The 65781-nt window shown below is 37.9% G+C and overlaps 2 protein-coding genes and 1 long non-coding RNA gene across 11 annotated transcripts; 1 reads left to right on the forward strand and 2 right to left on the reverse strand.

Annotated features, from left to right (window-relative positions):
- Positions 1 to 315: 315 nt before the first annotated feature.
- maptb (microtubule-associated protein tau b) lies at positions 316 to 41159 on the reverse strand. Of its 9 annotated transcripts, XM_056234596.1 has the most exons (14): positions 40893 to 41159; positions 39183 to 39284; positions 17918 to 18103; positions 12437 to 13597; positions 10426 to 10460; positions 9928 to 10116; positions 9573 to 9636; positions 8774 to 8824; positions 8318 to 8550; positions 6581 to 6673; positions 4822 to 4903; positions 3993 to 4099; positions 2051 to 2190; positions 1261 to 1352 (listed from the first exon to the last, which is right to left on the reverse strand). In XM_056234596.1, exons 3-13 carry the CDS (start codon positions 18084 to 18086, stop codon positions 2065 to 2067), a joined length of 2310 nt encoding a protein of 769 aa, XP_056090571.1. In that variant the 5' UTR covers positions 18087 to 18103; positions 39183 to 39284; positions 40893 to 41159; the 3' UTR covers positions 1261 to 1352; positions 2051 to 2064. The 9 variants fall into 9 exon arrangements, with proteins under 9 accessions (XP_056090568.1, XP_056090567.1, XP_056090570.1 ...); XM_056234593.1 differs by lacking the exon at positions 2051 to 2190 and having other exon boundaries at positions 316 to 1352; positions 40910 to 41154; XM_056234592.1 differs by lacking the exon at positions 2051 to 2190 and having other exon boundaries at positions 316 to 1352; positions 40893 to 41154.
- Positions 41160 to 45596: 4437 nt separating this feature from the next.
- On the reverse strand, positions 45597 to 47739 carry myl4 (myosin, light chain 4, alkali; atrial, embryonic). The gene is made up of 6 exons (XM_056234602.1): positions 47584 to 47739; positions 46704 to 46731; positions 46463 to 46612; positions 46193 to 46366; positions 45979 to 46056; positions 45597 to 45636 (listed from the first exon to the last, which is right to left on the reverse strand). Exons 1-6 carry the CDS (start codon positions 47686 to 47688, stop codon positions 45608 to 45610), a joined length of 564 nt encoding a protein of 187 aa, XP_056090577.1. The 5' UTR covers positions 47689 to 47739; the 3' UTR covers positions 45597 to 45607.
- Positions 45961 to 47113, forward strand: LOC130070271 (uncharacterized). Its single transcript, XR_008803863.1, has 3 exons — positions 45961 to 46112; positions 46258 to 46550; positions 47023 to 47113. It is a non-coding gene; the product is annotated as an uncharacterized LOC130070271 (long non-coding RNA).
- Positions 47740 to 65781: the final 18042 nt, after the last annotated feature.

The following is a 65781-nucleotide window of genomic DNA, read 5'->3' on the forward strand; positions in this document are numbered from 1 at the left end:
AGCTCAACTGTAAGGATGACATGGGTGTCTGTGGTTGTCACATCTTATATTTAGTGTCATATCTTTTTTTTTCATCAGTCATTTTTTTGCCTTTGTAAGACAAATTGTAAGAATAATGCAATAGTAGAGAGATTCGCATTATAATACCATTGTTTTCCAACAAAATCTGCATGTAAATCATCAATTATTTGCATTAAATAGTTTTTAAAAAAAAGATCTCAAATTATCCTTATTGTTGAGCCCTGTACAACAGCTTTAGTTCAACGTTTTGTATGATTCTGTATGTTGACATTTGCTTTCTTTTCTGTCAAAAGAGTCACTAGAGGCCAAGCAAGACGATTTCCTTCAGCGATGCAACTTCCTGTGCATTCATCATCAGGACAGATAGGCCTGGAAAATATGCTGTGGTGAAGTATAGATGTAGTTTTGAAGAATAAGTAAAGTCTGGTACCAACATTTCCAATTCATGATATAAGACTGATCTGAATAATTATGTCTTATTTTTGCTTTTATAAAATGAATTTAACCGCTTTGAATGACTGTAACATGCACTATTAGTGGCCTCTGACCAATTTTATTTAAACAATTAAATAGCGGGCCTCAATTGTTCTTAAATTTGTGTCCTTTACAGCCAGATTGCCTCAAGTTTTACCTAAGAGCGTTTGAAATGTTCGCTTCCTGTCAAATTCATGGCCATTATCATTAACCGCACCCTCCAAACCATGTAGCATGTTTGCCTTCCTTACTGCTGCATGTCAAAACAGGAGTGCATAAGTTATGGTAAAGAAAAACATTCACAATAAGGCAACGAAGCAAATACAACTGTGAAAGTAAATGTCATTGTTGTTTCTTTCAAAAAACGGGGCATTAAAGGAAACAAATCAGGCTACTCAGTGCTGTAAATGACCATTTGGATCAATACACCACCAGCTTCTTTTAAATTGTATTTTTTTTTCTTTTGATGACACTAAGCCAATAACATTAATACCCGTCCCTCTGTGCCAAGAGGCAAAAATGATTTCACAAGCAGACAAGCCGCTGGGACAACCTTTAGTTAGGAGAAATCCGACAAGCACCTTATTTGAAAGGACTGAAGGAGGTACATTTTTAAAATGAGTTGATTTGTCAGTCGCCGCTCACAGGCCTTGTTTAGCGAGGGAGGCCGACACCTGATCAGCTAGCGTGGACAGTTGTGGGGAGTCGGTCATGTTGATGCTGCCGGAGGAAGACACATTGCTGAGGCGGCGGGGCGATCCGTCCGCGGAAATGTTGGGGGACTGATACACGATCTCAGCGCCGTGGTCGGTGCGCGCTTTGGCTTGCTCTCGGAAATTTAGCTTGTGGCTCTCAATCTGATGGGAGGAAGGGTAGAATTTGGATTAAGTAGGATGGATATGAACAATTAACAGTTTTTTTTTAAAGATAATGCATACATAAAATAAAGCTAAAGGCGATGTGTATTGTTTGGGGTCGGTATAAATATTTGAATACATTTATTTGATCAAAAATACAGTAAACACATTACAATTTAAGATAAGTGTTTTCTATTTTATTCATTTTAAAATGTAATTTATTCCTGTGATGGCAAAGCTGTCATTACTCCTGTCGTCAGAGTCATATGATCTGGTGATTACGTGCTTAAAATACATTTATTATTATTATAATCAATGTCAGGATTCTTTGATCTTTAAAAAAAAGAGCATTTAGGTGAAATAGAAATCTTTTGTAACATGACAAATATAGTTGTCACAACTCTTAATGAAAGGTAGTGTGTCTGTTAATTCATTTGCAGAGACCGCTGAAACGATTGTACGATTATTATATTTAATATAAACCTGCAGCACTAGTCTTCTTATAGGGATTTGTATATGCCTTTTGCATCCATAACATGAGAGGGTATCAGAAATATGGTGATTAAAAAGTAAATGCACAATTGAACTGAAATAATACAGTGCTCAAGAAATTAAAACTGGCACAGAAGGACATAAAAACCATGTAATGCTGACATGTCAGTTAAATTGACACTTCATAATTCTAGTAATATACTTACTGAGGCTCTCTGACTTAAACCAGACTGTTCCCTTCAGTGGAGGGAAGGTCAAAGGTCATGTCCACATCATTAGAGTGAACAGCGTCCCCATTAGAGGACGCTTTTGCGGCCTGCGGCTCTGCTTCCTTCCCCTTCTCACTCTACAGTTCACAGAGTTATGGGTAAACAAAACAAATTATTGAGGGGTTGGGATGCAAATTATGAAATGAGGTTATGAAGGCATAAAAAACACTCACACTAAAAAAACAGGGAATGCCGGGAGAAGGGATGAAGCTGTCTTAATATTTATTATTATTACTTAAATATTTCCAAATAAGAGTGCTGATCTGTCTTCCGTACAGTATATGACACTGTTACATTTTAGGGGATTTGGTGAATCTCTTTGAGTCATGAAAAAGTTTAATCTGAGACCAGTTCCATGATTTTATAAAGGCTTATTAACTTGGTACTTTATTTTGATGGTCCACTTTAGACATTCTACTAACTATAATGAGAGTAAGTTGACATGTACTTGCAGTTACTTATATTCAGTAGCATGTCTGTAGGAGGAGCATCACAACAAAGAGTTAGCAGATATAAAGCAGACGGTCTACTAATACTCCAATGAGAGTAAGTTGACACAGAGTTGCAAAGTTACTTAGAGTATTAGTAGACGCACTGCTTTATATCTGCCAACTCTTTATTGTGATGCTCCTCCAACAGACATATAAGTAACTTTGCAACTTATTCTTAACCTGAACCCTGACCTAACAGTGAGTCAACTAATACTCTAATGAGAGTTAGTTGACATGTAGTTGCAAAGTTACTTCTAGTTAGTGGAATGTCTAAAGTGGACCATCGAAATAAAGTGTAACCATTAACTTTTATCAGCTGGAAATAGTTCTTAGATCAGCACTCCTAAACGATTCCTGAATGTGAACATGAAAGCAGCACTCAGCCAGCAGTTTTAGGTTATGTGTGATAAAAACAGACACCGAAGCAGAAAATTACTGCATGGAAAAATAGTTAGCACTAGAAAGTGTAGTGATCTTGAAAATTACTGAAAATATGTTCAGTAGAGAGAGAAGATGAAGGAGAGCAAGATGCCCAGATGCTTTTTTTATCACCCAGTAGATCCTGTGCTGTACTTTTATTTCATTTGTTACATATATAAAATCATCTTTATTCATTGATTATGTAAATATATATGTAATTCGTTAGCACCTATATTAATGCAAGCGATACCTTTTATAGGCTTCATTTTGTGTTGTGATGACTAAATTAATTCAGATTTAAAGAGGTAAGTTTTCATAAAGCTGCAAATATTTTCAATTAAGGAGGAGTTCATCATTTCCTCAGTTATATCATATGATTTTCTCTCTTTGGAACACACAAGGAGTAATTCTGCGTGTTTGGCTGCTTTTGAAGCCCAACAGGCCCCATTCATTTTCATTAAATGGAGTAGAGCAGCCAGAACATTCGGATAAATGTCTCCTTTTGTGTTCCACAGAAGACAGAAAGTCATGCAGGTTTGGAATAACGCGAGGTAAGTAAATGATGACAGAATGTTACATTTTGGATGAAATAAACATTTAAATAGATAATGGACCATGGGATAATAAATAACAGTTGCTCTAGATTAGGTGCTTTTGCAACCTTGCATTCTGTATTTAAACAAACAGTCCAATTAAAAACAGTAGATCTAAAGGGCAACTCAAAGAAGTTGGCAAAATCTGTGCAAAAGAAGTACATTGAAGTCTGCCAAACAGGAGGAAGCATGCTGATCATAGCAAGATCTAACATGTAGTGCAGATAAAAGTCAAACTGCATCATGAAACATTGTCTTATGCATTGTAATATTTTTGTGAATTAATTCTACATCTATGTTACAAATAATTCAACACATTATTGCACATTTGTGACTCCTTTGAGACTTGTGGTGTTAATAAAATCGAGAACATACCCTTCTCTGTCCACCCCGAGGAACATGTCCAATGTTCTCCAGAGATCCAACCTTTGACTGGGCTTTGAAATCCAACTTCTCAGATTTGATCTCCACATTTCCACCTCCTAAAATACAGATAAAAGTGTAAAACATCTGTAGAAATCTTGAAAAAAAATTATTAATAATAATGCTATCAGTCAAATTGAAATTAAAAAGAAATTATATTATTTTATAGTATTCTATACAGTGATCAAAGTTATGTCGATTGGCATTGCATTATAAATATACATTATCCTTATGAAAATACCCAAGATGTCTTGAAGAACACAGATATAAACCATAATACTGTCGCATGGTGTGTAAATTCTCTGTTTAATAGGTCGAAATGTCTCTATCTGCATTTTATTCTGCTACGAAATCTTTGTCCACATTATTTTTTTTTCCGGATTGTCCTAAATTGTATTCCTCTTATGGGTCTCACTTGTGGACTTTCTGCGCGAGGGCGCCCTCCAATGTCGAGTATGATTGACACATAATTACATGTGAGAGTTTAGTGCGCCATAATGCTCACATCGTCCTATTTGGGGTAAAATTAGAAAAAAATACTGCTCTCTAAAGATATTTGAAGAAAACATACAATAATCCATACGTTTTTATCTGAATGAGCACAGTTTTGGACTAAAAGCGCAGAGGGATGTAAAACACAGAAAGGCATCAGCAGTTAACAGCTGAAATACGTTAATTTGAAATATTGTGACACCCGTAATTAACACTATAATGCTATTATTTTTTAGATATCACAGTTATCGCCAATATCGTGACACCCCTAATCCGACTGAAATCTTACCCGGTTTGTGACGAATGTTGTCCTTGGAGCCGCACTTTGCTTGGACGTTGCTTAGGTCGATCTTTTTGTGCACTATCTGAACCTGAAGAATGAGGAACAGATAAGAGTCAGTCATCAACCAGAGCAATTTAGGAGGGAATGAACCGCATGCTCAGGCACCTGAGGAGCTGATGATATGGAGTAGGAAAATAGCCATTAATCACAACAGCAGGGTTCATGGGACAGAGAAGAAACCTTGCTTCCACTGATAGGCCACCACAAAATGTGGTGATTACTATCTATCTGAATACGTCATAGAGGGCATTTACACTTGGTCTTTTCATGATCAGATGTAAAAATGTGTAAATACCTTCTCAAATAAGATTCAAGACAGAAAAAAATTCCCCTCTGTCCCAGATGCTGAGTCAGAAAAGAGATTCACTCAATGTATGCATCACTCATACAGTTACAGAGGGAAGGGAACGTAATGCAAAAACATGTTATATCTGATTGAAGACAAAATTCAGATATAACTACATTTACATCTGAAGGTAATACCAGTGCTTGTAAGGCAAGAAAACAACATTTTTGGTAAAATGATCCTGAGAGGGAAAAAAGACAAGAAAAAAGTAGCACACCCAAGGATAAAATGATTAAGTCTGGATAGTCGTTGAGTCAAAAAGAATTGCAAAAAAGTGTGAGTAGAAATGAGGGATTTGAATATGCTTTGCAAGCACTGTAATAACGCACATGCTCCGATTCAAGCAGTCAAGTCAAGATCCATATCCCTTGGAGTTTACTCTGCATACCTGACTACCTGAGACCCCTAGCAATCTTCACCATGCATGCAAACTGCAAACAATGTCTGCAATGCAGCAACACTAGTCAGCAATCCATGTGCATCACATGAAGAAACCAAGAAGAACCAAATGCATTGCCTGTGAAGGAATGCTGCAGGCCCTGCCCCCGAACTAGCTAAACCTTCATGAAACTCCGGCTTCTAAAAGCACAGCTCATAGCTAAAGCCATCAGTCTGTTCACATTGTAATGGTTTATTTTAGTAGTGACCTTTTACAGACATGATCAAAACAAGGGCTTAAGATAGGGTTAGGGATATATATATATATATATTTACATTTATGTAATGTGTATGTTCTAATTGTGAATGTCTAGGCTTGGTAGTAAATTTTAAAAAATAGTATTTTGTCTAATCTCTTAATCTAATTTATTCTAACAGTTTAAAAATAGAAACAATTAACACTGTCTTTTTGACTGTGTGAGTGTTTGGAAGATGATACTTGACTTGTTGATGGAGAGCTACTTAAAAGCTTTGACTGGGTAATGGGTATTTGTGTCAGGGTTTCATTAGTTCCAAGAGGTGAATATTGACATTGAGTGTGCAGAACTGTCTTTGAGAGATTAACAACATACTTTAAACTGTTAGAAGTGTACATAGTCAAAGCTTGAGGTGTTTAAATCGCTCATTTTTGATCATTTCAAAACAGATCAAGTAGAATATCTCGTGTAACTTAAACAGCAATGGAGCGATACCCTGAGGGAACTGTTCCAATTTACAAGATATCATTTTACAGGATATGTCATATACATTTTGTCTGTGGAGGGGCCTATTTTCAATCAGAAACACAGCTGAAATATAATGCTATATTTGTTTTTTCTTCTCTTTATCATTTTCTACTTTATTTTACAACGATATCTAGTGTTAACGGCTTCTAACTACACTATTTGTCTGAGCGAGTTCTAACCCTACCAGTTTACTCACATTACCACCTCCAGGAATATGCTTGATATTGTCTTTGGATCCACATCTAGACTGAACATTAGACAAGTCGATCTTCTTATGAACAATATCCACCTGGAAAAATCAAGTCAACCTTTATTTTTATAGCACATTTAAAAACAACAGAAGTTGACCCAAAGTGCTTTACAGATCAAGCAAGAATAAATAAACACATTTAAATACAACATCATACATTGTATCAGCTTCAAAAACCCATTTCATGATCTATTCAAAAGCCAAAGAAAACAGATATGGTTTTAAAGAAGACTTAAAAATGGCTAGCGATGAAGATGACCTCACATGGAAAGGAAGACTATTCCATAATTTCTGACCCTTCACCGAAAAGGCACGGTCACCCTTAGATTTATAACGGCAACGAGGAACCGTCAATAGCAGTTGGTCAGAAGACCTGAGTGCTCTAGTTGGAGAGTAAGGAAGTAATAGGTCACTAATATATTTGGGTGCGAGACCAAATAGTGCCTTGTAAACTAAAGTCAAAATTTTAAAATCCACCCCGAATGTCACCGGGAGCCAGTGTAGAGATACCAAAACTAGGGAAATACGATCCCTTTTTCTTAATCCTGTTAATAGCCTGGCTGCTGGATTTTGGACGCGCTGTAGACGGGATAATGCAGTTTGGGGCAGACCACTATACAATGAGTTGCAATAGTCTAACCTAGATTAAATAAATGAGTGGATCACAATTTCCAAGTCAGTATGGGAAAGGAAAAGTTTTCTTTTAGCAATTGATCTCAGATGGTAAAAACTACTCTTTACAACAGCACTGATCTGCTTATTGAAAAGTAGAGATGAGTCAAAAATCACTCCAAGGTTCCTCACATGATCTTGTACGTTCAACGATAACGGGCCTAACTGGACAGCTGGGTAAACGGGATGAGGAGGAACCTAAGATCAAGACTTCAGTTTTGTTCTCATTAAATTGTAAAAAATGATTAGCCAGCCAATGTTTGATATCTTTAAAACAATTCAAGGCATTCTCAGATGAGCAATTTTTGTCTATACTCACTGGGAAATAAAATTGAACAGTGATAAAATATGCTGTATTTCTGAAAGATAAAGCTCAGGGCAAGCATATACAATGAAAAAACCAGGGGTCCTAAAATTGTGACCCTTGAGGGATACCACATAGTAGCTGAGCCGATGTAGAAGAAAAGTTGCCTACATTTACAGAGAATGTCCTTTCTTTTAGATAGGATGAAAACCAATGGAGGGTTGTCCCCTGGTTGCCCACCATACATTCTAAACGATTTAAAAGAATATTGTGGTCGATTGTATCGAACGCGGCACTGAGATCTAATAAAACTAGGACAACAGGCGAACCTGAGTCCATGGAGAGTAGAATATCATTTGTGAACTTCAATAATGTAGATTCAGTGCTGTGCAAAGATCTGAAACCAAACTGAAATGTATCCAAAATGTTAAATCTATTTAGATAGGACAGTTTTCTTCTCTGTTGATGTTCTTTCAATTTACAACCAACTTTCCCCAACATGGATAAGCCTTATTATTGGATTTTCTGTCAAGTATCTTCCAGAATCAAAATATACATTAAACATCTCCACTCAAATATCTATGATGATTGACCTACTTCCACACACTTAAATTCCACACTAAATGTGTCCCAACCAGCTGGTTTTGTTTTACCTTCCAGACGTTTGATTTTAACGGTATGTTGTCAAACATGCAAGACAGAATTACCTTCCCGCCTCCAGGTTGGTGTTTGATGTTCTCAGTGGAGCCGATCTTGGACTTGATGTTCTTCAGGTCAGGCATAGGTGCAACAGGAGCGATCGGGGCGCGAGATCTCAATGAACCAGGTGATTTGGGAGGGGTGCGTACCACCGCTACTTTCTTCACCTGCTGTCCTGGGGTGGAGGACCGACTGGCCGGGCTGCTGCAACCACTACGGTCTGGGGTTTTAGGTGAGTCAGCTGACGGTGAAAAACAACAAGACCAAAATATTTGCTCTTCTGATTTTTTTTACTCTGTAGTTAATTAACCTAAAGGAAAAGTTTTCACCTTCCAGCTTTTCTTTGGTATGTTAATATTTAACAGCTTTCATTTAAGTTTTGTGGAATTTTATTATTTCAGCAGTGCAGATTTTTGGCAGGACCAACAGTGTTTTACAGTAAAACTTTTGATTGGCTTTTTTACCTCTTTCAATGGACCCTGGTCCTGTCCTTCGCTGCTCCATCCGTGAAGCAGCTGTATTTCACAAATCAAAGTGGCACAAATCAGTCGCATAAATGCTCTATAAATAGAGAATCATTCCATTGGGGTTTCCCAACCCATTTCTAGTAGGAAAATATTCTGTACTTCCTGAACACTAGTTAAAGGGTTAGTTCTGTGATCATATACTCTCACTTACATTGTTCCAAATATTTTGAAGAATGTTGGTAACCAGACAGTTGATGTAGCCGTTGAATTCCATAGTAGGAAAAAAAGAATACTATGGAAATGGCTACCGTCAACTGTCTGGTTACCAACATTCTTTTAAATATATATATTTTTGTGTTCAACAGAAGAAAGAAACTCATACAGGTTTGAAAAAACATAAGGGTGAGTAAATTATGACATAATTTCCCTTAAGTGGTGCATAGTGAAATGACAGGAAGGTGAGCTGACTTTTGCAGTTTCCCATGCAGTGAATACACTGAACCACATATACTTGCTTATGAATTTATAATTAGTGCACTTTTGTTTGCATACAGCAATATTGAATGTGGATTGGGCTTATGCCATGGGAGAATGCATTAAAAAAAGCTAAATTTGTTATAAATTGTGAAGACAACATTGCCTGAAAGTGCTTGGCTCACATAATAACATTTTTGTTTCCCTCTCAAACTGTCAGAAAGGGGAGTTAAATGTTGAGTCACCAAGTATCCTTACTTTTCATGGTACTAAATAAAGATTATTGTGGGGACCTTGAAAGATGCATCTAAATATCACTTACCAGGCATTTTGATGCCAACTCCTTGGGGTTTGGCCCCCACTGTCTTCGTCTTGGCATCTCCAGCCTAAATATGGACAATTAAAGCAAGAATCGGCTCCTCTTACTTTTTATATCACAATTCAAATGCAATAATACATCAAAACATGCGAGTAAAATACATTCATTAACTTCTCTTTCTGCTCTGGTAATAAGGATGTTGACGTTGTGAAAGTGTCTCAGGTGCTGTAAATTGAACCGGCTTGTGTTGTTGGACCTTAATTTTGTAAAATGTACATAAACAACCCTACTGACATAAGCTTTTTCTTGCAGAATAAAAGCTTTTGGTCGATGGTTAGGGATGGGCGGAAGTACTCACCGTGGCCCTGAACTCTCTTGCTCCTGGACTGTTGGGTGTTTTTACAGAGTTTGCGGAGCCTTGACTGCTAAAGCGACATGGTGGAGTTGAGGAGGCTGAGGGCTTTTTGCTGGGGATGCCTGAGACTGAAGACCCTCTTTGGGGGGAAGAAGTGGGTCTAGCTTTTGCATGCAGGGTTGTGGTGGGTATCTTATGTTTTTTGTTTGAGAGTGTGATGGAGATAAAAATAAAAAAGTAAAACAAGGGTAAAAAGCATTCAGTAAATTAACTTTAAAAAAATGTAAAATGCATTTAAAAATAAAACAAAAATACCAAATAAAATGATAAACTAAAATTGAAGATGATTTGGTTTTTAGAAATTTAAAGGAAATTAAGTGTAAATACAAATTAACTTATGAACCAATGACTCCTCTCAGTAGTGGTGTATTTGAACTAATCTGGCTACTAAGACTTATCTGTTTTTCCGACGAACCATAATATCACCCGTGATAACTGTACCTTTTTTTCAGGAGTTGCCCCAACTCCAGCCTTGGCTGTAAGAAAAGAAGGACCAGTAAGTGCAAGCTCATACATTTATGGTTTTAGTTGCCTGAAATCAAGACTTACATTTATCAAGATGTTGATCAACTTGATTCAAAGAAGGAAAGTTGTTGTTGATGTGTTTTTATATCAGTACTCAATGTGATATATCAGATGTGATGTTGAGAGTCCTGTTTCCAGAAGCACAGATTCCTGTGTTTCAGTTTTTATGTTTGTTTATGATAAACATTCAGAAACAAACATGTATTACAAAATGAAAATGATGTCATTGTTTACTCGCCCTCATGTTGTTCCCAACCTGAAAAAGTTTATTTCTTCTGTAAAACACGGAAGTATATTCCAAGTTTTCTGAAGCCATTCTAGAGCTTTCTAGGAACAGACCAAAATATAATTCAAATCTCACATTCTTGGTGGATTTTTTTTTTTATCAGAGGTCATGGGGGAATTTTTTTAGTTGTGATCTCTGATTCATATTTTAAATTAACTGATGAATCCAGTTCACACAAAAAAAAAATGTATGATTCGTTCATAATGTGAGCTTGTCTGGTTCTTTATTTCAGCTCTCATAATTATGTTTGCTATGGTAAATAGTCCATTGGAGATGTGAAGATATTCCTTGAACACAGTCACATGGGTTTGGTATAACAGGAGGGTGAGGAAAATTATGACAAAATTACAAGGACCTTTTTTTGGCATATATTGATTTGTACAGGACCTTGTTTTATCATTACAAAATGCGAAGAATTAAGAATGTTTTAACCTCGTACAGGGAAACAACAGTAGATTTTCTTTTCCTGGAGTAAATTGCGGTGCTTGCAAGGCAGCCAAAAGAGTAGTGTTAAAGTTTTAGCTTAGGGTTTAAGCTATGAAGCTGTCTAAATAAAATGCACAATCAGAGCTGTCATTGTTGTTGACATGATAATGAATGCACATCTCATTTTCTTTTGCCTTTGCACAACAAAAATCAACACACAAATTGACACCTTCTCCACAGTTGCTCAAGCTGATTAAATAACCATAGAAATCCAATTATAATTCAGTATATAAGTGTATGTACGACAGAAGATCAGTTGCAATTCAGAATGCAAATATTACAATGTCATCATAATATTTCAACAAAAAAACTGTATTATTAGTTTGTCTATTTTGTATTTCTTTATTAATCTCTTGCATTTTATTTTATGTCTTTACTTGTTTATTTATTGGTTTAGTTCTAAATTTACAAAGTTTTTTTTTAAAAGGTAGATGGCTAAAATAAAGACAGAAATTGTGGAGAAGAAGTGCAGAATGATTCATGAATATCAAAATAGTGTTGCCTTGCATGCACCAAACATAGATTGCTGAGCGCAAAAAAAATTTCCTTAAGATGGTTTGCAACAATAAATGTTTCACATTTTTGAGCTTGTCTGATCTTTTTCTAGGAGATATCCACACAGCTGTGGGAGACATTTAGAGGACGTTTGTCTTGAACCCAACAGCAAATGCTGACCTTCTCCTTTCAGTATGTGTTATAGTCAACCCCATCAGCATGGGCCTCTGGGTCCAATTGGTTGTTTAATAAAATGGACGTCTTGGAAAGGAGTAGGCCCACAAAGGTAATGCACAGTTCTGTGAGTGATACATTCAACACACATCATGCACAGGTGACATGCAATACAGAGGGACAGGTGAAAACTGTGCCAGCAATAACAGTCAATCAATGCAGTTAGTCACAGACAAAAGCGGAATAACACTGACCACACACAGAGAGGGAATGAGAAGAGATAGACACACAGGGCACAAAGGATCAAGAGAGAGAGAGAGATTTTGTGGCTACAAGCAGCCCATTTCTACAACCGAACACGTTCTTTTTGTTGTGTGCGCTTATAAGAAAGGGTGCTGCGTAGTTCTAATCTACTATAAAAAAGAAAAGGAAAGGAGAAATAAAAAGATTTGTGTGGGGTTTTGAGGAACAGAACGGAAAACAGACCTTTGGATGGGACACTTGCTTTTCTGGCCGGAGCAGCATCTTTAGAGGGGGTTTTCTGAAGTTTAGGAGCAGATTTGGGGGAAGGAGTGGCAGCGGCTGTAGTGACGGGTTTCTTAGTTTTTTTGGCAGGAGCTTCTTTGCTTGGTGCTTTTGTGGGCATTACTTGGGCACTGGGCTTAACAGCATCTTCAGTTTTGGCAGCATCAGGTTCAGGTTTGGCAATAGATTCTGGTGAGGCAACAGACTGGACCATATCAATGCGATCATTATTGCTCGTCTCCAAGTATTTCTCCTGCTTGATCTCTTTTACTTCTTTAGGTTCTCTATGTTCCTCTGCCTTAGGCTCCATCTTGGGTGCAGCATCTTCTTGGGAAACAGGAGGAACAGTGGTCTCATCTTCTTCATGCTCTGGTTCTGGCAATTCTACTTCCTCTTCTTCTTCCCGAGCATCCGTTTGGATGTCTGTAAGAGGTGATTCCTCTTGGGTAGGGTCGGCGGCAGCACTGGGAGAAAGAGGTGAGCCTGGATCCGCCCTGCATGAGTCTGGGCTCTTGCTTTCCGGCGGCGTTTTGTCAGAGCTGCACTCCCAGCCCACAGGACCACTCTGATGATTGGGATCCTGAGGTTCTGTGTAGTCAAACGATAGGCCACGTTTTTTAGCTTCCTCTGGGGTCATAGGAAGATGAGTAGGGATTTCATGTTCACTGTAGTCTTTCTGAGTTGTCAAGTCTGGGGTCTTAGAACTGTGCGCCAAGGAAACTCCTGTTTCTTCCTCTTCTTTGTCACTAACTTCCTCTTTGTCCTCTTCTTTATCCTCTTTCATGTTGATAGCACTTACAGGTGCTTCTTCCACACCGAAAGAACCAGAAAATCTCTCAGACTTTTCTTTTTCATTCTCTTCTTTCTCCTCCACCTCAGATCCACTGGGACTATGATGGTCGGAGATCTTATCCGATGGACTCCTTATCACCTGACTGTCAAAGCCTGTGATTCCTGAACCCAAACCATCAGCAAGGGTTGTTGGCAATGGATGTGGGGACATTGGTGATTCCCGTGGGCTGACAGAGCTCTCTCTTTCCCCATTCTCCTGCTCTCCATCCCCGTCCACTGATGCCGCACTGCTCCGGCCACTCTCTGGCGGACTTCCGGGTGTTAACTCTTCTGATGACATGAGGGCAGAATGATAGGAACAGCCACAGACAACACTGCAGAATTAGCAACACTCAACCACCCTCTCTCTTACAGTCAACATTAGAAGCAGAGAAAGAAAAGGAATCAAGGAACTGAAAGCACAGAACCACGTAAGGAGCCCGAACACAACACAAAAGACAAGTTTCTGTTTTCATGACAAAAGTTAAACAGTCCAAAAATCAGATTTTACACACTAAACTTTGAGTTAGAGGCACTTTTACACAATGCTTGCTAATCTAAATTAACAAGCAGTAGGGTGCAACATGGATTGTACCAAAAAAATGGGTAACTATATAGTTGGCAAAATGAGGGGTCAATTAGGCTGAAGGGGTTATGGGATCAGTTCCTATAAAAGTGCCTCTTCACTCACTCAATCACAACAAAAACCATCAAAACCAAAAGCATAAATATCGCCTGGCCAATCAGACCACAATATTCACAATGACCCACAACATCTCTGTGAGCTTCAGTGTGTAAAGCATTGATGACTGGTAGCAAAATGGCCAATGAAGCAATGAATCAGTGAATTGTATTTTGCAAGTATCATTTAATACACTGATGGAAACTTTTGCATCTGATCTGAGCAGTAAAAAGCATTGTGCTGTGAATGCATTTAAATAACTTTTAATGCATTCAATTATAGCTGTATTTGAAAGCCTCATTATTTTCAGACTTTTCATTTTCTCAGATACAGTGATGCAATATAGAGCCAATATAAACAGATGAATTTAGAAAGAATATAGAAGTGGTTCCCATTGAGATATCATATGCAGTGAAAGAATGAAACTGTGGTGGTCATGAGCACATTGTTTGCATGTAAATCCACTGAACTTTTTTACACTGCAGGTGGATAAGGGGGTGGAGAGCCCACCATACCTTCTCCAGCTCCTGCTGTCCCTCCTGAACAGTCAAAATTGTGAAATCACAAGGAAGCAAGTTAAAAGAACAGATGAGATATGAAGAACATTAACAGCAAAACTGGGATTCTTTTGTCCAGTTTGGGAGGTTTCCTATTACAAGAAATTCGACAAATATATTGTCTTCTAAACATGCTGAATTGTGAATTGAAGTGGCTGGCAGACAAACACAATGCTTATCAACCTATAAATCACAGGAAACAAAGCAAAATGTTTTCATTCATTTAACCCTTCCCCTATAACTTTAAGTAAAATGAGTCTATCATATAAAATAAATAAATGGGGGATGAGAGTCTACATTATGTATGACTTAATAGACATTTGATCTCTCTCTGGCAGTTCATAAGAAGCATGTTAAGTGAACTTTGTAGCAATTAAAGTTGCAGACCCATTTCAGCAGTACTGCAAACATCAGCAACATGTTCTCTAACATGAAATATTCAGCTGATGGCTAATGGTAGTCTAATCCATTTACATCACTCCCAACTTCATAGAACCATAGCATACAACATACGTGACGCTATCTTAATGCCTTTGTCTCAACTAGACAGCTATTTCTCTGACAAGATCGATGTGTTTGTGGCCTTGGGAGATAAATGATAAGAAGTCCATTTACTCAGACCTTGAACTTTTGTGAGGTAATAATGCCCTATGTAACGGCAGAAGAAGGCCTTATTGTTTTTCTTGGGACCATTTGGCCAAATGGTATTTTTCTGTAATTTTAACTTTAAAGTCAAATATTGCAATAGGTTGGTTTCACGTGACGTCACGCTGCTGCATCGCAAGAGCGCGAAAATTCAGATGGAGGGCAGGAAGTAAAATAGCTGAGGATCTGCCATCAATGTTTTGTGTAGTTTACGGCGGCTCCAATCGTTCTAATCGAGAAAAGGGAAAGGGTTTTTATAGAGTACCAAAGATTGTCATTCATAAAGGTGAGAAATGTAAAAAGCTCACAGAACAACGCCGTAAAAAGTGGATTTTTAACGTAACGTTACGTCTGCGGTTTGGGAGGAGCAGAGTCTGTTAATGCCGTGTCTCTGCAGCGACGGTATGTTAGCTAGCCAACGTGTTTTTTTTGTGTCTGTGTTTATATAGCATTAGGTTGTCGTTCAGGGGATCAGTGGGAATGGGACATTAAATGATCAAGGTAAATTAGACTCAATACGGACTCTCCGCAACGGTTTTCTCCATAGACGTATTCTCCATGTTTACTTCCTGCCCTCCATCTGAAATCGCCCAACCTTCCCTCGTCGTCATAATCACGTGACTGAAACCCAGCTATTAAGGAAATTTAAAACAAATATAGTGTACTATGAAATGCACATATTATGTCTCTCTTTTGTGAGAAGTACTGTTATGCGAGTCCTCCAAACAAACTCAGATGTGTGAAGAACATGTGAACACATCTGTATCGTGAAATACAGTGCTACAGTGCTCTGATTTCACTTTTTTTTTTATATTCACAATTTTAAATATGTTTGGCTGTTGCAAGTTTGGTGCCTTAAAACAGCAAATGACAGTGAAGTGTTAACGACAGAAATATATTAGCACTTCCAAATGTACAATATTAACAACAATAATTAGAGCTAAAATTACTTGCGGTTTAATAATAATAATAATTATTATTATTATTATTATGATTATTACATCCTATATCATGCTCAGGTCATGGCATCAGACAGGTACATGCATCTAAGCCATTAGCGGTTTGAGCGCTTTTCTTATTTACTCATTTAACAAATGGATGTTCTGGGCACTACTATTTAGTGTAGTACTCGCCCTGCCCAGAACTGACATTATTCTCTTATGCAAAAAGGAAGGGTGAAGTAGACCTGCCTAATTGCTCTTTGACAAATATTCGGGGCTTTTACTGGCCTTGAATCCTTTAAAGAGTTAGTTGTTGCTTGGGAACATTACTTCCTGTTGCAGCTGCATTTTACAGCCTTGAAGGCATGCAATTAGCTTTCAGTGATTTTTTTTTTCAGTGCTGCTTTACATCAGCAAAAAATCAACTCAACTAAGTTTCCAAAAAGCTTCTAAAAGCATGGCAAGGTCATTCCTGAGAGGATCCAGATGTATTGCTGGTCCAAAAAGCAATGGAATTGTCACTGTTCTGTTGGCAATGTTAATAAGCACTGGTTTTTGGAAAAGCAAAAGCAAGGCATGAATTCTTATGTTAGTGTCAAGTTCCCACTGTTTTTCCATTACTTTTCCTGTTGTTCATTATGATTACATATGAGTGAGAGCTATAACTGCCAAAACATAATTTTGTAAGGGGCAAACTAACTCTCTAAAAGTCAGTGTTATTTTGTTTTCCAAACTTTATTTTACCGAATTTATCATTTTAGAGACATTCTACCTCACCGACTTCTGCCAGCACAATTGAGCTGGAATTTTAGGTTTCTGGTTGATAAGGTTTCGTTTGTGTTCTGTGAGGGAGCCTGGGGCTTGCTGAAAGCTTGTCAGTTGTGCCAGAACAATCCAAAGCAGGTAAGACAGTTATAAACTATGACCTATTTTCTCACATCTGAGCCTTATCCAACTATACATCATAAACTATACATCATAAGAAACACAGAAAGAACTAATCTACGATCAATATTATATGCACAAATTTATTTTTAAAAAACTATTGTGTACAGACAATTCAGGCAGGACACGTGTCTTCTAGAAGCTATTTGTTGATTAACTTTGTTTTCCAACATTTGAAGACATCTCATCATTTATCCATGCATCTTCCAGTTATCTGATGGTGGCATGGTTTTCTCAACTTTTGAACAAATAATTTAAAAAAAATTTAATTTTTAATTATAGCAAATGCATACACAGAGCAATTTTTTGCCAACAAAATACTTGAGCTTAGCTAGATTATATAGATATTTCCACAATTTTTCCATGTATTTGTAAGATTTTATTAATTTCTCTGACTTTTCCCAGGTCTAGAAAAAACATTATTTTTTTGTCAGGTTGACAGACTCTGTCTGACAGTCTGTTCATTGACAGACTCTGATTGGGATTCCTTAAAATTGAACACAATCACCCTGTAAACCGTCTCTCTAAAGTTGTGATTGTGATCTTTATCATCATTCAACAAATGGAAAATAAAGTCCAACAAATAAATTCTACATGACATTTTGCAATTGACCTGAATGAATGAATATCTTCACAGACATTTGAAACCAACATATTGCTGAGTGGGTGTCACTGTCAGCATATGTGTCGGGTTTCTCAATATGAGACGAGACATGAGTGAGAAACACACTGCCATGAGTATCACTCAGCTCTTCTGTGCTTTGTGGGGGAAAAGGGGATTTTCAGACTTTCAGTTTTTTCCTTCTATATACTACAGTATTTCTTCCCTCTTTATACAGACCTTTCACTGGACCGTCACCTGGTCCCATATGTGCTGCTGTCCCGTTCTTCATGTCTCCTTGATGTCCGTCATTGATGGTCATGTTGGCTACACCAGATGCTATGTTGTTCCCAGGAGAGTGCTGAGAGTCACCCACCTGTCCAGAATTCATGTGGTCCTGATGGTCCATTTTGAGATGATTTCAGTCTGTAGAGTTAAAACAGAAAAATAAGCATCAGGAGGTTAATGTTTCAAAGTGACAAATGTGCTGCATTGCCTTTTAACCCCAAAATATTATTAGTAGTATGAATGTACATAGACTTGCACAGACGTATATATAGGGGTTGGACAATGAAACTGAAACACTGGCCAATAAAGTGTTGGAGGTTTCAAACCCATATATGCGCAGCCTGGTGGTTTTACATTCCATAAGAGCAGTGTTTGAAGGTTGAATTATCATAGCAATAGCACAGGACTGTTGCGTTCCCAAAGCATGGAGGTGGAACTTGATGGGCAAGCCACTGTGCACCTAATGGTTTAAACATTGTACCCTGAAGGGGTAATGATAATGCACACAGCAAGTTGAACATCTTCCATGGCCTGCACAGTCACCAGATCTAAATATATTTGAGCCTCTTATTTTGGATTTTGGAGGAGCAAGTCAGAAAACCTTTTCCTCCACCAGCATCACATAGTGACATGGCCAATGTTCTGGAAGAGGAATGGCTTAAAATCCTTCTGGGCACTGTGCAGGACTTGTATATGTCATTCCCAAGACGAATTGATGCTGTTTGGCAGCAAAAGGAGGCCCTACTCCATACTAATACATTATTGTGGTTAGGGTTGCACAGTATACCGATACAGGGAAAATAACGGTATATATTTTATTTAAAACCCTATTATGATATGATTTTGCTAATTTCGGTACTTGATACGCTGCTGTTCCGAAGTTCACCGCTAGGTGGCAGTGTACTACCCAAACTGCCACGAAACCGTCAAATGTGGCAACATAGAGGAACGAAATGGATAAAGCAGGTGAATCTCCCTCAACACGCCCAAAACTAATTAATAAAAAGGGCAGTAGAAGTGAAATTTGGAATTACTTTGCGTACAAAACTGTTGAAAAGGTGAAACAGATTTTACCACACCAGTCTGCAAGTTTGCCTCGGGAGGAAACACATCAAACCTTGCCAAACATCTATCGCTTACCCATCCTAACTTGTACAAAGTGTTAGGAGATCAAAAGGTGAGTGTAGGGCTGCACAATTAATCGAATTTTAATCACGATCACGATTTTGGCTTCCCACGATCAAATTCGCGTGACCGAGCGATATTTAAAATGCCTCATTCCGGTCATATAACGCTCCGTATCAATTTTTTTACTTTTTTTTTTTTTTTGCAAAGCCAATCTAACGGTCCGTAAACCACTGTCTGATCACGTGCCTCCATGAGCCAATCAGAGTTGTTCCCTGCGCCACGCAGCTTAGTTTCTAGATGTAGATTATGACCCCTGGCGCCTGACTGGACAAAAGCGAAGCGAACTGCGCGAGCGAGCAACACTGCGCGAGAGAGACCGAGTGTGTCCGAGAGCGCGCTCGACAGTGCACGAGAGAATACCGAGTGTGTCATTAGTAAATTGCATTAGTAAATTGGTACATGCTACATAGTAATATATAATTACTATATAAGAGGCATGGAAGTTCGATTAATGGACTCCAATAATCAGTACTACAAACGTTTTGAAATTATTGTTTAATAAATAGAAATAATTCGAGCACATAAACTTTCATATGGAGGAGTAAATGAGATTCAATTTATGCAGTAAGATTGCACAACTAATCACTGACACTGTACCACAACCAGGTTTTACGTTTCTTAAGCGTCAGTCAAATAACAATGACTCTGAATTTTATCCATTAATCGAACTTCCATAGTGCCTTGAAATGTTCTCATTTGGTTACATTCTGTTATGGAATATTTGTTTTTTATTGATTGTATATTTTGAGTTTTATTCACATCCATTATGCAGGTACAATGCAAGTTTATATTTTGCTTCCTAAAATATATTTACACAATGTAAAATGGAAAATAGTGCCCTGTTGACGTTTTGTTACATTTTCTTTATTGTTTTCTTTATTTTTATTTATTCTTTAAGGAGATGCACTAAATTTTGGTGAATAAGAGGACCTATTTTATTTTGATGCACATATTTGTACATTAGCAGGAATGTAGCACAATATGGATGTGAAAGCAGTTATAATTAGCCTAGGTGACAATAAAATTAGTTTTGGTTAAAATCAACAAATAATCGTGATAATTAATCGTGATCTCAATATTGATCAAAATAATCATGATTATCATTTTGGCCATAATCGTGCAACCCTAGGTGAGTGCATCATTGAAACTAAATCTAATTTAGGCATTTATTTACTTTTAACACTAATCAACGCACATACATAAGAGCCGCGTATCGTTTGAATAACATGAAAGCTCCAGCTCATGCATTTTATTTCTCAACTGTTTATGTTCACTTAAGACATAACCGACTTGGTTTATCTGAATACTCACCAAGACAGACATTTTGACAAATTTGTGTGTATTTGACCTTTTAAGCGCAAGCGGAACTCAATTTGAAATGCAGAAGCTCTTTGAGAGGTGGCTTTATTTGTGCGCACTGTGGTTATGAGGGCAAAGAAAACCATCTCTCAAAGAGCCATCTCTAAATGAAACCTGCGGAAATAGTAAAATTATGCACAATACTTGCAATCCTGCGCAGAAATTCAGACCCTGTATGGTATCGATTTAATATCGATACTATGGTATTTAATCGTGGTACCGTACCGAAGCGAAAATTGTGGTATCGAGCCAACACTAATGTGGTCTAAAATCTCAGGTGTTTCATTGTCCAACCCCTGTAGTTGTTAGTTAGTTCATTCATTGATAGATGGTAACCTTTATTTAACTACAATAAACTGTTTTAGTTAGTTAGCTGGATAGTAGCCTTTTTTTAACTACAATAAACTATGATGTTTTAGTTAGTTGCTCAGGTAGGAGCAAAGAAAACTACTTGATACAGTATGTGATACAAAAGCTTACATAGATTTATGCAAGTATGTGATACAAAAGCTTACATGAATGAGTAAGCTGGTAGGTTGGTTTGTTGTTAGTAACCTTTATTTAACTATGATAAAACTATTATGATAGTTAGTTAGTTAGTCAGGCAGTTAGTTTGTTAGTTAGGCGGGGAAATGTTCACAGACGTGACAGATGGTTGGTTAAATGAATGAGGGATTGATGGCACTGGGATTTCCTTTCCTCTTAAAGCATACCCAGAGAAAAGAGTATCCTGTTATTTTACTTATGGTCACTGATGTGCTGTGTCGTGTGTGTCTGAGTGTGTGCTTCCTGTTACAACTAATGTGGTTTTCATTTTAGCAGTTCTGCTTTATACTTTGAACAAAGTAGATTAAACTTATGTAGTCCCAGCAGAGCTATTTGTAAATCCACACTCGAGACAGTAAAGTGAACACTCTCATCCATCTCCTTCACACAGGACGCCTATAAACATGAATTCCATTATTGTCCAAATGGAATAGATGGCTTACATGCAACATTGCCACATCCCATAAATCCTTTTTGTCAATGACCCACGTGTACGTAATCAGACACCAGATTCCAGAATGATTTGCTTTGCTCTGAGATCACACAGCAAGGTCATCTGGATGAGGGGGGCATAATGAAAACCAAGTTGTTTTAGGCAAGAAGTGCTGTGGAGCTGAAAATAGTGCCAAAGCTGCAGGGGTGGATTTACATTTGTCAATTACATCATCTTTACAGTCAGCAGTGACCAGCAGGATGGAACAGCATCAGATGGCAAAATGGCTTTTTAAAGGGATAGTTCACCCAAAAATCTGTTTTCATTTGTAAATCCATATGACTAAGTACGAGTGGAGCAATTTATGGTTTTTGTGGCCTTTTTACACTTGGAAGCTTTGGTTCCCATTTATTGTAAATGCATGGCAAAGAAAATGGAAAACAGTTGTCAAATTTACACCTTTCATGTTCCACAGATTCATATGGGTTTGGAACAACATTCATATTTTACTATTCCCTTATGCTATGAACCTGAAGGTGTTTTGTCCCCAGGCCAGTAGGGATGTGCCCAAAGCCTAAATCGAAAATCGGAAAGGCATGGAAAATGAAAAACGCATAGATAGTAAGGAGAGATGACTGACATGACGATATCAGAGGATTTGGTACGCAATAGATCCTGAGTGTCATTGACAAATATCTTATCTTGTAAAATGCCTGGTCAGTACCGCCGCTCCCCAACAGAGTACGCGTGATCTTGAATTAGAAAGCGAAAGTAAAATACGAGCGTACATTCAAAAGCGATTACAATACCCCGCATATTGATGGGATAAAAGTAGCCCGCAAATTATATACAATACAATTACCAAACGAGGGGTGTAACGATAACCTAATGCTTGCACTCTGTCACTGACTAGATATGTTTAAAATAGTGTAGGCCACTTTTTACAGGTAACATAAGACATTTGGCATTATCAGGACCCACAAATATTCCTGCATTGCATTATTATACACTATATATTTAACACTATATAGTAAGTAAAACTCTGTAAACTTGATTTTTTTCCCAGTCATTTTTATTTTATTTTGGGTGACCTATACACAATACAGATTGTCACTATCCACGATACATATTGTTGCATTTTTGTATTGCGATATAATGTGACACGATATATTGTTACGGCCCTATACCCAACTATATAATTGCGAGAGAACGTAAAAACATTGAAATATATTTTTTCTATCACCATGTCCTTTTAGGAAAGCCGCTTTATTTCCTTTCTGAACATAGTATTCGGCTTCGGGCACATCCCTAGTCCCAGTACCATGACTGCACAAGTGTGTTGAAGATTGGGAAGCATCTCTCTCAAAATACCACAGTGGGAATCTGCCACCTTTATAATAAAGTCACACAAGCTGGATTTCCCTGAGGCAGCAGTGGTGCAAATTCAAGCCTGACTCCCGCAGGGTCCTCATGCATTATTAAGAATGGGCTGTGTGATATCAGTAAACAGAGCTTAGAAACCATCTGCAACCACAGTCAGTCCAGAACTAGATAAGCAGTGGAAACCACCGCTACATCAATAGGCACTGATGTATTTACTAAAAATGTTTGTTGCAAAACACATACTGGGGAGAAACAGCTGAAATGCTCAAAAATAGAAAAAATAAAGGATAGCCCAGCAGCTGGTCCTCAGCAGATGGTGTGTTTAGGATATTGGTATGCTGATCAGATGTCTAATTTGGTCCATGCAGGATATTATAAATGATGTATCCTGCTTCATTTTTTTATTTTTATTCATGTGCCTAGGTAATCTTTCATCAAAAATATGATTGTCCCCTCCCCCTCGCAATAACATCTCTTCTCTGATGATGACAACCCCTCCCTTTCAGCAACCTGTCATTCACATGATTACAGCAGTTAGCAAACAAAAACCATCCAATCAGTTCCCCATAGACAAAATCAAGTCCTGCCCTACATTTTTCTCATTCAAGAAGCCGTTTCACTAGGTTATATGCCACAATAGAGGAGAAAAGATGATTGCAACATCTGTTTCATGCCGATTCTACAAGTTTTTGGTTGGTAACCACTAAGGGTGTCACGATTTCAATTTTAAATCGAAATCGATCGAAATGAATTCACAATCTCGAACTTCGAATTAAAAAATGGAATCATCGATGCTGCCACGCCCCCATGTCACGTCCGGTCGGCGTGCTGCGAGTCTATGGTCAACTTCCTCTAACTTAGCTACAGCCATTCAAAAGATAGCATGGCAACTACAGATGCAGGAGACCCATCGACAGAACTTGAACCCCCCTCCTCTTTCATTGAAGTCGCAGGTGTGGAAGTTTTATGGATTTCCAGTGAGTTATGTTCACAACGTTCGCGCTTCAAAAAAGCCACAGTTTGCAGACATTCTAAGTCTCGCGGAAGTTCCGGGAGTCTCCCGCATATTAATAGCGTAAAATCTCCCGGAATCTAGAGTGAGCGAGCAAGAGCGCGCATGCGAGACAGAAAAAACTGTGCTCCAAACCGCATTGCGCGCACGACAGAGAGGGAGAGAGTGAGAGACCTTGCGTGTGTGCCTCATGAAGCGCATGTAAGACAGAGAGCATCCTGATTGGCCGGTTTCGGCTTTAAAAAAAATAAATGTAAAAATCGAGAATCGAATCGAACCGTGACCTTAGAATCGAAAATGTAATCGAATCGAGGATTTGGAGAATCATGACACCCCTAGTAACCACTAAATTGTGGTTAGATGACATCACTATCGCCAAATGCCTTTTTTTTTTACATCGTACCATATGATTTTCTATGAATAAAGAATTAAAATGTGTCCGTTCCTCACACACAGCTGAAATAGGCCTATAGCAAACTTGGGGCCATATGAATTACTTATTATTTTCATGGTACTCCTAAGAGCAGTGTGAACATTTTTTTAATTGTCTCCTTTTGTGATCCACAGAAGATAGACAATCCTGCAAGTTTAGAATGACACAAGGGTGAGTAAAACCTTACAAAAATGCTTATTTTATGTTGAACTTTGCTGTAACTGTCTTGAAGCTTCACTTGCAATGCCATGCTGGTCAACCAAGTTTTGTAGGGAAACAAAATGGCTGTGCAGGTTCACCAACTTAACCATCACCAAATGGCCATCAACTACGATAAAATATCCTGAGAAAGCACTTGCTGGTCTGGGCAGCAGGAAAATGTGTTTACTTGATGTGTGATTCAGTGTTTGCAAGAAGGCTATGAACCCATGGTTATAAAAATCATGTCAATTTCCATCAAGTCAACACTTGATCTTATCCATAGGGAATCAACTTTGGAAAGTGGGCACCAGATGGGGCTGAAGAACAAGAGGGATTGATGACATCAACCAATGTATTACATCTTGATAAAAGATTGCAAAGACAATTATTTTCTTTTTGTTGAATTACGTGGACAATGAATAACATATTAAGACCAGGAATGTGTATTAAGAAAGTAAACAGAGCAATTTGGATTTCATGTTGTTTTCTCTTTTCAGAAGCAGACCTTTGTGAATTTACTGGCCGAGTTGAGCTCATGCAATTTGGTCTCCTCTGGCTTTAAGTCAGATTTGCAACAGTCGCTGTTCACAGTGCTTAGTGGGTGCACTTGATCTGAATGATTGTGATCCCTCCTGGGCAGTGCAGGCAGAATGTCAATGCCCCTTTAAGAAGCCTGGGACTTTCTGCCAAACGATGGATGTCTCTCTCTGGTTAAGGGGTTGGCACAGAGCAGAAAGGGCAACGCTGAAATGAGCTGGATGGTAAATGCGGGGGGCTCTTAAAAGACAACACATGGCTGGCTACATGTGGCTGATCTGGGGGTGGCCCGTACTGAAGTGGGCAGGCGGAGAATTGTAATGTGAGTTGGCCATCAGCCAGGGATGGGCAATTCTCACCTCATCAATATTCAGGACACATTACTGCAGAAAGCACGAGAGAATGAGAGAGCAAAAAAGAGAGGATGAAAGGGAAACAGAGACTGAGAGAAAAAAGGGGGGGAGGGTATTATTGCAAGTTTATTATATTAAATTATACTGTTATTATTTATATAAACTTAAATTGTAATACAATATATGAAAATTAAAATATATTATTTTCATTTGTTTAATTACATTTATTTATTTTATTTATTGTAAAAAATTAAAATTAATTAAAAAAAATTCATTCAAATATTAATTTTCTGCCACATATTTTATACTAATTGTATTATCTATATTTTATACACTATTTCACACCACATTTAATACACTTCATAAAATGCATAATTGTTTGGGGCTACTGAAACTTTTGGCAGAGAAAGTACAAATCTGAATTATTGACCAGCCGGAAAAAAAAACGCATTGCTGAGCCCTGCTACCCTTCCAACCCTACAGTAAACAGCGAGCAGAGGAGAGCGAGGGATGAGAAAGACAAAACAGAGAGAGACAGAGAGGGAATGTGTGAGGGATTCTGAGCTGAAAGGACAAGAGCGAGTAGGCGAAAAAGGAGAGAGAAACAAAGACGAAACAAGCAAGAGGAAAGAATTTGAGCAAGAAAAAGAGAGGGAGGAGGACAGAGAAAGAGAGCACTTCAGGGATGAAAGGATAATGGAACTGCAGGCAAGAGGAAAGAAAGAGTGACAGACACACACAGACAGAGCCTGCAACTGTATGATACAGCAGATTTCTAGAGGGACTTTCACTGATTTTGCCACAACAGTGCAATGGGCTGCCATCACATCTAGAGGAATAGAGAATCAATCGTGGGTATTTTCACTGCACTGAGCCCTGTCCTCTCTCATCAGATCACATGTTATTTTGCCTGAGCACACTATGGTAAATGATCCTGCAGCACGACAGATCTGAAAGGTTTCTTGAGGTCGTGTTCATCGACAAATTGTATCCATGTAGCCACTAGACCACTAGACACACACCTACAGTCCACTCACTGACCGTCTGATGACCTTCTGAGTTTGGTTAGCTCTAATCTGATAACGATGAATGATAGCTCTAAACGGACATGGCAATGGTATAAAAAAAATAGATGGGGGGGGGGGATTTTTTCAATTATTTCAAAGATTTTGCGTTCTCTCGCAAAACGTTTGTGTTTCGCCAAAAAAGCTTGATAAAGCAGCGTTTACATGACGTTTATGAGCGCTGTCTGCTTTGTGTACAGCCGTTACCAGGGAAACCGCTATTTCTGCCGCTCCTCTTTGTAAACCGCATCATTTTGTGGGGCCTTGCAAACCTGTATTAATTGGTGGTGGTTGAAGAGATTCCCCCTTCTGTGTAAAGCGCTTTGAGTGCCGAGAAAAGCGCTATATAAATGTAATGAATTATTATTATTAGATACATTCATATAAAAACACCCGTGCCACGTTTTGACATTGAAACGTGCAGTGTTCATAATTATTCAACGTCAACGATGTCAATGGCAACCACAAATAGATTTTCCAAAAGGCTGTGTTATTTATTGTGAACCAATGTATGGGAAACACTGTAAGATATTTTGGCAAAGTATTTTTGATTAAATGCAATACATTTTCTCATATGTATTCTCTCGTTATTTCATCTGACTCCATAAATGAAAAGGTTTTTTAATGATATCTGTGCATCATTAAATATAAGCGAAAGTTTGACTATTCATTTTAACTCTAATGAAATAATGTCAAAGTCAGTTAGAATAATCAAATAAATAACAATTTATTATGTCAGGTAAATGTATAATCACTTCAAAGATAATCAATACAACAAAACATCAAATGCTCTGGATTAAAGAGAAAACGAACCCGACATTAGGAAATACGTGAAGCTGAGAGTCTCTGCGACTCGGCATTCACAGGCTGATCTGAGATACAGAAAGGCCCCGAGCCCCTTGCTACATCTCATTACATAGACAGAAACTTCTTTCACATGGCTAACAATGGTAATTTCCATTCAGAGTTAACACCTTTTGAGAACAGGAGGGTTTAACCATCCCACCCTCATTTGTGTGCATGTTATCTCTAAACTCTTAAAAACCTTGTTACCTTTTGTTTTACTTATTTGGAAATGAGACATTTGTTGTAACAGTTGCACTGAGACATTTATAATAATACCAAACATGTATAAAACGCGATGATAATCATTCACATTAAACCATTTATGCCTCGTTTCCACTGAGCGGTACGGTACGGTACGTACCGTACCACTTTTTGGGTACCCTTCCGTTGTGGTACCTAGCACAGTGGTACGGTACTAAAAGGTGGAGCTAGACTCACTGCAGAACGTTGATTGGTTGACAGAGTATTGTCCCTTGCGCGTGCTACAAGGGCATTAGAAGCATACAGTTAAAATATAATACTACTGTTATTGTGTCACGAAATGTAGTTTTAAGAGTTTTTCAGGTGAGAAAGTAGTTTTTTAAAGCTCAAATCTGTGGTTTATTTATATATTTATGATAATTTGAAGATCCATTCCAAGCAATCACCGGGCGCTCGGCGCTCGTGCACCCCGCCTGGAGCAGCCTTTCCCCGGCTAGCCGTTCCGATGTTTTCCGCTGACTCTGACGTCTCTGTAGTGGTTAAACATGAGATATAATTCGCCTTGTACAGACCTAACAGGCGATCTTTGGTCTCGTGAATTTATAATTCGTTCCCTGGCCAATAGTTTTGGCAGAAGGCTAAGTGAAGTTTCATATATTTGAGCGCAGAATTTGTATATTTGACTGAATTGTTTGCTTTGTTATTAAAGCTTTACTGTATATATTTTTGTACCTTTTACTTATACTTTTATAATGGCTATTATTGATAAAAACTGAAATTCAACAAAAATAGATAGTTTTGTCATTTATTTTATTTTATTACAAGATCATCTGTAATGTTGTTTATTGCAACATTTGTACCAATGCAATATGCAATACATTGCCTGGAATATGTTCAATATTTTTAAATTGAAACGAAAAGAGGCAGGATTGTGTTTTATATTTAGTTTTGTTATAAATATAACGTTACATGCAGTGAATATAATCAATATAGGCTATGCGTTGCCTGAACCACATTTGTGTGCTTATAATGTTTAAAATGTATTTAAATTAAATCGAAAAGAAGCAGAGTGGTGTTTTATAACATATTTCGTTTTATTGTTGCCTAAAATGTACATAACCGGAGTAGCAGAGCGAGCTGAGTGTCGCTTTCAAGAACGCGCTGTTCCATTAGCAGAATTACTGGAATCGCGTCCTCGGGATCATTCTCCTGAGTCGGACTTTGCGTGGCTACTTGGTATTGAGAAACGCCTAATGCCAGCGCTTGTTTCTTGTGACAAACATCCCGAGAAGCAAGAACAATGCCGCGTTCCAGGCAACCTGTAACCCGTGTTTTTTCAACTCGTAACTGGGAGTACATCGATCTAGTACGAATTCACGGGTGGGAAGTCACGGGTTTGACTGCCGTTCCAGTGCACTTTCACGGGTATAAGGTTGGAAAAACACGGGTTACAGGTTGCCTGGAACGATGTACTCCCAGTTACGAGTTGGAAAAACACGGGTTACAGGTTGCCTAGAACGCGGCATAAGATCTGCTGTCTGTCATCCATTGTTGTTTACTATGTCGTTTTTGTTCGCGCGAAAATGACGTCGATCGCTTCTCTCCGGCAAACACCACGCCTATCAAGTGACGTTATCACTACTTTCCGGCATACACCACGCCTATCAAGTAGGGTACTGTTGGCAGTGGAAACGCGAGCCCCGATCATGGTTTAGCGACCCGACCCGAACCGTACCGTACTGAACCGTACCGTATCACTCAGTGGAAACGAGGCATTAGATTCTTGTGTGAGTTTGGGTAATCTCTGCAAGAGTGAAGAATGAGAGGGAGAAATGTAGATTAGGATGAGGGAAGCGAGACCTTCATCTCAATAGTGCACGAGGGGGAGTTCAAATGTTAATTTTCAGCAAGGTCCTTTGTCCACTCGAGGAGTGGTCGTTCATCAACCAGTTTTTCCAGTCTTACAATTTGACAGCTATTAATTATAGTTTAACCTATCCATCTTCACCGTCACACTTAGTAACACACACAACTGTGCATCACCACAGTGCAACAGTGAAAAGGACCCTCTCAAACAGTGTCGAGCCGCGCCGGGTTCCGATCGTTGTTAAAGCACCATGCACCGGTATTGCGGTATATTAAAAATTCATATCATAACATAAACACCGGTATTCAGTATGAACCGGTATACCGCCCAGCACTAGCTGTTTGCGAATTTTTGTTGGAACTATGGTTTCGGGAAACCCGACTCGTTGAATTATGCTAATAACGATGCATCTTGAGACCATAGTTGGCTAACAATACTTTTGGGAAACTCACCCCAGGTTGATACAAGAGGTGAATTTGAGGATGAAATAATCACTGGATATGCCAATATTCTATTGGAAGACCTTTTTTCACATTGGTGGTATAGTCAATATTATTCTCATAATTTAATGTGTATATATATATATATATATATATATTGGCAGCCTTTTCAAATAACTTTTAATGCTACATACTGTAGTTGGACAAGTTGTCCTCTTATGATCGGATGCTAATATGAGGCATAAACGTCGTCAACATCATCATATATTGAAGAACCCGTGACCAGTTTTCAATATGGCATGGCATTGATCCAGTGATGCGTATTAAACATGACGCAATGTAACCTGTCAGTGGTCCTGGTGAGTAAGATTGGCCGTTTTTCTGCTAAACTGACTTGACTTTTGCTCATTCAATTGGAAAAATGGCCATCTGTCAAACCCCGCACACCAGATACCAGGAGTTAGGGGAGTGTGTGTGCCTCCTCGACTTGATGACATGGCGATCCATAACCTTGTGTAACCTCATGTATGTCGGTTTCTGTAATTCTAAAAAAAGTCCCTGTCAGTAAATGTACAGCCCTTAGCAAGGGCAGAAAATGAGGCAAACGTCCTGCTGGCCTAGAGAATGTGTGAAGAAACTGCAGACGTTAACAGATCCCAGCTGATACAATAAAAGGAGAAATCAATAGAGCGGTCATCTTCAAAAACTATATTAAACAACAAACAGAAGAAAACCTGGTGAGTAAAGATATGAACATCCATAACGCTCTCAAAGACGTTTCTTGCTTCTACGGCAACCAATCCAGCAAGTCAATATGGTGAATACGCAATAAATTCATCATAATTTCCCTAGGTTGGTCCCTCAGAAGGTTCATGTACCAGCTTTTCTAGCACTAAGAATCTGGATTTTTCCTGTAATAAAGGTTAATGTCTTAATAAGAGGATTAGCCTACTATGTTCCATTTGTAGTCTCCCATTACCAGTCTATACGCTGATTTCACGCAGCCGCCATTTTGAAATCGAAAGTGAGGCTCTGGTGGGAAGAACCCCGGAAGTACAGATAGACAACAATGCCTTGGACTACCAACCAAGGGGGTAATCCATCGACCGGAAGTTGAAGCCGGCCGGGTGCCGCCATGTTGTAGCAGAACTTCACTTGCGTTAGCATTTCCATTGACTCCCATTCATTTTGGCATCACTTTGACAGCGAATAACTTTACATCTGAGGCGTTTAAAGACTCCATTTGTCCATTATTTATTTCTAAAGAAACACGACAATGTATAAAGGGCTCCATTACCTTCTATGTTACATTATGGCCCCGTAGAAACCGATTTAGTAAAAATAGGCTAACGATTGCGTCATAACCACTCGACTCTCTGTCGCGCTGTACAGAAATTACCGTACAGACAGGAGGAGAAGCTCGCAGGCAATCCGGGGGACGTCCCGTCAAGGGAGAAGCCCATAGATAATGAGTCCATAAAAGCAACGGAATACTTACTCCCGCTCACTCACGCCAAAGAACTCTTTGCTCAAGTTCGCCGTCTCTGCAAGATTAACGTTGGCAGTTTTCACGCACAGCTACTAGAAGATTCACGTCTGTCAGACAGGTTGCTCACGTCATCAAGCTTAGTTTGAGTCGGTTTGAGTCTGCGCGTCAGGAACGGAAGTGCTCAAAAATCGCTAAAAATGGGCTTCAACTGTCTCAACTGAGTTCCAATGAGATGGCTCTGTCCACTTCTTATACTGTCTATGCTACAAACCTGAAGCTGCTGCCGCGATTTATACTATTGGATGTTAATATCCAATATAGGATATGTATATAGTTCGTTTCTGCTTCTTTTTTTTACGTTCTGAATTATATATATAAAAAAAAATATTTATAAATGAATTTCACTGTATATAGTCTAAAGTATGAAAGAAATTAATAACTAATTATTTTTTTTTATTTTTAGAATAACTAATATCTACATTAAACACAACAATACGCCATCGCATTCGCGACTCTCCTATGATTAAAAGCGACACTTCCGGTTTTCTTCCCACCGGAGCCATTTCAAAATGGCGGCTGCGTGAAATCAGCGTATACACGGGTTTCTTGTATACAAACAATACCGGATGCGCGCGCATCCAGGAGGCAAAAAACCTGGATCTGTTATGCTGAGTTTTGTAAAAAGAACATTGTAATTAACGTAATTAACGTAGATTTCGCATTGTTTGGAATTTCTTGTTGACTCAATAATAAACTGCAATTTCAGAGTTGGATCTGTTTGTTTGTGTTTCATATTAATATAACATTATGTAAAACGTCCAACTGTTTACGAATCAAAATCCGGACATACTGTGATGCATGTATGAATTATCATGTTAGACTAAGTTAGTAATGTAATAGCCTCTATAGAGCCCGAATTTGCTTTTATATAAGTTAACCTTGTTTACGTTACTTTACGACCTGCAACATATCATAACTGCACACACATAACGTTACTTTACTGTAAATCAAAGATTTGACGATGGATTATGTGGGAAGCCTTAGTACCTCCCACCGTGGCGATTATATTAAATGATTGTGGATGACGAGAAGTGGCCAGCAATTGTATGGCCTGATATATCTAATTATCTAATTCAGACACCAACTGTGTATACAAGAGAAATTATTAGAGCGTACAAATCCCTTGATGCATACAGCTACGTGCTATGTGGTCATGTGCAGCTCGTCAAATACTTTGATGCTGCACCGGATTTTTGACTAGCGACAACACCACCACTTTGCTACTAGCCTAAACCCTTTCCTCCAGTACGAAGACCGCGGGTCTTTTGCCTCCTGGTTGCGTGCGCAAGCAGTGATGACGTCGCCGAGAAATCCATGTATATCCAAGCCACTAATACATTGAGGTTTTCCTTAAGGTCAACATAAAATCAAAGCTTTACCCAATATCATTTCTTTCTTAATAAACATTCCTGGTTTTATTGTGAACTGTTAATCTGGTCATGTTATTCCAAAGGAAAAACCCTTGTAATCTTTTAAAATATAATATCTTGCCTGCCCTGAAGACTTTATGGACTGACGTCCCAAAGCTCTTTTATTTTTCATATCCTCCCCTCCAACAAACTGTCATAGAGATCACTCATCACTATCAAATCAAGTCTTGCGCAAGAAAATGTTTTTCGTAGGGATGCACATAATGTTTGATTTAATTTTACAGCTTTACCGCCATCTAGTAGTCACTTAAAGGGATGCTCTACACAAAAATATGTCAGGTTTACATCAAAATAGACTGAAGACAAATGGACTATGATTGTCTAGAGTCTAGACGTTGGTGTTTATTCCTTAGACCAGTGAATGTGCTTAACTCACTATGCTGGTTTACTCTGAACGCAGCTCCATATTGGAAGGTCATTGCAGGGTCAACTAAAATACTAGCCTGTTTATCGTTCATCCCCTTTAACAGCCCAGATAGGCTCTGAGGGTTAAATTAACCAGACTGTCCTCTCCAGCTCAGCGTTTCTGTTCTGTTCACTAAATTTACGGGTCTCTCTCAGAGTGTTTCAGGCAGACCAATTACGTAAGTGCCCTGTGCGCAGTGTAATTGAAGTGCCCAGGAGATGGTTCTGGAATGCCTCTGCAACAATGCAGCAGCAAAAAAAAAAAAAACAAAGACCGAAGTTAAGTCCACTCAAATTAAACTTCTTCATGAGGGCAGCTCAGCATGAAATTGTTGACTATTTTTACAAGTTGTAGAAAAGTAAATATTGTGTTGTTGGTCTCTGCTAGCTTCCCTGTCCATACACAGTTGAGTGCCTCTCTGCCTCTGACCTAGTTGTGTCCATCTCAGCTCGCAGCGCAGATTGCAGCATCACTTCAGAAGTGTGCAGCCATCTCTCCATCTCATGTCTCCACCCTTTAGTCTGTCTCTTTCTCATTCTCTCTCTCTGTCTGTTCCCGCAGAGCTCCAGCACTGGGCAGCAGGATCAGTGAGGGTAATGGATGCATGTCTCCATGTGCCCAAGTGCGTGGCAGGTGCGGACTAATCAAGAAAATGTTTAGTATTGCCTCAAGTAATGTAGCATGCTTGCACCAGCCAGCAAGATCAAGATCTGTCCCACCCCAAAATCATGCTAATGTGTTTAAAGGGATAGTTCACCTAAAAATTTAAATTCTGTCATTAAATGTAATTTCAAACCTGTAAGAGGTTTGTTTCTTCTGTGAAACACAACAGGGGATCTGGCCATTCTTTTTAATATAATGAAAGTAAATGGGGACTGTCGAGCTACAGAATTACAAAAAAGCACCATAAACGTATTTAAAAAAGTGGTCCACACAACTCTTGAACTATATTCCATGTCTTCTTAAGTCAAATGATGGCTTTGTGTGAGGAAAATGGTTATTCACTATTCATTTTCTCTCCAGTGAACTGATATCAAGTGGGAATGGATCATTGAGTTAGTGAGAACTAGATCCGTCCGATTCTTGAACAAATCAATTGATTCACTGAATTTAAAACAATGATTTGTTCACAAATTTAATATCGCTGTCTAACGAACACACCAAGGCTATGGCACAATAAATAATGATGAATAAATAATGATAAATAATTAAAAGTTGGTATGTTCTTTAGATACACTGTAAAAAAAAATGGTGTAGAACTTACTTTGAAACAGTTTTCATTTAGATTTTGCTTGTCACAAATAATTAGTACTAAGAATAAGAAACGGCAAGTATGAAATGAAATTTTAAAGAAGACTTGTTTTTGTTTGTTTTATTTGACTTGAAAAATATTATTATTTTTACAGTGCAGACTAAGTGCAGTTTAAGTCTTGAGAAGATCTGGAATATAGTGCATGTCATGATGAGTCATGATGCTTTTTTGTGATTTTGGATCTTGATCCCTAACTCACTTTATGTAACAAAGTAGACAATATATTCTTCAAATATTTACATTTCAAGTTCCACAGAAGGCAGAAAGTCATAAAGGTTTGAAACGACATGAGTGAGTAAATTATGGGAATTAAAATTTTTGTGTGAACTATCCCTTTAAGAGAAGCATCATACAAGATTTATCAGATTCTATTTAATCTTACCAAACTGCACATAACGATATTATTAGGACTAATAAAGTCATTCTCAAAGAGAATCTAAATAACATGTATCATAAGAATGCATTAAACCTCATTTCTGCATAAACAGAGCTGTGTGATCACACTTGCTCAAACAGCAGAGATGTCCTTGATCTAACCGAAAGACAGAACCTTCCCATCTGCCATGTGGTTTCTGGACCCGCAGCCCAGACTCTCCTCAAGAGTTCAGGATCACACCTCACTGAACTGAATCTGGACATTAAATTAACTGACTGGCAGAGCAGTCAGTGTGTGTTTGTGTGTGCCGACTCTGGTCGAGTTGAAATAATGGTCATGGTGCCAGACGAAATTGCTGCCGATAACAGCATGATCCACTTAGCATAAGAAAATATTCAGTCCCCAGAAAGGACGGTTGGCATTTACGTGAACAGATGCTGGCATGAAGAGGAAAATGTCAATCTGATGATATACATCCAGCAACAAAACTATTCAACTGGCTTCAATATAGAGAATACAAGATGTATTAACTCTATGAAATCAGTTTGTGTGTGTGTGTGTGTGTGTGTGTGTGTGTGTGTGTGTGTGTGTGTGTGTGTGTGTGTGTGTGTGTGCGTGCGTGCGTGCGTGCGTGCGTGCGTGCGTGCGTGCGTGCGTGCGTGCGTGCGTGCGTGCGTGCGTGCGTGCGTGCGTGCGTGCGTGCGTGCGTGCGTGCGTGCGTGCGTGCGTGCGTGCGTGCGTGCGTGCGTGCGTGCGTGCGTGCGTGCGTGCGTGCGTGCGTGCGTGTGTGTGTGTGTTCAAGACCGCTGCACACAGGAAGTTAGTCATCTGTTGCCATGGTGGATCAGGGAGTTCAGGACTGCAGTGCACACTGCATGAGATCTGGCCTACCAGACCAGAGAGACACTGTCTCACTGTCTTCAAGCAGAAAAAAACATGTTGAATCTGGATTGTCATATGTTGTAGCCAACAATGAGCAGCTCCAGTAACTCCAGATGTGTATTGTATCCCCGGAAGTTCCTGAGATCTGATTGGGCGATAATGGCTCTTCTAATCAAATCAAAGTGGTCCCTAATGCTCACATCCCCCTTGTGGAGACCCTCTAACAAAGTAGACTATGAAACGTAGTCTATCACTACATACTCTAATTTAATTCATGTTTTTAGAGGTCAACATTTATTGACAATATTGATTAAATTACTTATTATTCTGACTTTTAATGAGTGAACTAAGGTAAATTATGATGCAGTCATTATAAGAAGCAATATTCAGAAAGATGCAAGCTTCATATATCAACATTTTTATCTTATCTTACAGGTGCACTATGTAACTTTTTTTTCTTCAAAATGTACAAAATTAAAGTCGATACACCATCAATCCAAACGTATCCAAAACGTGTTTTTGTCTTACCCTGATTCACAATGGCAAGCCTGTTATAAGAGTTTATATTTTAGACAGAGCGGGATGCTTTTTGCCCGAAATTGCATACTTGCGTCACTCCTCGTCTTACGTCTGGTCATATCTGTAAATAGAGGAAAGTTGCTCCGGCTACTGGGAGAGGCATAGGTTAGTTGTCACAACGAGCGAGAAAGGTTGACCTAAAGCAGCTACAGCTCAAACTCTTTTTTTTTTTTTTAAGCTAAAAAGAGGAGAGTCTGCTGGCAAAAAAAACAAGACTGCAGAGCTCGTAATGAAACCAGAATTAAGATCGGCTTGGCTTTTTGGAGATGGCGGGAACTGAGGGATTTTAAATGTTTGAAAAGCGACACGGAGATGCGTTTTTATTACTCAACAGGTGAGTAGGGTATTTTATTGAACAGATAAATTGCCATATGTAGTTCATTGTAAAGCATTATCTATTGTGAGAGTCATTTCATGGTTGTTGTAGCTGTGCTGTAATTTATTTTCAAGGAAGTAACATGTCTGTTAATAGGTAAAGCTACAGTAATGTCTTCAGCTAGTCAGCTTGAGATCCTTTCCATATAAACTGGTTATATCTCTTAAGAGCAGTAGTGAATGTTTTCTGAGCAGGAGGATAACCATATTCATCCGCAGTCACACAGATGCCGAAGCACAACCAAAACAATATTCTTCTGCAAAATGCATGCGATTTTGTTTTTTAACCTCTGAGTCCATCCTCCTCTGTTCTAAAATTATAAAAAGATCAACAGTGTAAAACTGAAGCGAGTAACAGGCGGTTGTACAGCAGGAGAAACACACACTTCAGTGCATGGTCTGTAAACTGACTCAGATTTACCAAATGTTCCATCTCTGTGTCTCAATAGCTGCCGTCAAAATAATACTGATGAAGATGTTTGTAGTTGTAGTCTTCAATGGCAAATTTTGCATCTGTATTTTTGTATGCAAAAGCAACTCCCTCCATCTAGACTTTTAAAAATGTACTTTTTTGTTTTTATTCTACAGACCGCAGACTGAAATCTAGGACCTGGGGAGTATTAACTACAAAGTGAGTTGACCTAGAATTTGAAAGAAGGTTTGTCAGATTTACTGGAATATTGGGTTTTCTAAATGTGTTCAAAACTGGTCAGGAGGAATTTTCTCCTCGTTTCTTTTTTCTCATCCCTTGCTGTTCCTTTTTGTTCTGTTTGTCCAACTGAAGCTAAAACAACCCGAAGATATTCTTCCAAGAATTTTTTTTTTCTTCTAAAAAAAACCCAAACATGTCTAGTAAGGTTTAGCTAATCTAGATTTGTCACGTGTTATGATATGCATAATGCACAGACAGGTATACATTCGCCGACAGAATACCAACTCCACTATAAAGCCATGGTGAAATACCACCCGCAGATGTCATTTCGTAATCTTTAAATATTAGGATATAAAAATGAAAGCGACAGTGTCGTTGGGCTAAAGACAGGCCCGGCGTGTGCAGCAGAGATGGGCGTGGGGGAGGAAGTGCTGAAGAAGATGCAGACGTGAATTTCGACCGTTACGTTCCAAACGCTACAGTAAAGCTTTTCAAAATTATAATGTTTATTTTCAAAAAAGAGAGTACTTACAATGGGCGCGGATGATGAGAGTGTGGCAGAGCAACGGCCGTGATGTGATAGAGAGAAAGGGCGCGCGAGAGAGAGAGCGCGAGCCAGAGAGAGAAAGAGAGAGAGACGGGAAGGGCGGGGGAGCAAGGTGTGTCCGCTGCCTTGAAAATCCTCATCCATCCTCATCATACAAATTATAAAAATGGAACAAAAAATATTGTTTTCATGTTTTATAATTTATTCATTGTAAACTGAAGTAAAACAAAATAGAACAGAGAAAATGTATTAAATGTTGAGATCCAGGTTTTCCATTAGCCTAGAAAAAGTATTTTTGTGTAATGTCACACTATAAAATGTTTTATTATTATTATTATTCGAAAGACTTGTATTTGCAGAGTCGCCCAGACAAAAGCCCCATGGTGTTACAAATGTAAGGTCAGCATCTAATAAGCGGTGTTCCCGTATGATTCGGGGGGTTCTTTCATAAAGATATGCGCTTTAAAATCAGTTTACATTTACAGATAAGGGATTCTTGCAGATTCTATAGAAACCCTGACAAACCATACACGTGCAACATCAGCACCATTTTCAACATGGAGCAAACTGCGAAAATCCCTTTACACCGGAGGATCAGCGACACGTCGAGTGCGTTTAACGCTTTCAGACGGATCAGGTCCGGGCGCAAAAGCAACCGATTATCGATTTGTCAATGGTTATGACCACAAAAGATCTCTAGAAAACCCTGGCACCTTTCATCCAGACTGAGTTAACACACCGGTGTAAGCCACATTATGTTCCATCAATGTCTCATACTTCTAGGGTTTTCCACACCGGCGTGCACGTGAAGCATTGCATGCGTGAATCGCCACAATGCCTCGAGGTTTCTACGATGCGACGCACGTCATTTAAAAAAGACAAATAAAGTGGAATGTAATATTCTTTAAATGAAAATAAATGATTATTGTCCATATTGTGCATCCATGAAAATAAGTTACCGGTAGATGCAAATGAATAAAGAAAGCAGTCAGATGGATGTGCACTTATCGATACAATCTCAGTGAAATGACATGTATAGTGTTTCTTTTTAAAAATCAGTCTATGAAGAAAAGCGGGCCCATAATGTCTGTCACACACCCAACAGTCGGATTTAACATCCTAAGACCAATACACTGGTTGCAGCGATAAAAACTGTGGTAAGGGTTATGGACCTACTTCATTACTTGATTAATAATGAATCGCTATTAAATACAAGTCTTTGAGTTTGTAAACCGGGTTGACTTACCTCTGTGGCACACTGAGTTATTGTCTGTCCAACTGCAGCAGTCAGCCAGCCAGTGAGCAAACCCTGACAAATCCTTCCGCGTCCTGCAAAGGGAGGATGGCGCTAGAGAGCAAGAGCGAGAATGATGTCAGTCAGGATAAACCAGAACTTGAAGCTGACATTTCGATGATATTTACACACAACCGAATGCTGTATTTTATTGTATCTTATTTGACAATGTCTGCATTCGAATCGATATTAGAACAATAATATAATAAGGGGGGGGGGGTGGTAGGCTCATCCCTTAGCAGCTCCCTGGAAGTTCCCAGACCTCAGTTGATTCATGATTAAGATTTTGTTCAAAACTTTTTAGTTAAGTTAAAGTTTGCTGATGTGATTACACTTAAATGTGGTCATAAATGCCAGACGAGGCCATTCCAAAGCTCATATTTGAGTGATCAATAAATTTGTTTGTTTGTGCTCTTGGCAGATGCTTTCATTCCATATAGTTCCCTAAATGATATATCTATGCAAGCGCCTTTGCTAAACATAAATCATGTTATATACAGTATTGTGCAAAAGTCTTAAGCACACTAGTATTTTTGTGTGGTTTTAAGCCAGTTATTTATGGCTTTTGTTGTAGTGTTTCAATAGGAAATGTCAGTTTACATTTCAAAACTTTAATTGTAATAATCCAGTGAAATTTTCATATGCACAAGGAGTCTGACAACAGCCGATGTCCTACACACAGAGATCTGATCTCACCATCACAGAGTCAATCAGTTATTACATGAAGAAACAGAAAAAAACGGAGACAGACTAAATCCAGAAGAACTGCAGCAACGTCTCCAAGACGCTTGAAGAAACTTACCTGCAAAGCTACCTTAAAAACTATGAGCAAGTGTACCGAGGACAAAAGCTGTTTTAAACGCAAAGGTCACACCAAATATTGATTTGATTTAGTTAATAGAAGTTAATTGATAAAATAAAATCTATTTATTACATTATGTTTAAAAGCATCCTCACTTTACAGCATTTTTACACAAGTGCCTAAAACCTTTCACAGTACTATTGCTTTCCAGGAAGGTTTCTTCAAGCGTCTTGAAGACGTTGCCACAGTTCTTCTGGATTTAGTCTGTCTTAGTTTTTTCTGTTTCTTCATGTAATCCCAGACAGACTCGATGATGGTGAGAACAGATCATACCAGCTGTTGTCAGACTCCATGTGCATACAAAAATCTGGATTATTACAAATAATGTTAAAATTAAAGTTTGGAAATGTAAACTGATATTTCCTACTGACACTACAGCAAAAAATATAAATTACTGACTTAAAAACTTTTCTTTTTTTTGTGAAAATAAATACTACCGTGCCTAAGACTTTTGCACATTAGTGTGTATTTAAAATGTTTGTGATTATAGACAAAAAAAGAATAACCATTTTATTTTTTGTCCTGGAATTTGTATACAACATTAGCTCTTCGGTTATTTTAACTGTGTTCTCCATTAAACGTTTTGGGTCAGTTTGACTGTGCCAGCACTTTCAGATTCTGGCTTATTCACTGCATCGTAATATTAATTCAGCAACATTTCTGTTTATAAACAGTATGTTTTATATGAACAAGTCCCATATATTTTCACAGTCTGTTCTCAAACATGCATGACACACACACACACACACATTGCACCATCTGCTCCCCCAAATTCCGCCATATTCTCCAGAGTTACATACCAAGCCAAGTCCTTTACCTGGACACCTTCACATAAACAGTCCTTGTGTCTTAAGAGATCCTCCGTTTAACCGCTGCACAACCTGCTGGTGTTTTCCCCCAAAAGACAGAAATTGCAATATCAAATGTAAATTCTCCTCCCTGCTAAGCAAGTAATCTTGATCTCTTACTTGCAAAAAACATATAGATTTTTTTAGAATATGAAAAAGAGCAATGCTGTTGATGCTGTCAGTGTCCTTGTGTTCTTCAGCTGTGTGAGATGCTCGTCTGAAAGCCAATAGAGCTCTTGGTTGAGGTTGGGCTTGGGTGGGAGTTGCTCAGCAACCAGCCGGCTTGAGAATGAGTAGGCATTTTTCGTACATTTTGAGGTGTGTCTATGAGAGAGAGACAGGCAGCTCTAATGGCCTCATAATGTTTGTTGTATTGACTTGTCTTCCTGTGTTGGATTTATTCCTCTCTTCATCTCTTTATTTCAATATGCGTTGATACATCAACCTTTAATGTTTCAAGTGATGGTTCTTTCCTACAGAAGATAAAGTCTGGGTGTCACAAACCCTTCTGGCCACTAGATGGCGTCTCAGCCCTGTCAATGTGACAGTTACGTGAACTTTCTCAGAAAGGGTTGTCACAGATTTTTGTAATTCAGTAAAAATCTGACTTTAATAACATTACTTGATTTGATATTAATGAATGCACATTGGTCTAATGAGAAATAAAATACATATTAACATTTTTATTTTTTCTAACAATGCATTTGCTAGTTTTACTTACTGTAGTCCAAAACCCCTCTTAAATTAAAACTGTAATAAAATATTGTAATATCATCCTATTTTTGTAATAGTAGCCTACATAGGCTGTCACATCCGTCTTAAATGTTGTAATTGTATGTAATTTAATGATTACAACTTTTGTTACAACATTTTTGTTGTTACATAATCATTTTGTGTTCATAATTCATCATTACTGTTCAAATTTAGTTATAAAAAAAAAAAAAAAAAAAGTTGTGATGCCCCACTATTAGATCAGTGTGTGATATTTTTCCAGGGCAATAGGCTATATTAGGAAACTGTCAATAGTTTTGTTTTGTTTTGTGTGTTCTGTTTTAAGGTGTGTCTATACCGTATAGCCGTATGGAAATGTGACAACTAGCCCTGTCTCCACTATAGCAAAACAAGAACAAGATAATAGTAAGATAACACTAGTTCAGTTGTCAGTAGTTTTTGGCTGCATCCAAAATTGCCTACTTCCCTACTATAGTAGGCAAAAAACATGTGATGACGAAAGGTAGGCCTATGTCTGAGTTCACAGAGTAGAGTAGAGTAGGCAAAAAGTACCCGGATGACCACTTCTTCCGGCGAGATTGGACACTTGGACACCTTACTATAACATTAGGCCATGGGAGGGGATTTATTTATTTATTTATTTTATTTATTTATTTATTAAATATGAGAGGGGATTTATGAATGAAGGTGAAGCGACATAACTTCACATGATATTGTTCACATGATAATGACAGCATGGCGAATGTAGTACGTCCAAATTACATTTATACACACATATGGAACATACTTTTTTTAGCAGTCGTGAATTACTTAATCAAAAATGTCAAATGGGAGCTTGACCTAGTCCACGATCTAAAGGGGAAGAGCTTAACCTAATTATTTTGTTAAAGTCGCCATGAAACGGACGTTGCGATAGTTTTTTCTGTTGTGATGTATATCTGAATGAAACGGCTTCACAAACAAGAAAAAATGTAGTGCTCACGCCAGTAAACACGTAATCAGAGAAGAGATGAGATGTTGCTGCAAGTGGGAGGGTAAGTTATTTTAATTAAAGATTATGAGGGCACATGAATAAAAAAAAAAAGGTGTGCATGGATAAATAATTTATAATAAATACTGCAATATAAAGGTTGGACCTTTTAGCTCCACCGATTAGGTACAGAAAGGGGGTGATTGGCGTCATGCTCTTTTTTTGGTGTTGTTGCCAATCTGTTTTATGAGAATAATAGGCCCTACACTATGACTATATGTTAGTTTAGAGGGCCCCAGTCAGACCAAATGAATTTAACATTGTTATTCCAACTGTGATTTTAAAGGTATCCTGGAAACAAACAGGAATTAGCAGTTTATTTCTGGCAGCAGCTGTAGGTATATTTGGCATGAAAATCTTCACAGTGATACAGAGAAGAATCCCTTCTTATACTGCTGCTTATAGATTGTGTTTTGTGTGTCTTCCCTCTCCATGTGTCAGTAACACAATGACCTGCTTTGCCTCAGTGTTTCTCAATCGGGACATAGCTGAAGCTGCTATTTATGCATCATTGTGTTGAAAAATCAAAGGAGATACTTGCGTCCCACAGCCCAACAATAAAGGAGACAAATGACAGCATCTCCGTTGCCATGACCCACAAGGACACACAGGGAAAATACAATAGCCTTTGAATGGAGAGCTGTTCTGGTCTGTAAGTTAACACTTGTCAGCTGTGGACCCACACATGATGTCCATCACTAATCCATGAGAATAAGCTGTCTGTAACATAACCACATGTGTGTACAGACAAACTGTTCTTCATTATATTCCCCTAGCCACTCTTGAAGAGACTACCTGATTCTGATCGGTCAATCGAGGCATCCAGTGGTCAGATGTTATGTCCTTATAATGGCACTACTTTCATGTGTCTCGTATCACACCTTGGACACGCTCTCTTGTTTTAAACGGACATTTGTTCATAACTTTCAGAGAACCTTTTACAAAATGTTAGCCCAAATTTTAATAACATTCCCTGTAAGCTGGGTGAGCATCTGCTGAAAACCAGTATGATCATTCTGGTAGAATCAAATACAAAGTAATACAAGTATTCCCATGAAGCTTGCTAGCAATGATAGCAGCTGAATTTTCCACATCAATAGCCTACTCCAATCTTCAGTGTCACATGATTCTTCAGAAATCATTCTAATATTCTGATTTAAAACATTTATGTATTCCCAAGAAACATTTATTATTATCAATGTTGAAAACTGAAAAATGTTGAGGTGCTTAATATTTTGGTGGAAACCGTGATAAGGATCGTAAGGAATCAAAAATTGAATAGAACAGCATTTATTTGAAATGGAATTTTTTGGTAACAATGTAAAAGTCTTTACTGTCACTTTTTATCAATACATCCTTGCTGAATAAAATCATTTCTTTAAAAAAATCTAACTGACCCCAAAGGATTAATGTATGGCTAGCAAGTTAAAGCAGTCGTTGTCATCTTAAAGCTTCCTTCTACCTGTTAAATCTAGCATTCTGTCCGCTTTAAACGAAAAGGTTACATATTTGATTGAATTATAACACCCATTTGAATAAATTATCCCATCGAGAGAGAGAGAGAGAGAGAGAGAGAGAGAGAGAGAGGTGCGTGTGAATTACCTGCGTCTGTGCGGTGTCTCTATAAAGCTGTGAGTTTAATTACTTCTAAAACCATGATGTTACCACCACCTCCTTGCTAAGTAATATAATGTATTGATTCAGTAGTGAAGCTAGTCACAGGGCAGCATTGACAACTAGTTCTGTGCTCCTGAATGTTTTTGTGTGTCTGCAGAGCGATCTCTGTGTGCGAGTGACGTGTGTGTGTGTGTGTGTGTGTGTGTGTGTGTGTGTGTGTGTGAGAGAGAGAGAGAGAGAGCGAGAGTGTGTGTGTAAGAGAGAGTGTGTGTGTGAGAGAGTGTGAGTGTGTGCTTAAATGAAAGCAGCAAATGAATAGAGAATAAACTGATTTGGAACTACCTGTGCATTAAATGGTTTCAATGCACACCTTCCAGCCAATCAGAATCGAGTATTCAGACCAGGGATGGATTATATCGCTGTACAGTCCTGTATAAAGGCCCCCCAGGTGCTCCGTAGCTTGTCTGGGCCCCCCTCTGGTCTAGTGCCCTTGGCACGTGTGCGGATAGGCCATGGTTTAATTTGATTTAATCCATCCATATCCCATCTATGATGCCACATTTATACACACCTCACTTAAAAGCATTTACCAAATTGCTTCAACCTAAAATCAAGAATCAAGAATCAAATCAAGAGGATCTAAGAAATGTGCTTTCCCAGAAACCATTACAATTTTTATAAATATAATGTGAATTTCCTCTTGTTGTTTATCCTGGCTTTGTAAATCTTTAATTTGCATTGATGCTTGTGAGAGTCAGAGTCTTTTCTCCTTCCAGCTGTTGTTGTAATCCATTTTTAAATGGAAATCTACACATTGAGAGTTCTCTGCAGCTGTCTTGAAAAGAAAGTGAAGTTTCAACAGAGGCGGTTGGGGTGAGGTCAATTTTAATTTTGATGTTTGTTTATTTTTTATACCACCTGCTAGTGAGTTTTAGACTTTGTGAGTGTGAGCACTGACACATAAAAATCAATGACATCATTTCATGTGAAAAGATCTGTTGCCTATGTTACAAGCAGTTTCAGTAACCAACAAATTTGGAAATAAATGCATTGGTTGTAAAATCACACACAAACAAATCAAAGACATAATCTCATACAGGAAAACTAGTTAAGGGCATTAGAGAGAAGAGAGCTGGGGTGAAGGACTGTTGAGAACTGCAAAGGACAGTCTCATTAGTAGGGGGGAAATGTTAGAGAAGACAATCAGATTCTTTCTCATTTCCTTTTGCAACAGTAAATGTGGATGTCATTCCATTTAAAATTCATAACCACCACTGACCTTATTGTTTTACCCAGCCATGATATGTTTAACAAATGCTGTGGGAGAAAAGGATGAAAAGACAAGATTATCATCTACCACTGGAAAGCGCAGATAGATCATAGACAAATATGGGTAAGATTTTTTTAAGTTTGTGAAAAAAGTCTCTTATGTTCATCAAGGCTGCTTTTATTTGATCACAGTAAAAATCATTAAAATATTGTGAAATATTATTACAATTTAAAATAACTGTTTTTTATTTAAATGTATTTTGTCACTTAAAATCAATACATTCTTGCTGAATGAAACTATTTACATTTTTTTTTTTTGAATGGGAGTATTATATGGTATATAATAAGCTAAGTAATTTGCAGCTTTTCAAATGGAAAAAATGATCAGACCTTCATAGTTGATACAGCCGTTTGCATCTTCCTGTCCTGCCATTAGATGTTCTACCTCTGATTCTGTCATCTTCTCACCTGCGGGCAAGACATGTGACACACTGTGGGTGCTTGTTTCTGGTGTTAATCTCAAGGTAAATATGTAAATACCAGTCAAACACAGATTTTATGCTTATGTTAGTAATTGAGCTTTTTTGTATTGTTTTGTACTTACCTAACGTTGCAAGTACCTGGCGAAGTTCAGCACCCATTACAGTGCCATTTCCTTCCTTGTCAAAGACTCGCAAGCCCTCAACAAAGTCCTCAAACGTGCCCTGATCTTTGGACTTGGACACGTGTTGGAACATAGCCAGGAAAGTCTCGAAGTCTATCAGTTTGGTGTTCATTTCTAGAGAAAATGGGTATTGCAAACACATTAAAAAAAATATTCATTTTAATTGTGCAACGTTTAGCCTACGGCCAAAGCACAGTTTATTTCTCTCACCCTCAGGTTTGGGTTTGCCAAGTACTTTGATGACCTCAGCATTTGTAGGATTCTGACCCAACGCCCTCATGACATCACCACACTGGGCGTAAGTGATCTTCATTTCACCAGTGGGTGTTCTGTCGAATAGCATGAAGGCCTCTTTAAATTCTGTGTGGATAGGATATTACGATATTGTATTGTTTATGAGGAAGAGATATGAAAAATCTATTTAGGTATATTTCATTTAGCAAATGTTTACCTTCAATCTGGTCAGCTGTAAACTCAACCTAGGGAGGGTTAAAAAAAGGATTTTAGGGAACTTTTATAAGGAACTTGATTGATTGGCATTGTGATTAATAATGGTAAAGTGGATTTTTTTCCCTCCAAACAGTATTATAAATGCAGTTTACAATGGCCAATCACAATGGAAATACAGATGTTTGTAATTCCAAAACAAAGCTTTCTGGGGCCATTCAACAAAAGTCAGCTGTTCCCCCACTCATGTAGACTAAGAATAACAAACGTCTGGGACCAGAGGGAATTACAGTGAAACCCCATCCGTTTTGTCCACCGGACAGAGAGACAAGAGAACAGGAATGCTAAGCTGTAATATGGAAGACACCAGCTTGGAAGGCCGTATGACCACATGGAGGCTCTTTCATTCTGACCTCAGACAAGCTTCCACTCTCCATAGTCAGACCCATCTCTGACCATCAGGTTAGTTAAAGTTGCATATGTGGTCTCTGATCAGTTTGAATAATGTCTTCACACAGGCACTTAGCTGAGACGTTTGTCTGAAACATTTGAACCTTATTCATTGATTTGAGCCATGATATTGTTTAGGACACATAATGTATATAACAAGGTTAGACCAATCAATATCTGAAGGTTTTTAACTCAATAAGACATCAATGTGGGAATGTTTTATAACACACAAGATCAAAACTGTCACCTAAATGTTATTTTTTTGTGTGTGTGAAAGGAAGAAATAAGCTCTGTGTCCTTAATTGTCTTTCAGGTCTACCTCCTCACGATATTTGGGAAGAAGTTACTTCAGGTTTTTCCAATGTTTCTCATGATGTTCTAACACTGAGCTGTTAGTAAAATTGCAATACAGACAAAGCCGTAAGTGTACGTACCTTGATGCTTTTTGGGTCAAACTGAGGCTCCTTGGGTTTCTCTGGTTCAGGAGGGGGTACTGGCTTTGCTGCCTCCTTCTTCGGTTCAGCTTTTTTAGGAGCCATTCTTCCACCAAGATGAAGAGCAGGAGGGTGTGATGGGAAACAGGAACGAGAAGATTTATACCCTCCTCAATGCTCCTCGACTGCATCAAGAGGGTTGGTCCATCCCATCATCATCATCCTCCAAACAAGGACAGGAAAGCTTAAGTGTTCACAAGCCAAACCCCTGAGACAGATGCATGGTATTAGCATGTTAACATTGATGAGAACCAGTAAACAGTTTATAGCTCATAATCATGTTCTCAAACTTTTCAGCTAGAGATTTAGGCACTGTTTTTTAAACCCAAATTAAAAATTAAACCCAAATCCGGACAAGAAAAAATGTTGTGAGGTACTTGATTTACTTGAATATTGCTGTGATGTCATGTGAGTGATAAAATTGATAATGGAGTGATATAAACCTAAAATGGATCTTCTATGATATTGTTTGCGAAAATCTCATTTTGTAACCTTTATTTTTAAGAGGGTAGTAAGATCTTGTTTGTCTATGTCGTGAAACTGGCCGGTCCTGCAACTTTCATAAAGCTGTTGGCTCACAATTGAGGAGATGATGGAGGAAATTTCAGAGACCGCATTCCCATGGACAAATTTGGACACTTCTGGAAACTTGTCTCATTTACATTTGTATGTATGTTTTACCCGTCTACCATTGTTTAGCCAAACAGATTGTCCCGTCCTATATGGCTCATGCCATGTTGCTGGTCAAATAAACTCAGCAATGTTTTGAACTACAGTTTTAAACGTTTCAGAGCAATCAACTAAAACATTTCTTAGTTGTCTCTCTGCATATTAATCTGCGACGGGAGAATTAAAAATATTACACATTTCACTTAATCGCCAACTATGATTGAGAAAACAACTGTAACAATTTTCTGTAACTGTAATCCATTTTGTCCTGTTTAGACATTTGTTATATTTCACTAGACAGCCCTCTCTCTGTCTTTGTGAGTTTCAAAAGATCAAGGGAATTATTAAGGATAAACACCTTATGTCTTGTTTTGCTATGAACAGCAACTGCTTGCCGTTTAACCCCTGATATTCAGGCGTCTGGAGCAGACACCAGTAACACCAGTTTAAAAGAGAAGAAGCAGCATCCACCTGTTCGCTCAGTCCTGAACCTCCTGCTCCAGATGGAAGGAATAAACTATGGATAAATATGTTGGGGGAAAGTTACTTTTAAAAGGAATGCATTACAATATTGCTTAACTCCCTAAAAAAGCAACTAATTGTGTTACTTAATTACTTTTTTAGAAAGTAATGTGTTATTTTTAGGTTACTTTTTCTCAGCTGGGCTGGGCTTGTTTGTTTTTTAAAAGCAAAAAGGCAAATGTAAAGACCCCTTCGCTTTCTCACCGTAAGTGAAATGAAAAAGCCTCAGGCTGAAGGAAATGCACATTCTTGCCTGCACAATAGGCAGAACCTGATTTCACCAGAAGAATAATCATTTAATACAAATTTTAAGATATCAATGAATATCTATTTTTGACTATTTAAGTTTGCAGATTAGTGCATGTCCATAACTTCACTGAAAGCTCAAAATAAACATCCAGACAGAAGAAAACAGTGTATACAGAAGATATAGAGAAGTGAATTAAACCCAAATCCAGTAACCACTTTCTCTTTCTGACCTGCAACTGATCAACTTTCTGTCTGAACCTCACCTCCTATTAAACGTTCAATCTAAATCCCCGTTCCACGCTCCGTCTGTCAGTTCAGCTCTGGTGTAAATACCAGAAGCCTTTAGTGAGTCGCATAAGACAACACAGCAGGAGTGCAGTAGACTCCTACTCATCCGGTATCTGTTTGCATGTATGGATCACCACGGCTGTGACACGGGACCCTCTTATGTTGCTGTGATTTCATCCCCTCTAGGTCTCCCTCTGTGGGATGTCCCTCTCCAGACAGAGAGATGCAGGGCTTCTGGGAGTGTCTGGTTTCATGCTGTTAAGCCTACATGAACTCTTACTGACAGGGTAGGAAGAGAAAAGTGTTTCCAGGATGTAAGTATGTGCATAGTTTTCAATGTCTGTTACTTCACTCTGTCTAGAACTTTATATAACTCGAGGTGCCTGACGTATTGAATCATATAATTCATATAACTCAATAAACTGTTGTCTGAAAGAACAATGTTGGATGATGCACTGCATGTAAATTTTGTGATGAGTGATTTAACTTGCCGCAGCAACAGTTTCCTTGAATATTAAGTTATATATTCAAGTTATAGTAAAAGTAGCTTCACCAAAATAAGGAACAGAATAGAATAGAATAGAATAGAATAGAATAGAATAGAATAGAATAGAATAGAAAAGAAAAGAAAATAATCAATAAAAATACTATAAAATTATCTACTATGACAGATCTGGACTAAAATCGCATCATTGACTGTAAATTATTCTCATCTAATTTCTGTCTATTTGTCTGTGCTCCACACGAGGGCAGCATTAACTAATTGTAGAAGCTGCTTATGCAGATCCAATTGGAGAAAAGTTATTTGAGAATTGAAAGTGAAAGCTGCAAATTTCTCTTTTAATTTACTTTAACTTGATTTACTAAAAAAATAAAAATAAAATAAAACCTTTTTAATAAAAGTGACAAAAACACAAAATTCCTTAAACTTACCCTAAAATGGAAAACAGAAAATACAAAAATAAAAACTAATTCAAACTATTTAAAAAGGGGGAGAGAAAAAAGCTCAAATAAAATGACACCATAAGGACATAGTCCAAGCCTACAAATAAATTGGGGTCCTAAGGATTGAACCAAGCTCTGTTTTCTTTATTTCTAGACAGTTTAAAGACACATTATTATTTTAAAAAACAAAATCAAATAGGTTGTGTATCAAGACAGCAAGTAGATAGTTTAAAATGCTTACATCCAGAGCTGTAATTGTAATTTCTGTTAACACAAAATAAATGACTATGTTTTTATTACTAAATTGTGAAAATCTCAATATAACCAAAATCGATCTCTTCAGCCCTTGAATGTTCTGGGGCCAGTTGTTTACAGTATAGCCTAATCTGATCGGATTTCGGTGAACGGATTGGGTTAAATCTTGAAAATGGGTTGTTCAAAACAAAAAGAAAAAAATGGTTTTGATCTGGATTAGATCGTCAGTTTTTTTTTTTTTTTTTTTTTTTTTTTTTTTTTATAGTAAGATTGGGGTAGGCTACCTATGATAAAAAAAACAGGATTATCCTGATCCCAGTGGAAGGTTCAGCAGCAAAAATGTACTGAAACTTTAAAACTGGTCAAAAATACAATTAACATTTTATCATGTCATATGCACACATTTCTACTTTTATAATGCTCTTGATTAGTTTAACTGTTAACGTAATAAATTAGAAGTAGACATTAGACTACCTGTTAAGCCTTTCAGTACAGTGAATTGAAATAAAGAGAGAGATTTTGCCACCATAAAGCAATCCCGCCAAACAGCTGCCAATATCAAACAAAACTGAATTTTAATGCTTTTGTCAGGGACGTGCACAGGAATTTTGTGGGGCAGTTGCTCTGACCTGAAAAAAGGGCTTTACCCCCAAAACTCACGGGCTATATGAAGGAATATATTCAGTTGAATTTTGCCCATACAAATGGCCTTATCTGATCGTGTTTATGTCCAAACGACGCAATGCCTCATATTATGGTCTTATTATTATTTATTAAGATTGCAAACGTCAAAGATGACAGGTTTATGATATACAACTTTGTAAACAGTATACAAAATGTATTAACAATATGTTAAATGTCACCAAAATACACATGAGAAAAAGAGTTCCTCATATTATTGTTTATTGTTTTTTAATTATTATTATTATTATTATTATTATTTAAATAAATAATCTGGAGTGAATTGACAGATGGGGGAAAACTCGCTTCTAATAATAATAATAAAAAAAAAATGGTGCTTTTTGCTCATCTGGGCAACTACGCGTGATTTGTAATATGATTGCGTAAAGGGAACAGGAATACCGGTAAGGAACAGAATCGACTGCTAAACCCAGTGCCGATCCTGACCTCCCCCTGGGGCCCTAAGCCTAATTCTGCTAAGGGGCCTCTACCTGACCCGTGATGTCGTGAGCTATGTAAACCATTTGCCATTGCCACAGTCACACCTGACACTTCAGTGCTCCCAATACAATCCTCCCTCCTTTAAACAAAACAGTCAAAGAATAAGTACAACAATATAGAACAGAATGAGGTTCAAACAAACAATATTTATTGAATAGAGTATTTTATATAGAATGTTAAGATAATAAGTGAATATTATTAAGTAAGTGAATATTAACGTAAACATAAATAAGAAGAAAATAATAAATTATAACCCTGAGCTTTGGCTTTTGGGATTAACTTTGGTTCTTTCTACAGCCTGGGCATTTTCGCCATCAGTATGATTTTTTAATTTTCAGTTGAAGCAATTCTTGATTTATGGTTATTATTTACTGAGGGATGTGCATCCATATTGACCAGTATGTCCAGCTAATCAACATTTTAAATTCAATATAGCCTATAAATCAATAGTCAATCAATGTCAAATTGTCAATACATTGCTTTCTATCTTGCATAATTAGTGCAGTTGTTTAGAGTTTTTAACTACACTGAGACTAGATAATCAGTGTCTTGTTTTATAATGTGTACTTTGATTGGGAGTGCCATCATTCACGTGCATGTATTGTACAGTATGTCTGGTCTCCACATATTTCTGCTTGAAAAATGCGAGTTTCATTTCATGCACGCGCATTTGAACGCACGATAACACACGCGACGCGGTTATGTTTTCCGAGCTGCAGTAAACAAACACCGTTGCACTTTGTCGTTTATCAAAAACAAACGTAATAAATAATTGTATTTTACTCTCACTTTTGTCAGCCACAAAGTGATGCAAGAGATGCACTGCCTGCCCAGCTAGGTTAGCAAGACCGAAAAACATCAAACTTTGCTGACATCAAACTTAGAGAGGAGAGAACACAAGTTTACCTGATTGTTGTTCCCGCAATTCACTCTCATGTTTTTTTTCTTCTTCCTCTTTTCGTGACCAGAAGGATAGTTTCGCTTCATTTTGTCGTGGATGTTGTAGCTACACATTTGACGGCGCGCTATGACTATGACACGAGATGGAGGCGTGGCCTTAAGTAATTTGCGTGGCCCTACGCCGGTCGCGTGCAGCGTTTGCCCTTCATACTGACTTTCACTTTCGGTGCCCGAATGGAAGTGAATGAGGCTTTGCGATTTTTTTTTAAATCTAGGCCTACGTGAAATTCTGCATCCATTGTACGATTTAATTTTTTTCTCGGAAGGGCAACTTGAGTGAGAAGGGCATATGGGCAGTTGCCCGGGCAACCTGAGCAACCCCCCTGTGCACGTCCCTGGCTTTTGTGTTCTCTTGCAAATGTTTTGCATTCCCTATAAGAAACTTTGTGTTCACTCTCAAAACTTTTGAGTTCTTCGCGAATGAACACAAAATTTCTAGGAGAACCCAAAACTTTGTGAGAGAACGCAAAAGCATTAAAATATTATATTTTTTTCCATCTCCATGTCCCTTTAGTGCTTCCGTAGGGGTCTGATAGTTCTGATTCTTCTACCTGTTCTTCTTAACATAGCTAACACCCTACAATTGTGAAATGTAACACCTTTTGGAGCATTTTTGGAGAAAAAAGTGTGTATTTGGATCAGGGTGATCAAATCCTATTTTGCTTTGAAAAACCAGCACAAAAGTAAGATGGATTACCTGATCCTGGATAGCAAAACGTGGGATTTCCACATCATCATTTTGATCCAGATTAAAAATTCTGAACAAATGGGCCCTGATGCTCAAATCTAGTGTTCTTGTGTATTACTACAAATGACCAGTAGGTTGAGCCGTTGTGCTGCCAGGAGGCTATTATGAGATGAAATGACAGGTGTTGAGACAGGTGGATTGACAGCTTCTGTCTGGGAATGGAGTTCAAGCTCAAGTCTGTTACTCATATCCATAGGTCATATCTCAATATACACTTTTAAATAACTATTTTAGTTTCCTTTAGATGCATTGTCACTTAAACCAATTATAAAATTGCTATTTAAAAAAAAAATATTAATCATTTATATTGATTATATTATATTATATTATATTGATGGTCACCCAATATGCTTTAGCGTGCTCGGAGAAGAAGAAGATGTTATGAGGACCTTACTGAATTTGGCATGGCAACATTCACAGTATGATGATAATCCTGACATCAAGTAATATTAAATTAGTGCTGAATAGCAATACATCATGTCACAGACTTCTTGGTGTTTCTAGTTCATTACTGAGTTTTCATTCATGAATTACAACTCTGAATACACTATTGTTGTGTATGATGTAGTCTATTCTCTACAAAGCCTTTTTGTATCGGCAAATTCATGCACCAGATTTAACTTCTTCCAGAAATCCTCTGGAAATATACACACAAAACCAAATGAAGAGAGAGAACAGAGGATCTCATCATATCCATGAATGCAGTCTATTCATTTAATTTCCTGTTTTCATCTTCAGATATTCCCAAAACATGACTTAATGCAGTTCTTCATAGAACATTGCGAAATATATGAAAATGTGCTTTGTATTTTCACCGGAGTTGAATCGCTTTCACCAAGAACTCCTTAGCACAAATGAACAGAACTCTTCTATTCTCCAAAAGATAAATTCTATAAAGCCTGTAGGCCTATATAGGCTACACTAAATTATAGCCCACATAAATTGTTTTTAGCCCACATAAAGCCTGTTTCTTAAATGTGAACGTTTTGATTCATCTCATTGACAGTCCTTTGAGTCTGTTGACCAAAATAATTTGAATCTGTTGACCAAAATAATTCATTCGCTGTTGACCAAAATCCTGTTGTTGATCAAAATCCTTTGAATCTGTTGAGCAAAATGATTCATTCGCTGATACTTTCAGTGGCTTTTGTGTCCTATGTGAGTCATTGGATCACTCACTCAACCGATCACGACCAAAATATAATCTTTTATTAAAATTTGCGTGTCTAATTATTAATTTAAGAGACTGCTGAAAGAGTGTCTCGGTTCATTCAGATGGCTGATTCGTTAAGTTCGTTCATAATGAAAACAGTTCCTCCAAGGGTGTTCAGAGTCAAAACTGCAACAATTCAGTCAAGGAAGGTAGGACATTCAGTAGGTCCTACCAATGAAATGCTTCAAAGTCATCACTTTGTTAACGACTTGTTGAAAACACGGACTTGTTCATGAACAAAACACTACTAGGCATAAGAGAGTCCAGTATTGGCTGTTGTAGCACTAGGGAGGTCATAAATTAACGCGCTGTCAGAAAGCACTTGGTTGCCTTTTAAAACGGGATCATTTCCAAACCGGACATCTTCTTCAGCGTGCTCGTGGGCAACGAGAAAATCTACATCATGTCAGGTCATGGTGTTGTTGCAATCAGTTGACAGATTGCCTGTGAAGTAGCTAATACATTCTATACAGCTGTTTAATTTATTTCTAAACCGTGGTTAATACGTTTAATTAAAATTATCTAGATTATTTCGTGCATCCATATATATGACAACGCAAGAACCTTATTTAATTTCACTTCTTCACTCCTGTCATCGTGTTAAGGTATACCTAGTGAACTTATCCATAATCATGTTTATAATCTACCATTAGGTTGGTCTTAATCCAATTTTTATCCCCCAGGAGTGTGACAGTTGGGAAAAGTTGGCAGAGTGTCACAAGTTTAAGGCGAAGTGATGATCCTACCTGAGGCGTTTCTCAGGTTTCATACAAGACACCCGTGCGTAAGCGACAGCTGCCCGGAGCCTGGACTTTCTCCCAGACCAGCAAAAGTTTCAGCGTGGATTTGAACGAACACTATCCGGAGGACCTAGGATACAAGAAAAACCTTTTATTCTTGCTGAGAAAGGTAAAAAAAAAAAAGGGCAATTTTGGTGGTCGTCTTGTAATGGCAGCTTTTAGTATGTTAGCTGGTTGAAAGTAGGCTGCTCTTGAATTTATTAGTCTTGGATAACTTGGCATTAGAGTTTGATCTTATAATCTGGTTTCATTGTGCTTTTATGGTCCAAAATGTGAGCTATACCTGTCATGATACTATACTTTTTTTTGCCTTTAGAACACTTTCTAAGTATCATTTTGTCTTATCAGTTTAGAATTTTCTTTAACATTTCTGTTTCTATGACCTATTATATATTCTATTATTATTGGAAGAGCCATTTACACAGAAGTTCTCCTCCTGAGTCTTCCTTGGTTGAAATAAGTGCTCTCTGTAAGGCAATCAAATTTGCTAATATTTTACACCTTCAGTGTTGTAAGTAAACACCTCTAGGTGAATGACATGCTTCATATAAATAATTTGCTCAGAACAATTTCCGCAGAACTGGTGATTATTATTCACCGAGGCACTGATTGCTCCGAAGAGGTCACAGTAACAGTCTCTGTAACAGTCACAGTAACACTGTTACTCTCACAGTAACAGTGTTCTCTCCGAACACTGCCTGCCTCGTTCAACTGTCTGTCGGATAGTTTTCCTCTTAAAGAGGATGTTCATGTATCCTACATGTATGCACTTACACTTAATTTAGCATTTAGCTTTGTTAGCATGGTCTGGAGAAAAGTGCACTGATATAGCCTACTGAAATACGATTTGAAATCAGATCTCTGGAGCTTCAGCTTCTTCCACAGTATTTTTTGCTGCTTCAACACAGCTTTGCATGCACCTAAAGTGAAAAACAGGTTGCAATCAAATTTTTTTTTAATACGTAAGATTCATAATCTAGAATCTTAGAATAGAACACTATAATAAAGTATACATTGGGGCCCGGGACATCATTCCTTATTGACCCCTACCAATATGGCCCAGCTTGTGGGGTGCCATGTCTCTTATTTAGCAATGTTTGTGGGTCTGCCTTGGGTTGGCATGAATGATATGAAGTTCTGAGCACAGCAGTTGAGAGGAAACAGTGGCTTTGGCAGGTGTGTCAGCTGACATTCCTATACAGCTCATCATTACAGACTTGTGTTGATTTGTATCAGAGCCTATAGAGGAGGACACACAGGATAAAAGTTATCGGTTTGTTATCAATATACGGATGTTTTCTGTTTGTGATAATGCATATTATGCACAAAAATCTGTGCTAGTATGATTTTTTGATAAAATTAGGAATCAGAAGAGACAGTGTTGCCATGCTTCTATTTACACTACTGTTTTCAAATAAACATTGTTCCAAAAACTTTCTATTCATCAAATAATCCTGATAAAAATGTATCTCTGTTTCAGCACAGCTATTTTCAATATTGATAAAAATAAGAAATGTTTCTTGAGCAGCAAATCACCGTATTGGAATGATTTCTGAAGGATCATGTGACACTGAAGACTGAAGTAATGATGCAGAAAATTCAGCTTTGCATCACATGATACATTTAAAAAAAATATTCAAATAGAAAACATTTTACATTGTAATAATATTTCACAATATTACAGTTGTTGCTGCATTTTGATCAAATAAATGCAGCCTTGGTGAGCATAAGAGACTTCTTTCAAAATTATTAAAAAATCTTTTGACCCCAAACTTTTGAAAGGTAGGCCCTATTTATAATTATTATTATTATTTTAACTTGACAGTATACAAGTTGAATTTGAAATCAAATTAACACAAAAATCTGAGGGTGCTTTCGCCTCAGGATTTCCAAATATACAGAATCCAGCTGTAATTTACAAAAACTAAACAATATAAAATGTTCTGGAAAATGTAGAAAATGTAAAATTAAGAAATACTTGTTGATAGTATTGTTGAGAGTTTGTGGTTCTTGTGGCCTATAGAGTGACTTTTTTTTAATGGAGAAAGTCTCAAAACCTTTAGAGCAGTAAGCTACTAGGAACCATATGTTACATTGATTTAACCACGGTCCAGAGATGATGTTGCCTCGACGCTAAGCAGAGTGTAGGCTGTTTACCGTTGCCAGACAACTTGGTGTATGAATATAGAATTCATATTTTATAGCCAAGCTTTATTTGTGGAGACACTTTGAGATGTTGAACTGCTGACCAGACCTGTATACTATCTCTCCCTGCCCTAAGGTATTGAGACTCAGATTCACATTTCATTTCACTGTATGGCTGAGGCTGTTTCATGTCACTGCAGGATGTCCATGTAAAACTAGTGGCGGGAGTTCCCTTTGATCTGGCCATTAGAGCCGACATTCTGTCTCCCCTTGCGTCTCTCGGCATATTTACCTCCAGAGACATCCGGCTCTCTGGACTATGTTTACAGACATGCTGAACTCAGATGGTATAATGTACATGTGTAAGTGTGTGTGCACTGTGCAGTCAAGCACAAATAGTCTGAATATTATTTGAGCGTCAGTTTGAATATGTTAAATTACTGTACGTTTTATTTTTTAAAGTACAGTAGATAAAGACGTGGACAGGTAACCCTAAGGATGTAGCTTTAAACCCTAAAAAAGGATTATTTGCTGTATTGTATATATTTGCTATAGATTAGGGAATACTGGTATTTCTGTGCCAAATCAAAACGATTTATTTAAGTAACAATACCACCTTTTTGTGTAGTATTGGAAGCATCATCTCAATTCTTGTCATTTTGACTATTCTCAAAATATTTCTACTTGAATCTTGTTGTAATGTTGCAACTTTATACTTAAAAAATTACGACTTTGTCTCATTATTTTAACGTGGCACGAAAATGTGGCTGTTGTACAATATCGTACCGTTTACTACCGTTCAAAGGTTTTTATAAAGAAATGAATACTTTTATTCCGCAAGGATGCATTATATTGATGCATTCAAAAGTCACAGTAAAGACATATAATGTAGCAAAAGATTTCTGATTGACATAAATGCTGAACTTCCCTAAAAAAAAAAAAAAACGATCACAGTTTCCACAATTTTTTTTAGCAGCACAGCTGTTTTCAACTTTAGTAATAATAAGAAGAAATCTTTCTTGAGCACCAAATCAGCATATTAAAGTGTTTTCCGATAGTTTGTCAAAGGTTTGGTTCATGAATGTAATTTTATTTGTTCATGCTGCTAATGTTATTAACGTTCACATAATCTCATTAATATTCATGATTCAAGCCCTCATCATAGTAAGTAAGATTGTGCAACTGAACTTCAGAAAAGGCTCATTGGGAACAAAACAAAAGGTCGGGAGTAAAAAAAAAAGTTTGTAATAGTGTGCTTTATGCAATTGTACTGTTTGCTATCATTGAATCATTGAATTCCATTTGCATCGGCAGGCCATTGACTGCTGAAATTCTGATGCCGTAACGAACCCTACTATGCAAGCATCTGTTTAATGGTCACCTGCTATCTTGCAAGTGAGATGGTGGGCTGTCTTGTCTTTAGGCTGTCGATGGCTTCATCTGCTGCCTTTGGAACTGAGAGGATCAAATGCATGCTCTTGACTTGAACCTCTAGGCTCTTCATTCCCTGATCATCTACTCTCCTGCTACTCATTGCCAGGCCCTACCAAAGCTTGCGACATCTCTGCCAGGCTTATGCCATAAGTAAGAAAGCAAGACATCTCGGGGGGGCAGGTCACCCCCTGTCCCGCGGGCCTTCATTAGACACACAGATCAGGTTGGAGTCTCTGTCTCGTATTAATACCTGTCAGCAGCCCAAACTCCATTTAAGTCCCGACTCTGCTTCCTAGTAGAGACGCCTGCGCTGCCATCAGACTGCAGGCTCGCTGGACGTCCGTGTTCACTCTGAAAGAGCTTCTCAGGCTTGGTTGTGCATGGGAATGGAGGGTTTGACAACAGATTCATTGTTTAGCGATGTTTCCCTGATAAAAGCCAGGCCATCGGCCGTTTGTGACATTTAAAGGATGTCCAGTTTTCTCAGTTTGGGAGCACAAAGGCATTTCAGGGACAGTGGGTCATGAGATGACTCTGATATATGGGCATCTTGAGACTGGGGCACAGGGGCGATGAAGTTTCTCACCTCTGGATTTAATTAGTTTGCCCGTTCAAGTCAGACGCATGCCTAGCACAAGGCAGATCATCACTTTCTACGCTGCCCTTCAGCACTGGAAATCTATACCATGATTACTTAATAAAGATGCATTAATGGTATACATTTCCCACTTGGAAGCCTCAGATCTTATGCCCACAAATTTTTGCATGTGCTGACATTGAAGACACATTCATCATTCACATTTCATTATTGGTAGCCTATGAAGAGTGGGGTCAGAGACCACTTGTGCAAGTGCTAATATTTTCTAATTTAACACAATTTTTGAAATGGTGTTATTGTTAATTATGTTATCAGCCTAACATTTTGAGTGAAAATTTCATTAAAGAAGTCTTAGTATTTGGTTTGTCCCTCTTTTTAACAGCAGCACTTGAGTTGCATGAACTCTACAAGTTTTTGAAAAACCTAATGATTTTAGTTGAATATTAAAAAAATGTACACTACCCTTCATAGGTTTGGGGTCAGTAAGATTTTTTAAAGATCAATTTTAATGGGGGTTTTTTCTCATCAAGGATGCATTTAAAGGGATAGTTCACCCAAAAATTTAAATTCTGCCCCCATTTACTAAAGTTGTTCTAAAGCTGTATGAATTTATTTGTTTTGTTGAACACAAAAGAAGATATTTTGAAGAATGTCTGTAACCAAACAGTTGATGGACCCCATTGACGTCCATAGTATGAAAAAAAAATACTAGGGACGTCAATGGGGTCCATCAACTGTTTGGTTACCAACATACTTCAAAATATCTTCTTTTGTGTTCAACAGAAGAAAGAAAATCAGGTTTACAGGTTTAGAACAACTTGAGCTAAATAATGGCAGAATTTTTATTTGTGGGTGAACTATCCCTTTAAATTGATCAAAACTGACAGTAAAGGCATTTATAATGCTACAAAAGATTTCTATTTCAAATTAATACTGTTCTTTTTAACTTTCTATTCGTCAAAGAATCATGAAAAAATGTATCAAGATTTTCACAAAAATATTAAGCAGCAACTGATTTTTTATATTGATGATAATAATACAGTTTTCTAGAGCATCAAATCATCATATTAGAATGATTTCTGAAGGATCATGTGACACTGAAGACTGGAGTAATAATGCAAAAAATTCAGCTTTGCATCACAGGAATAAATTTCTATTTGAATATATTTTAAAATGTAATTTATTCCTGTGATGCAAAGCTGAATTTTTAGCATTATTACTCCAGTCTTAAGTGTCACATGATCCTTCAGAAATCATTCTAATATGTTGATTTATTATATGATTTAACCATTTATTTTAAATTGTAAAAATATTTCACATTATTACTATTTTTACTGTATTTTTGATTACAAAAAATCCAGCCTTAAAGCATAAGCGACTTCTTACCAACCCCAAACTTTTGATCTTTAATTTGTAAAATACAAAAAAACTGCAGGTCTGTTAGTGTGTGTACCTGTGCGCCATTATCTGTGACTGTGTGATGGCCGTATGATTGAAATGTTTTGTCCTTTTCATCATTGGAAAATAAAACTCTTGGTTGCACGATTGGATGTAAAGTGATCCCTGCTTGTCACAGCAGTAGAGTTTAGCCTTGGAGTTTAGTGTGTTCTTGGCTGCTTGGGTAAGGTCTTGATTCTCATGGTTGCTTGGCTGCTAGAACTGAAATTGGAGAAATACAGTCCCGGCGGGTCTATCAGAATGATAAGCCATTGAGACATTGGAGTGCCTAACCCTGATAACATTTCTGAAGAGACAAGGAAAGTTGTGTGTGTGTGTAACTGGTATTCCCTACGTCATGAGGACTAAATGTCCCTGTAACACAGTTCGTTGTTATGTGAAGGAGGAGGCGGGAACCGGCGAACGTTCAACAGACTTTAATAATAAAATAAACAAATACAAAACTAAAGTAAAGGCAGCAGTCCCTCACGGATGACTGCTGCTACATACAATAAAACAGAAACAAACCACAACATAAATCCAGGCCTGGTCCTCTCTCGTCCTTCACTGTCGTCGTTCCTCCTTTTATGCTTCCACTCCTCCGTGAGAGATACGGGACCGGTGCGTCGCGCAGGTGTCGCTCATTATCAATCAAGCCACCGGCCTCGCGCCGTTCTCTCACGGCCCTCGGCCTCGTCCTGCTCGCCACAGTCCCTATAACTCAGGATAGTAATACAAGTTTTGACCTTATGGGAATTTGTTTTGATCCCCATGAGGAAAACAGCTTATAAATCAGACTAAATGAATTGTTTTGAAAATGTAATAACGCAGAAAGTTTTGTGTGATGGGTAGGTTTAGGGGTAGGGTTAGTGTAAGGGGATAGAATATACAGTTTGTACAGTATAAAAGTCATTGCGTCAATGGAATGTCCCCATAAAACATGGAAACGGGTGTGTGTGTGTAGCACCAATTAAGTTGTGAGATGAAGACCACATTCTAGTGCAACCCAGAGTTTTATTTTCCAATGACGAAAAGCACAAAACATCTCAATCATACGGCCATCACACAGTCACAGATAATGGCGCACAGGTAAAATTCAACAAAATTGATTTAGAGCTACTGTTGCGAAACGAAGAGTGAAGATGTGCATGTTTTTTGGTGTGTAAATAATGCTTTACTACCATTGCCTTGTCACAGAGAAAGATGTAGTGTAGTTACATAGGTCTGTCACATCATCAAGCAGCTAAACGAGTATGATTTCACATAATCAGAAAGAGCAGAGAAGCTGTTGTTAAGGGTGATTAGTAATGTCAGAGGCCACTGGAGAGGAGAGCGGGGATACTGCCATGTCCCTAACATTGCTGGAGTCCTTTCTTAGTATCAGTGCAGTGTTAGCAGAATTCGCCTGACGCTGTTGATCTTGACATGGTTTCGCTTTCCTCATTAAATGTTCGAGAATAGGATTTGAGGACAGCGACTATAGATCTGAATTCATACGTGGAGTATTTCGCTCCGGCACGTTGCAATCACACAAGGTGAGGACGCTAGACACGAGGCGATCGGCAAGCGTCAGGGTGTTGAAGTGTGCTGGAGTAGAAGTGAGATATGACTCCATGAGAGAGCGAAAAAAGAAACGAGAACACAATGCGATGCACGTGAAAGAGAACCAGAAGATAGAGACTGAGAGACTTTAGTAAAAGCTGTCTGTGTCCAAGGCCCTTTAAAACTACATTATGGCGTCCCTTTATCAGAGCTACGAGTGGTTTTTTGACAGGCCGCTGATGGATGAACGGTACTGTATTTCATATCTGAGAGACCGGTTGAGGCTGCACGACCCAGCGGCGGCGGGGTGATGGACTAGTATAGTGCCCACTTGTAGCTGTGACAAAGTGTTGTCATGAACACTGTTGTAATGCTTGCTCAAAAAAGCTCCCATCGTCATGACTTGAACAACCGGAGACATTATTCATTGTAAGTCATCTCTGAACACTGTCAGAACTAATTCGTAGGTCCAGTTGTATATTCTTTAGTATTGTTTTAGTCAGTCAGTTTTTGCTTCTCTTTTATTTTCCACTTGTCGTCCATTAAAGACAGTTTAGTGGCTCTTTGTCCTTGTTTGTTAGCTTTGAGGCTATGCTAGTGTACTCTAACAAGCTGGTGACGACGGTTCCCTTTTGTGCTCTAAATGCCTTTCTCTTTGACCAAAAATATTGATGACTCATGTTGCACTACCCAGACTTTTTCCAATCACATGCTTTTTCTATTTTAATACATTTTAAAATGTAATTTATTCCTGTGATGTCCAAGCTGAATTTTCGTCATCATTACTCCAGTTTTCAGTTCAATGTCACATGGTTTTTTAAATAATTCTGGGTTGTTTCAACACATGTTTGGGTCAAGTATGGACAAACCAATCCATTGGGTTTAAAAATGTAATTCAAAAATTTAAACCAACGGTTGGGTTTCTCCATATTTGACCCAAACATGGGTTGAAACAACCCTGTCATTTTTAGAGTGTAATATGCTGATTTGGTGCCCAGAAACATTTCTTATTATAATCAATGTTGAAAACATTTGTGCTGCTTACTGTTTTTCTGGAAACTGCGGCACATTTAGTTAGGATTCTTTGATGAATACAAAGTTCCAAAGAACAGCATTTATTTGAAATATATATATTTTTTTTTTAATATTATAAATGTCTTTACTGTCAAATGTATCAATTTTGCTAAATTATTAAAAGTGCCCTTGCTAAATGAAAGTGTTCATTATTTATTTATTTATTTTAATCTTACTGATGCCAAACTTTTAAATGGTGGTATATGCCTAACCCAAACTTCTTGTTTTAATAGAAACATGTCAACACTGGACAGAAAACTGTGCTCATCAAGACATCTTTTACTTAACATTAGGCATTAAGTTAAGTGCGAGAGCTACCTGAGTATTTTCCCTGACAGAGGTAAATACTCTTACTCTTTTTTCGCTTAGAAGTAAATTTCACTTTAGAGAAACGAGGACAGCTATTTTATCATTATAATTGTGAACTTTATTGTAGTTTTTTTTTAAGGATTTTTGCCTTATGTTGTTGCATTCTTTGTTTTGAATGTGCTTTAGATAAGTGTCTGCTAAGTGCATAAATGTAAATGCAGATTTTATTCAGTTTACAATTTCTGCTGTGTTGTTGGTAAAAATAGCCTTGTAGAGGAATCAGATATAGTATTGCAATATTGCCTGCTGCTCCCTTTTGCATATGTAGTATCTCTTATTTGTGAGAGACTGAGAATGAGTAAGAGGCTCAGAAATATGGTCTGCCGTCAGTCCTCCACATGATACGGTACATCGGCACCTCTCTACAAACATCCTGTTTTGAAACCTCCCCTCTTCCCCCCACCCCCACCCCCACCTCACCCTTTGAAATGGTACGTGCCTGTGGTTTCCTTCAATGCCTCTCAAATGATCCTTGCAATGGAGCCAAAGACCTAAAGCCATGCAACTTTGTTTCCGGAACAAACACCTGTTTCTTTGAGACAGTCTAGTGTTGCTCACCTCCCACTGTAGACTTCCACCCAACTGCACTGCCCTGCTCTGCCCTCCCTCATGTGCCACGTCCTGAGTCAGTGCAGATCTGTCAATGTGAATGAACCACTAGGCTACATATCTCCTTAACTCATCTATATGTTTTGCTTATCTGCTGTATGTTCATTGAAGTTATTGTGATGCATACAGATGCAGACAAATGGGTGTTTCTTCAACTTTTATGTTCTATTGGCTAAATAATTTCAACTTTTATTTTTATTTTATTTTTTATTATCATTTATTTGAGCTATTTTTCCACATGCATACCATTTACCTTAATATAAACATTCATCATAAAAATATGAATTATTACATGTTTAAACTTAATAAAATAAACAAATCATTTCAATATTGATATATTATACTTAATATTATATATATATATTATAATATTAATATAAAATATTAGTATTGAAATAAAAATACATTTAATTTAATTTCTAATTAATTTTATTTAGTAATTTAATCATATTTTTTCATTATTTAATTTTTTTTTTTTGTTTAATTTATTAGTTTTATTTATAGTTTTCCAAATATTATGCTTGACCCATATAGTGTTATTTCCACCAAACTCTCTCTTCTTTTTTTTTTGTACTTGTTTACAAAAAAACTGTGTTAATTTTGTATATTTATACATTCTGTAAAATGCTATCTATGAAATTAGCCTTAGCAAAGGAACTGGCAAAAAAGCCAACTTCCATTTTCCCCCCAAAATTTTTTTATTGTAATTTCTATACATCATTTGAAATATGGTGCGAATGAAACTGTGGTGACCATGAAAATGTATGTGACTTCATAAAAAGTCAGTTGGATTGGCTTAAATTCTTTAACAGTAGAAGTAGAGCATTCCAACATTTTATCCATTTCATCACTTTCCCTTTTTTTCTTTTTTTCTGTCTATCGCTATACTCAGGTTACATTTGCTCCATCCTAGTGAAGATGGCATTTTGAGACTTTACAGTATGTTGACTAAAATCAAAATGTTGTGTTGAGACCGGTATGATCTCTCCGACAGCTTTTTGGAATTGGAAGGCCATGTTACACGGCAAAACACTAGATGTTACTGACCCAGTTTAGACCTTGTGCTCCTGAGGCATTGTCAGCACAGTCCATGTCCTCA

Source organism: Rhinichthys klamathensis, unplaced genomic scaffold, assembly GCF_029890125.1.
Source record: "Rhinichthys klamathensis goyatoka isolate OS25496 unplaced genomic scaffold, OSU_Roscu_1.1 h1tg000401l_1, whole genome shotgun sequence".
NCBI classification, from domain to species: Eukaryota; Metazoa; Chordata; class Actinopteri; order Cypriniformes; family Leuciscidae; genus Rhinichthys; species Rhinichthys klamathensis.

Bases quoted from the DNA above. Each gene is read 5' to 3' on its own strand.
- maptb (XM_056234593.1), bottom strand. From the start codon at position 18,086: ATGGACCATCAGGACCACATGAATTCTGGACAGGTGGGTGACTCTCAG. The intron at 8,825-9,572 runs GTAAGTGATATT...TGTGAAATACAG, and splicing joins AGTTGGCATCAAAATGCCTG to CTGCTTCACGGATGGAGCAG. The intron at 1,353-3,992 runs GTATGTTCTCGA...TCCTCCCATCAG, and splicing joins CTCGGGGTGGACAGAGAAGG to ATTGAGAGCCACAAGCTAAA.
- myl4 (XM_056234602.1), bottom strand. From the start codon at position 47,688: ATGGCTCCTAAAAAAGCTGAACCGAAGAAGGAGGCAGCAAAGCCAGTA. The intron at 46,613-46,703 runs GTAAACATTTGC...CTATCCACACAG, and splicing joins TACAGCTGACCAGATTGAAG to AATTTAAAGAGGCCTTCATG. The intron at 46,057-46,192 runs GTAAGTACAAAA...TCTTGCCCGCAG, and splicing joins CCAGGTACTTGCAACGTTAG to GTGAGAAGATGACAGAATCA.